Here is a 67387-nt window from a genome sequence, read left to right on the forward strand (position 1 = left end):
GCAGCATTTCTGATTAGTGAAGCAACACTGAAACAACATGTGTGATCATTGCCGCACCTAAACTCATAGTTCACAACATCTAAACAGAACTAACCATACACCACATGCAAATTTAAGGACAGACAAATATAGATAGCATAATACATTACTAGCATCACCATATATTTAGTTCAATGCACCATAAACAGCTACATTCAGTTTACCAAAAGTAACCCAAAAGATAAAGATAAAGATTCAATTCATCACAGCATCACATCATCACATCACGCTGGAGTCAGGGCCTTCGCGAGCACAGCATGCTACCCCCTGATCATGTAGTCCTCCCGGTGAATTGCTACATCCTCTGCATGAGGCAGAAGGTGATATATGCGGCCGTCCTTTGGCTTTTGCTTGGTGGTGCAGTAGGGGCAGTGCCACTTCTTGATCTTGTGGTTGTAGAAGGAAGCAACTCCCTTGGCCTTGATCTTCTCCACCTCCTTCGCTGTGAAGGACGCGACGTTGCCCTTGTACACATCTACTCCAGAATCATACTACACACATGAATGAGTTACATTAATACATTATAGATTCATATACACCATGTCAAAGGAACTAAATGAACAGTCTAAATTTCAAGTAGGCTTACCTCATATTCTTCGTTGTCACTAAACTCTTGAACATACGGGTCATACTGGGCCAGCTTCCTCTTCCCCCCACAACCATCATCCTCTTGAATATACAATTACATCCATCACTAGTAAATATAGAAACCAATTGAAAATTTAGATATGCACACATGACACATTGGTCATAGGGCTAATATACTCCCAATATACTATGATCCTATTTGCATTTCCATTGTCATGCACACACATTGAATAACAGAGCTTATATAACTACATATTATGGACAAATTTATATACTAGTGAATCAAATAAATGGATTCCATTTGGGCATATGACATTCAAAACCCCAATCTGAGTAGCATTCAAAAACAAATCTAATAGGGACCCAATCTAATAAGCATACATGCCTGTAGCACTAAAAAAACCAATCTGTGAGCATTAAAAACAAATCTAATAAGCATACATCTGTATAGCATTGAAGCACGGAGATCTCTATCTCTCATACAGATCTATCTAGCATTTTTTGCAACGAATTTATCCAACAAACCCTAGTACAAAAACCCCCATCCCCCCAATACAGAAAACCCCGGCCCATCTGTCAAACCAACTACTCTAACCATCTGAACTACCATATGAATCACAATCTAACCAATGTAACTAACTCTACAAGCTAATATCCTAAAGCAAGTGCAAATACCTCCTGCTCCTCGCCAGGCTGCGCGTCGGGGGTATCGGGATGGACTGCGTCGCTCGACGCCGTCACCTTCTGCAGTGTTGAGGCGGAGCCCGCCACCTCCTTTCCACATCCACAACGGTTGTGAGTTTCCCTGCACCGCCCTGGACGCCGCCGACATCCGCGGTCACCGCGCCCTGCAGCTCCACCACATCTCCGGCCGTTGCGTCAGCGTCGCCACAAGCCTCGACCATCGGACAGATGGAGGCGATGAAGGTGAGGAAGAGGATGCGGTGGGGGAGAGCAGGACGGTGCGGTGGAGGAAGTGGAGGAGAGCGAGAGACGACGGTGGGGAAGAGGAAGATGATGCAGCGGGGAGGGGATTTGGGGGTAAATGGTAGGGGCGATGCGCCGGGAGGTGGTTCCCCCTCTTTATATGATGGGACGTTTCGGCCATGTCCCATGGACATGTGCTACCCCACGACCGCGGTCAGTTGCATGCGCCCTATGCGGCCCCACTCGTCAGAGTTAACGGTCAAAGGCATTGACCCGACGGCAACGTTCATTGTAACCTGTTCTGAGGGTTTCGGGCAAGGGAGTGGGGAAAAGTGAGCAAAATTTAAGAGCGTGGGGATGAATGAGTACAACTAACGAACCAGCGGCATAGAACCCTTTTTATAGACCCTTCGACCGTCGTCACGGCATCGATATAAGGCAAACCCATTATCATCAATGACAGTGGTATCTCTAAAATCTTTTGGGAAATATTTAGAACAAACACGCTTTTCATGCAGACACATTTATCGTTCATTTCACCACACGAACCGTGCATCATAAACTCAGAAACTAAAGCATATCCTAGAGTATCAAGCAATGCATCAAGTATTTCAGCAGATATGAATGAATTAATATTTTCAACACCAATCTCACTGTTACCCTCTCTCCGCTAAACAAGTATATGTGCGTGAGGCAGTTCCCACTTCTGGAACTCAACGGTGTACAACACTGAAAAAAGGACATAGAAGCTCAATTAGACAGCCCGACCAACAGAAGAAGTAAAACATCATTAAAAAAACAATGACCACACAAAGAGCACAGCAGTCACACTACCAGCTGTAATGGGGCAAAAAGCTCGGCCTGACTTAATCTCATCCAAGTACTCGGTGAACTTCATGTGATAGACCCTGACAACAATATCCGCCCTATCAGAAGGCGTCTGACCTGGTTCCAATGCACTGGTGATCTCAGGCCACTTGGGATTGCAAGCGAAAGTGGTAAATATGTTAGGTGCACGATGCACCTGACGAACTGCAAGACCATCATGGAAATTTTCATGGAAGTAACATCAACCGCCTATGTGACTGGAAGGTACAATGGTTCTCTTCCCAAGATCATCACCATCAACACACCCATCACCTACCGCATTAGTAATACCATGCATGTGCTCTGATCTAAGCATGTCCTGATTTCTTATGATATACCACAGTCTACTTTCATCGATGCACGCACGTGCATCAACAACCGACTGAGAGGAGAGGAGACCATAACATATATATGGATTGGGTTGATCACCCTTGTAATGGCACATAAAACGATAGTAATCCTGCATGGTCATCCTATTCTGATTATTTATGGAAGCATCACCACCCCAAAAGGGTATGAAGAGGACGCCTCAATGGTCGGACTTCCAGGTGCAGGATTAGAATCTATAGGTCCATCGTCATCATCTTCTTCAGGAACAATCAAGTGAGGAACATCCACCTAGAACCCTCTCTCTTAACAAGGGAAAAGCAACGGGTATTGCAGAGGCATGAATGCAATGTTCAGAGAAGATATCTGCTGCAAACCGTCGGAACGACTGCAAACAACAATATCCCGAGAAGATGCCTCTAACGTGAAGTCACCACTAACAACCAAAGCAGCAAGCCCAGTGGTTGTAGGCAAACTAAATTGTGGACTATCTCCCTCCGAAGGTCCAATAATACAAATCGAGATATCCTCGATGGGTTCATCACCACAATCCTCTATCATCTTACTCGCCTCCTGAAAGGTCTGTACCAATGGGTTAAACTCATTAAGCATGTCTCTAAGACCAAGCACAATACTCTCATCCACACCCCAGTAGGCTTATCATCTGGATTTAAGGCATTCATCCTATGTCTAATCTCATTAGCTGGGTCATGTATATACAACTCAACAAACTTACGGGTATCATCACCGCTAGGCACCAACAAACCAATATGATGAGACACTTGACCACTAATCTTAAAAATCTTAGGTCCACGGCTATCACCAAACGAGCGTTTAATAGTAGCACCCATCAAAGTGAAAGCGAACATACAGTTGTACTCATGTATAGTCCGGATGATTTATTTAGCACAAGAAGTACCATCGAATCGAAGGAGCTCTCGGAGATAGGCCGAGGGATCCTTAAAGGGAGGAATATATACCTTAGCACCTTTACAACAGCGATTATAAACCATCTTACGTTGTGTCCAGGATGACCTGGACTTTTAACACTTAGCAAACCAAAAGGAGGCACCACAGTATTGGCACCAGAAATCCGGAGGGTCGTAGTACGACCTATCTGCATAGAAAGCTAACAGCAAAACTATCAGCCACAAACCAAGGGTAAAAGGAATACAATAATCACATAACGAAAACAATGAAGGTCTTGTTAATAAGTACCTTTAAGGGACTTGGCAAACTTGACCGATAAACCTTGCCAATCCTTTGGCACAGGCCCTTGGACAACAATCTTTGACAAGGCATGTAAAACCAAATAAGAGAACATATGGCAAATAGCAACAACTAACAACAAACCAAGAAATCTCATGCACCTTCGCATCCAGGACGTCGCAATTTAAGCGACACTTTCCGTCTCTTTCGTCTGTTGCGGTCTACCCCGGTCACCTCCGAACTCACATAAACCGAGAAACCATGCCAATCCTTTGGCAAAGGCCCATCAACGACATGTTCTAAACAGGACATGCAGAACCAAGTAAGACACCACATGACCAACAACAACAACTAACAACAAATGAAGAACTTTCATGCACCTTCATATCGAGCATGTCGAAACTCAACGCACATTTTCCGTTTTCTGCGATTTACCGTAGCCACGGTCGAGCTTAGAAAAGGGAACCAGCCATCACCTAACCACGTCGCAAACAACAAAGTAATGAAATAATTATCATCAATCCCTAGGAGAAAAAATATAAAAGAAGAACAATGGATACACACGTACTTGTATGGCTTCAAGGAGGACACCCAACAGGCTGATGTGGCACGTAACGTCTAGCAATACCAGGGACCGCCGCACGCCTAGGAGCGGTAGTGAACCCAGGACCAGCAGCCCGACCAGGGATAATAGCAGCAACTGCATTCCCATAATCAGCACCACGACCAGGGACAAGGCCACGAACACCCCTACCATTTGGCTGAGGCATGGCGCCACGCCCCGCGGCAGGCACCTGTCAAGCGCCATGCCCACGTCTGGCAATAGGCTCAGCTCCAGTGGTAGGCACCAACCGACTCACACCCATACGCCTGTCAATAGGCTCAGCTCCAGCGTTAGGCACCCGGCAAGCAGCGACATGATTAGAAATACGGGTACGCCCTGTATTAGAACCTCCATGGCCAGTGGCTCATCCACGACGACCAGCAGAACGCCCACGGCCACGACCACCTAGCAACCCAACACCATCCTCGACCATGCCTTGAGCGTGTGCCGCAACCGGACCACGGGCCATGTCAACAACCCAACAACATCATACACACACACTCTGGACAAATAAGAAGCAAGAACCACATAAGCATACATCAGATAATAGCATAACAATAGGCAGCAGAGTATAAGACACAGTACATATAATCATATACTGCATGAGTAGCATAACCAGAAACACGATGAAACTGTCATTGAATAATGGAACAACGAATAAGACCGTAATTGAATAAAGGAATAATTAATGTTTCACGCATTATTACAACCAGACACTTATTACAGTGTACATACACATGAGGATTTGAATGCAGATCAACCAGACGAAAGGAAAAATGGCTGACAGGGAAAATGGCTGAACAAAATAGAGAAAGAATTGATGGAGGGGAAGAGGACATTGGAGGGGAGCTCGTACCTGCATAGGCGGATCTCAGGTTGGTGGGGGTGGCACAAATCGGTTCGGCGAGCTGTGCGCTGCTCAAGGGCAGCGCAAGATTCGGCGAGCCGCGTGGTGCTCAGGGGCGGCGAACGGCGACAAAGAACAGGGGAGGATCAACCTACCTCTCTTTCTCCACATGTATCTACAATGGATGCTCAACAATGAGATTCTTAAAGCCAAGATGTATCACAGAACTAACAGCAAGGAAATAGCCATTCTTCTCAGTTTTCCAGCAACAACACTGCTCACAATTTAGTAAGCTCAATATGTGTGTCTATTGTCACCTGGCATATCATTCACGTTCACCCGACATATAATAGAGAAGAACAAGAAGGTGAGATATGAGCATAACTCAAAATCAATAACTAAAGCAGTAATCGCAGACATAGCCAAGAGTGCTTAACTGCTAATGGCATATCATCCAATCCATAAACAAATGAATCTCTATCACATAAATCTAGAGTTAATCCAGCAAATTATCTGAGCAGCTTCTCAGAACATATTTTTACCACAAAAATCTAGAGTTACACATCTAAATAGTGTTTACATAAAGATAAGGTGTTATTTTAAAATGAGTCAGATTGTGTACTCTCAACAGAAGGAACGATCATCTTCATTAACTATCATATTCAACATACCCTGAAGCTGACTAAAATACTATTGGTCTATAATTTGCAAAAAGCAAAATAACAGAGATAAGTCACCTACCTCATCTATCATTTAGGAGAGGGTTAGCATGTATATGAAGCAAATTCTCTAAGCAGCTTCTCAGAACATATTTCTACCACATAAATATAGAGTTACACATCTAAATAGATCCTACATGCTCAAGTTTGATGTAATAGAACGTGAAGCAAAGAAGGGGAGAGGAGGAACGACCTGTGGCATCGAGGTTGCTGCCCTACTGCCCTCCTACATCACCATAGAGCACCATCGTCACGCGCGCGGTAACAGTAGCTTAGATTGGAAACCCGAGGTCAGAGGGGCCGAAATCGTGGGAAGCAAAGGGGGCGAGTAGGGGGTGGGGTGGGAGGGGAAGGGTGGGGGAGCTCACCATGGTGAGGATCTCATGAGGAGGCGGCGCCGGTGACTGTGTAGAAGGACCTGGTGCTCACCGAACTCGTCGGCGTTGATACAATCAGATGGTACAACAACAATGAGGTGCAAGCTCAACGGGAGAGCAGCGCGGCGGCAACGAGACAGGAGATGCATAGGGAGAAGTGGAATAGGAGCACGGCGGCGGCGGCGGTTGTAGGGAGGCGATGGGAAGTGTCGAGAGAGGGAGAGAGAGCTTGAACGGAGCGATGCGGCGGCTAGGTTTGCGATAGGAGAAGGAGATGGCAGGGGCTCATAGCGAAATTCCAAGAATGCCCTCGGTGGGCGACCAAAACTACACGCGGTGGCATCCCGTTTTGGACATTGTTTTGATCTACAGTTTCACGGTTCGATCCGACGGACGGGATCCTTCGGGGGCTTGATTAGACGATCAAAAAGGCATCAAGAACCAGATTCGACGGCCAGGAATCGTTGAGCTGTGAGAACTTCCAGGTTCTCCCACTATTATCTTATGGGATTCGTCACCCCGAGAATCAGAGTGCGGTTCCACTGTTTAATTCGTCACCCCAAGAATCAGAGTGAATAGCATAAAACTATCACAATTCACGTTAGGGTTCCAAAAAACTACCAAAAATTTGTTTGTGACTAATAACTACCAGAACCGGTGTCCGCTATTTCAAAAAACCCAAAACACCCGTTTCTAATAAATTAAACCAGTTTATGACAGGTCGGACCCGCACCTAAACGAACCGTCTATTTGACCGTTTGATTTACCGTTAACTGGCATGTGGGGCGACATGTCCGTTATCTCTTCCTTCTTCTCCTCCCTTATCTTTCTATCTCTTTGCGCGAGCCCCCCGGATATGCACCGGTTGCCCCTCCTCCTCCCTCCCCCCTCTTCGTGAGCTAGCCCTCCTTCCCTCGGCCGACTGTCCTCCTCCCTCTCCCCTCTGGCTGGAGCGCGACCTCTAGCAGGGTGGTGGTGTGCCCCTCCATTGAACGTGGCAGCGCCCCTTGATGACCCACAAGTGTAGGGGATCAATCGTAGTCCTTTCGATAAGTTAGAGTGTCGAACCCAACAAGGAGCAGAAGGAAATGATAAGCGGTTCTCAGTAAGGTTTTCTCTACAAGCACTGAAATTGTAGGTGATAGATAGTTTCGTGATAAGATAAATGATAACGAGTAACAAGTAAATAAAGTAAATAAAATGCAACAAGGTGGCCCAATCCTTTATGTAGCAAAGGATAAGCCTGGATAATTTCTAATAATGAGAAAGGAGCTCCCGAGGACACATGGGAATTATCGTCAAGCTAGTTTTCATCACGTTCATATGATTCACGTTCGGTACTTTCATAATTTGATATGTGGGTGGACCGGTACTTGGGTACTGCCCTTACTTGGACAAGCATCCCACTTATGATTAACCCCTATTGCAAGTGTTCGCAACTACAAAAGAAGTATTAAGGTAAACCTAACCACAACATTAAACATATGGATCCATATCAACCCCTAACGAAGCAACGCATAAACTAGGGTTTAAGCTTCTGTCACTCTAGCAACCCATCATCTACTTATTACTTCCCCATGCCTTCCTCTAGGCCCAAATAATGGTGAAGTGTCATGTAGTCAACGTTCACATAACTCCACTAGAGGAAAAGACAACATACATCTCATCAAAATATCGAACGAATACCAAATTCACATGACTACTAATAGCAAGACTTCACCCATGTCCTCAGGAACAAACGTAACTACTCACAAAGCATATTCATGTTCATAATCAGAGGAGTAATAATATGCATAAAGGATCTGAACATATGATCTTCCACCAAGTAAACCAATTAGCATCAACTACAAGGAGTAATCAACACTACTAGCAACCCACGGGTACCAATTTGTGGTTTTGATACAAGATTGGATACAAGAGATGAACTAGGGTTTTGAGAGGAGATGGTGCTGGTGAAGATGTTGATGGATATTGACCCCCTCTCGATGAGAGGATCGTTGGTGGTGACGTTGGTGATGATTTCCCCCTCCCAGAGGGAAGTGTCTCCGGCAGAACAGCTCCGCCAGAGCCCTAGATTGATTCCGCCAAGGTTCCGCCTCGTGGCGGCGGAGTTTCATCCCGTAAGCTTGCCCACAATTTTTTCCAGGGTAAAAGCCTTGATATAGCAGAAGATGGACACCGGAGGCCCACCAGGGGGCCCAGGAGATAGGGGGCGCGCCCTATAGGGGGGGCGCGCCCTCCTCTCTCCTGGACAGGGTGTGGGCCCCTGGTGTATTTCTTTCGCTCAGAAATTCTTATTAAATCCAAAAGATGTTTCGTGGAGTTTCAGGACTTTTGGAGTTGTGCAGAATAGGTTTCCAATGTTTGCTCCTTTTCTAGCCAGAATCCTAGCTGCCGGCATTCCCCCTCTTCATGGTAAACCTTGTAAAATAAAAGAGAATAGCCATAATTATTGAGATATAATGGTAATAACAGCCCATAATGCAATAGATATTGATATAAAAGCATGATGCAAAATGGACGTATCAACTTCCCCAAGCTTAGACCTCGCTTGTCCTCAAGCGGAAGGCGAAATCGAAAAATATGTCCATATGTTTAGAGATAGAGGTGTCGATAAAAATAAAATACGGACATGAGGGCATCATGATCATTCTTATGACAACAACATATATAGATTTTATCATATGATTTCTTATGCTCAAGTAACAATCAATTCACAATGTCAAGTATGGTTCAAAAACTTCATTGGGAACTAATAAACTATAATCTCGGTCATTGAAGCAATTGCAATTTATCATAACATCAAAAAGAGTCAACAATAGAGCTTTTCAGCAAGCTCACATACTCAACTATCTCGTAGTCTTCTACAATTGCTAACACTCACGCAGTAGTTGTGGTTATGGAGTTTCAGCCAGACACTGAGAAAGATAGGGGCTTATTGTGTTGCCTCCCAACGTATTCACCTTTAGGTGATGTCAACAATAATAGCCCATGCTAACTTACATCCAATTGGATATATATATCATGATCTTTCAAACACGAGGAGCTTGCCAAAGGATAAAATGAAAAAGGGAAAGGTGAGGATCACCTTGACTCAAGCATAAAGTAAAAACATAAAGTAAAAGATAGGCCCTTCGCAGAGGGAAGCAGAGGTTGTCATGTGCGTTTAGGGTTGATGCACAAAATCTTAATGCAAAAGAACGCCACTTTATATTGCCCCTTGTATGTGGACCTTTATTATGCAGTCCGTCGCTTTTATTACTTCCACAACAAGATCGTACAAAGCTTATTTTCTCTGCATTAATAAATCATACATATTTAGATAGCAATTTTTATTGCTTGCAACATGATAACTTACTTGAAGGATCTTACTCAATCCATAGGTAGGTATGGTGGACTCTCATGGCAAAACTGGGTTTAAGGATATTTGGAAGCACAAGTAGTATCTCTACTTGGTGCAAGGAATTTGGCTAGCATGAGAGGGAAAGGCAAGCTCAACATGTTTGGAAGGTCAATGACAATATACTTTAACTGAGATGTCGGAAAACATAAACTATTATGTTGTCTTCCTTGTCCAACATCAACCCTTTTAGCATGTCACACTTAATGAGTGCTCCCAATTATAAAAAGGTGTCCAAGATAATATATTTGTATGTGAACCTCTCTTTCCTTATCACTTCCTATTAATTGCAATGATGACCAAAACTACGTTCATCAACTCTCAACAATTTTTATGCCTCATACTTTCTATATGTGAAGTTATCACTATCCATAAGATCAATATGAACTCTTTTATTCTTTCTACTTTCTCAAGATCATAGCAACATAGCAAAGCCCTTGACTAAACACTAATCTTTATTATAGATAGCTCACGGACTCGATTACAAAAGGAGATCACAAAGCAAACTCAAAACTACTTGATATCAAAACTTCAATCTACTAGATCAAGATACTACTAAAAAGATCGAACTAAATAAAACGGTAAAGATAGGAGTGTGATGGTGATACGATACCGGGGCACCTCCCCCAAGCTTGGCAGTTGCCAAGGGGAGTGCCCATACCCATGTGATTATGTCCTCGGAGGTGGTGAAGCAGGAGTTGTTGATGATGTAGGCATGTTCCTCAATTTACGCTTGAGTATAATATTTTGCTCCTTTAGGTCCTCGATCTCCTGCTCAAGGCTTAATACTCTTTTGCATAATTCCTGATTATTTTCCTGCAAGAGACGAAAAGGGATAAACTCGATCTTTGGCTTCTTTGCTCTATCAGGGAGGCTTGACTTTTTAAACACCACATGCATGTCCCCAGGCTGATGTAATGGGGCTTCGTCTTCGTCTGAACTAGTCTCCTCCTTTACTTTAGGCTCATAGTCTTCCTCTTCTTCAGAAGTCCAGCCATCATGCTCCAAGTCCCCGTAGACCTTGGGGTCTGCGAGGTAATCCGCCACATACCTTTCCCCTTCCAAATCCTGGGACGACATATTGCTCTAAATCTGAAACAAAAACAACTCAAAACGAAAACAGAGGATATTTGCGTGATACGGTGGTCAAAACCTTCGGGAGTATATATAATGAATTTTTACCGACCAAAATACGTAACGTACAAGAAAACGGAGTCCGGGAGGCACACGAGGTGCCCACGAGACAGGGGGCGCGCCCAGTAGGGGGGCGCGCCCTCCACTCTCGTGGGAGCCTCGTGTCCCTTTCAGACTACTTCTTTCTTCCTGAAATTCTTAAATATTCCAAAACTGATAAAAATTGCCATTGGAGTTCTTTTGGAGTCGGTTTACTTACCGTACCACATACCTATACCTTTTCAGAGTCTGGAACGTTCTAGAAAGTGTCCCTTATGTATTCCTTAGGGGTTGCGGTTTCAATAATATTAGTTTCAACATTGATAGGATTACCTGAAATATAATGTTTAATTCTTTGACCGTTTACCACCCTTGGACTCGTGCCTTCGAAGTTGTTGATTTTTATGGCACCCGAACGATAGACCTCCTCGATAATGTAAGGACCTTCCCATTTTGAGAGAAGTTTTCCTGCAAAAAATCTTAAACGAGAGTTGAATAATAATACATAGTCTCCTACGTTAAACTCACGCTTTTGTATCCTCTTATCATGCCAACGCTTGACTTTTCTTTGAATAGCTTGGCATTGTCATAGGCTTGGGTTCTCCATTCATCAAGTGAGCTAATATCAAACAACCTCTTCTCACCAGCAAGTTTGAAGTCATAGTTGAGCTCTTTAATAGCCCAATATGCCTTATGTTCAAGTTCAAGAGGCAAATGACACGTTTTTCCATAAACCATCTTATATGGAGACATACCCATAGAATATTTGTATGCAGTTCTATAGGCCCATAATGCATCATCAAGTTTTTTGGACCAATTCTTTCTAGATCTATTCACAATCTTTTGCAAAATTAATTTGAGCTCTCTATTGCTCAACTCTAGTTGACCACTAGACTGCGGATGATAAGGAGATGCGATTCTATGATTGACATCATACTTAGCAAGCATCTTACAGAAAGCACCATGAATAAAATGTGAACCACCATCAGTCATAAGATATCTAGGGACTCCAAACCTCGGAAAAATAACTTCTTTAAGAATTTTAATAGAAGTGTTATGATCAGCACTACTAGTTGGAATAGCTTCTACCCACTTAGTAATGTAATCAACAGCAACTAAAATATGTATATAACCATTAGAGGCAGGAAAAGGTCTCATATAATCAAAGCCCCAAACATCAAATGATTCAATAACAAGAGAGTAATTCATAGGCATTTCTTGACGTCTACTAATGTTACCTATTCTTTGACATTCATCACAAGATAATACAAACTTACGAGCATCTTTGAAGAGAGTAGGCCAATAAAAACCAGATTGTAGTACCTTGTGTGCAGTTCTATCTCCAGCGTGGTGTCCTCCATAGGATTCAGAGTGACACTTACGTAGGATATGTTCATGTTCATGCTCAGGCACACAACGTCTAATAACACCATCTACTCCTTCTTTATAAAGGTGTGGGTCATCCCAGAAGTAATGTCTTAAATCATAAAAGAATTTTTTTCTTTTGCTGGTATGTGAAACTAGGCGGTATATATTTAGCAACAATGTAATTAGCATAGTCAGCATACCAAGGAGCAGTACGAGAAGCATTGACGAACGATAATTATTCATCAGGAAAGCTATCATTAATAGGCAGTGGGTCACCAAGAACATTCTCTAACCTAGACAAGTTATCTACAACGGGGTTCTCACCTCCCTTTCTATCAATAATACGCAAGTCAAATTCTTGGAGCAAGAGAACCCATCTAATGAGTCTAGGCTTAGCATCTTTCTTTTACATAAGATATTTAATAGCAGCATGATCAGTGTGAATAGTAACTTTAGAATCAACGATATAAGGTCTAAACTTATCACATGCAAACACAACTGCTAAGAATTCTTTTTCAGTAGTAGCATAATTTCTCTGGGCAGTATCAAGAGTCTTACTAGCATACTGGATAACATTCAATTTCTTATCGACTCTTTGCCCTAGAACGGCACCTACAACATAATCACTAGCATCGCACATAATTTTAAAAGGTAAATTCTAATCAGGTGGCTGAACAATAGGTGCAGTGATCAAAGCTTTCTTAAGTATTTCAAATGATTCTACACAATCATCATCAAAGACAAAAGGAATATCTTTTTGCAATAAATTAGTCCGAGGCCTAGAGATTTTAGAAAAGTCCTTAATGAACCTCCTATAAAAACCGGCGTGACCAAGGAAACTTCTTATACCTTTTATGTCCTTGGGACATGGCATCTTTTCAATAGCATCAACTTTGGCTTTATCAACTTCAATACCTCTCTTGGAGATCTTATGCCCCAAGACAATGCCTTCATTAACCATAAAGTGACACTTTTCCCAATTCAGGACGAGACTAGTGTCTTCGCATCTCTACAAAACTCGATCAAGGTTGCTCAAACAATCATCAATAGAGGATCCATAAACTGAGAAATCATCCATGAATACCTCACAAATCTTTTCACAAAAATCAGAGAATATAGCCATCATGCATCTTTGAAAGGTAGCAGGTGCATTACATAAACCAAAAGGCGTACGTCTATAAGAAAAGTACCAAAAGGGCAAGTAAAAGTAGTTTTAGATTGATCCTTCGCTGACACAGGTATTTGAGAGAAACCAGAATAACCATCTAGAAAGCAGAAATGTGTGTGTTTGGATAGTCTTTCTAGCATTTGATCAATAAAAGGTAAAGGGTAATGATCTTTCTTAGTAGCTTTATTTAACTTACGGAAATCAATTACCATCCTATAACCTGTAATAATTCTTTACGGGATCAATTCATCTTTATCATTAGGAACAACGGTAATACCTCCCTTTTTGGGGACACAATGGACAGGACTTACCCATTCACTATCAGCAACGGGATAAATAATACCTGCCTCAAGGAGCTTTAATATCTCCTTTCTTACCACTTCTTTCATCTTGGGATTTAGTCGTCTTTGAGGATCTCTAACTGGCTTGACATCGTTCTCCACTGTAATTTTGTGTTGGCATAATGTGGGACTAATGCCCTTAAGATCATCCAGAGTATATCCAATAGTTGCTCGGTGCTTCTTCAGAGTTTTCAATAATCTTTATTCTTCTTTCTCTGAAAGGTTAGCACTAATAATAACAGGATATATTTCTTTTTTATCAAGATAAGCATACTTAAGATTATCAGGTAATGGTTTAAGTTCAAACACTTGATCGCCCTTGGGTGGAGGGGGATCCCCAAGAATTTCAACGGGAAGGTTATGTTTCGGCATAGGTTCCTGTTTAAGGAACACTTCATCTATTTCCTTTCTTTCCTTCATAAACATATCATTTTCATGGTCTAGCAAATATTGTTCTAACGGATCAGTTGGAGGAACAGCAATGGAAGCAAGACCAATAATCTCATCCTTACTAGGTGGTTCCCTATCACGAGGTTGTCTACTAAACTTAGCGAAATTAAACTCATGAGACATACCATCTATGCCAACAGTGACAGTATTCTTTTCACAATTAATCTTAGCACTAGCTGTATTCAAGGAGGGTCTACCAAAAATAATGGGACAAAAATCATCTTGTGGGGAACCAAGAACAAGAAAATCAGCAGGGTATTTAACCTTCCCACACAAAACTTCAACATCTCTAACAATCCCAAAGGGTTTATTGGTATCCCTATTAGCAAGCTTAATGGTAACATCAATGTCTTCTAATTCAATGGGTGCAATGTCATGCATAATTTCTTGATATAAAGTATAAGGTATTGCACTAGCACTAGCACCCATATCACATAAGTCATGATAACAATGATCTCCTATTTTAACAGAAATAACAGGCATGCCTACGACAGGTCTACGTGTCTTAGTATCTGGCCTAGCAATATTAGCAGTCTCACCACGGAAATAAATAACATGCCCATCTAAATCATCATCCAAGAGATCTTTAACCATAGCAATACTAGGTTCAACATTAATTTGCTCGGGAGGTATATAAGTCCTAGTATTACTCTTACGAACAACAGTCGAAACTTTAGCATGATCCTTTATCCTAACAGGAAAAGGAGGTTTTTCAACATAAGTAGTAGGAACTATAGGATCACTATAGGTGATAGTCTTTTCTTCGACTGTAATAGGTGCAACTAATTTCACTTCAACAGGAGGATTATATTTAAACCACTTCTATTTAGGGAGATCAACGTCAGTAGCAAAGGATTCACAGAAGGAAGCTACTATCTCAGAGTCAAGTCCATACTTAGCGCTAAATCCACGAAAAGCATCTCCATAAAAGATTTAACACAATCGAACTTAGGTGTCATACCTGACTCCTTACCATCGTCGGAACCCCAATCTTCAGAGTTGCGTTTAATTCTTTCCAATAAGTCCCATTTGAAATCAATACTCTTCAGCATATAAGAACCAGCACAGGAAGTATCGAGCAGGTTGCGATTATCAAGAGAAAGTCGAGCATAAAAGTTCTGAATAATCATTTTCCGAGAGAGCTCATGATTGGGGCATGAATATAACATTGACTTAAGCCTCCCCCAAGCTTGAGCGATGCTTTCTCCTTCGCGAGGCCAGAAATTATATATGTAATTACAATCACGATGAACAAGGTGCATAGGATAGAACTTCTGGTGAAATTCCAGCTTTAATCGTTTATAATTCCAAGATCTCGTATCATCACATAGACTATACCATGTCAATGCATCTCCCTTCAAAGATAAAGGGAAGACCTGCAAGCTTAAATAATCCACAAACTTCATCCACAAAGATAAGGTGTAAATCGGGATGCAATATTCCATCTCCTGCAAATGGATTAGCTAGCAATTTCTCTATCATACCCGAAGGGATCTCAAAGTAAATATTTTCATAAAGTTCAGTAGGTTGAGGAGTAATTGCTCTTCTGGTTGGTGAAGATACCCCAAACAAGCCCCTCAAAGGATTAGTTTCCATAGTGACAAGTAACAGAAAATTTCAGCACATTATATAAACGTTTCCTTACCAAGTTCCACTCACCAAAAGCGCTACACTCGCCGGCAACGGCGCCAGAAAAGAGTCTTGATGACCCACAAGTGTAGGGGATCAATCGTAGTCCTTTCAATAAGTAAGAGTGTCTAACCCAACGAGGAGTAGAAGGAAATGATAAGCGGTTTTCAGTAAGGTTTTCTCTACAAGCACTGAAATTGTAGGTGATAGATAGTTTTGTGATAAGATAAATGATAACGAGTAACGAGTAACAAGTAAATAAAGTAAATGAAATGCAACAAGGTGGACCAATCCTTTATGTAGCAAAGGATAAGCCTGGACAATTTCTAATAATGAGAAAGGAGCTCCCGAGGACACATGGGAATTATCGTCAAGCTAGTTTTCATCACGTTCATATGATTCGCGTTCGGTACTTTGATAATTTGATATGTGGGTGGACCGGTACTTGGGTACTGCCCTTACTTGGACAAGCATCCCACTTATGATTAACCCCTATTGCAAGCGTCCGCAACTACAAAAGAAGTATTAAGGTAAACTTAACCACAACATTAAACATATGGATCCATATCAGCCCCTAACGAAGCAACGCATAACCTATGGGTTTAAGCTTCTGTCACTCTAGCAATCCATCATCTACTTATTACTTCCCCATGCCTTCCTCTAGGCCCAAATAATGGTGAAGTGTCATGTAGTCGACGTTCACATAACACCACTAGAGGAAAAGACAACATACATCTCATCAAAATATCGAACGAATACCAAATTCACATGACTACTAATAGCAAGACTTCACCCATGTCCTCAGGAACAAACGTAACTACTCACAAAGCATATTCATGTTCATAATCAGAGGAGTAATAATATGCATAAAGGATCTGAACATATGATCTTCCACCAAGTAAACCAATTAGCATCAACTACAAGGAGTAATCAACACTACTAGCAACCCACAGGTACCAATTTGTGGTTTTGATACAAGATTGGATACAAGAGATGAACTAGCGTTTTGAGAGGAGATGGTGCTGGTGAAGATGTTCATGGAGATTGACCCCCTCTCGATGAGAGGATTGTTGGTGATTGATGTTGGTGATGATTTCCCCCTCTCGGAGGGAAGTGTCCCCGGCAGAACAGCTCCGCCGGAGCCCTAGATTGATTCCGCCAAGGTTCCGCCTCGTGGCGGCGGAGTTTCGTCCCGTAAGCTTGCCCACGATTTTTTCCAAGGTAAAAGCCTTGATATAGCAGAAGATGGACATCGGAGGCCCACCAGGGGGCCCAGGAGATAGGGGGCGCGCCCTATAGGGGGGCGCCCTCCTCTCTCCTGGACAGGGTGTGGGCCCCCTGGTGTATTTCTTTTGCTCAGAAATTCTTATTAACTCCAAAAGATGTTTCGTGGAGTTTCAGGACTTTTGGAGTTGTGCAGAATAGGTTTCCAATGTTTGCTCCTTTTTCAGCCAGAATTCCAGCTGCCGGCATTCCCCTCTTCATGGTAAACCTTGTAAAATAAGAGAGAATAGCCATAAGTATTGAGATATAATGTGTAATAACAGCCCATAATGCAATAGATATTGATATAAAAGCATGATGAAAAATGGACGTATCACCCCTCTGGCCAGAGCACGGCGGTGCACCCCTCTACGCCGGCCGGCAAGGCAAGGAGCAGCAGCAATGGCGGCAGGCTAGGAATAGCAGCATGGAGTAGCGGGCGCGGGCGACAAGGAGCAGCAGGGAGCCGCAGGCGGGGGCGACAAGGAGCAGCAAGCGTGGCCGGCAAGGAGCTCCGCCTGGACCGAGCCCGCCTCCGCGCCAAAGCTGGCACCACCACCTCAAGCCGACACCGCCATGGACCACCACCTCGACCCGACACCGTGGTCGGCCACCCCGCCGCCATGAAGGACGTGCGCGGGCCGCTCGAGGGGTTAGAAGAGGGCTCGCGGCGGCACCCCGCTCACGACTGCCACAACCACGGGCTAGGCTGGACTGGCCGCCACCATGGCTGCCGGCCACAGCCACGGCCGACTTATACAAGGACCCGGTTGCTCTTTGAGGAATGATTGAGGGACCCGATCACTTTTTTAAATCTTTGTAGGGGTTATTCTGTAAAAATAAGGAAACATTTTAGATTTATGAAAGAACGAGGGGTTAAAGAAAAAATACATGAGACTTTTTTATTAAATAGTAAGAGACATTGACATGTGGCCCCACGTGTCAACTAACGGTCAAACAAACAGTCAAACAATCAGTTATCTTACACACGGGCCCCAACTGTCATAATCATGATCACTGGAAAAGCACTCGACCATTTGGGCTTTTTGAAACAGCCGACACCGGTTTAGTTATTAGTCACAATTTTCTTTTTGTAGTTTTTCGAACCCTAACGTGAATTGTGGTAGTTTTATACTATTCACTCCAAAAATCAATAATGTGATGTACTCGTACGTACTAGTGAACCCGGGATGAGTTTTTGAATGAAATTTTCTCTAACTATTTGCCTTTCACCACAGTTATCAGACGCTTTATGCATATTTCGGGTAATGTTCATTACTGAACTGCATATTTGAACTTTCAGACCAAGGCTAGAACTTCAGTTTTTTTTATTCTTTTTTGCCATTGTTCGTTCAGTTTCTCATTGGGGTATATCAACGCAACACTGTGTGTTTCTTCTTTGAGAGGAGATGACTTATAGCTTTTTTCAAATTTATTTGTAAGTGGCATATGACTTGGTAATTTATTTTCGAGCCCGGGCTCATCTATTCCCGATAAACAGTGAATTTGTTAAAAATAGCAAAAAAAATCTAAATTTTCTTGTAGTGCAATATGCTTGAGTGCGTGACGCTCGTGCCAAATTTTGTGAAGCTTGGTCATTGAAGGAGACCGTGGCAAAAAAGACAAAATGACCTCCAAACAGTGCAAAATTTCAAACTTTCTTACAAGCCTGATTTTTTTTCACAGAGAGCTCCTCAAATGTTCAAACTTCATCAAAATTGGGACGGACATCACACACTAAAGCATCTTTCACCACAAAAAGAAAACAAAACTTTTTGAATTTTTAATCAATTTACTGTTCACACCCGAGCTTATCTGAGCCCTGGACATATCTTCTGTAGTTTTTTGTAACACTTCTACCCTTTGCTGAGTCAAGCTATTTGTTTTCGGCTTTACCTTTCATGTATACTATTCAGTTATGTGTTGTTATAAAAATCGCCTTGAGCTTCGTTTTCGTTAGAACAAAGCCCTTTGACCGCATCCAAGACAATTTTGGGATAATTTTTCCCTTTCTTACTGTTACATGTGGGCTCTTTTCTTGCGTGTGGCCATGTCGCTTACATGCAAAACCTACTCGGAAACAGGATAAATATATTTTCTTTGGTATGTACTTATAAAATGAACATATGCCCCATGAACTAATACCCTATAGGGGTTCGGCATGCGGGTTTGCCAATGGCAGTTGATGCGGCGCTTGTTTTGACAAGTGTACCGTCAATCTAGCATTTAACATTTTTAAATGTCCTTTGACAAATCAATATCATTATTTCTTTTTTTTTCTACTGCCAGGGAGGTTCCATGCATGATCCTAATCATCTAGGAACTTTTGCAAGCATTTTCTACATAGAACTATAAATCAAGCTATTTAGAAATTACTGAACTCTAAATCAAGCTGTCTACATGTAACTACTGCAAGATATTTTCTACATATAACTCTAAATCAAGTTGTTCAATGCGTAAAAGGATGTGGAAAGAAAACCATAAGAACCGAAACAAAGTGTTCATCAAAAAACAAATTCATATGGACAAACATAAAACATCACCATGTTTAAGAGATGATTTTTTTGTATTTTTAAGTTACAAAAAGCTTGCTGGTAGCAGGTACTACACATATGAGCACAGAATCTTTGAAACTAATTTTTGCAATTTCAATTTGGTGGGGACACTTCAAAGAAGAGGCACCCTATAAAAATTAGGGTATGCTGCTTATTGTGGCGTGCACACTGTATTCTTTAGTAAAAGGCGAAAGAATAGTTCGCTTTGTGCTCACCACGCAGCTGCGTGCTGTCTCCGTTGAGCCCACGCTCTCTTATATAACCAGCTACCCGGTCTGCATTCCTTCCGCGGGCGAGGTGGTACTATTTCCCGGACCTCACCCACAGCAGCAGCACCACGGCCCGCACAGAACAGCCCAGCCCAAGGCCCAGCAGAGCAACTGAGTGAAAGAAAAGCAACCCCCTCAAAATACGCTCAGAAAAAAAAACAATCACCTAAAAAAAATTCAGAAAGTAAAGACGAGAAGCCACGAAATTCCAGGCGCAGCGGCGGCCGTGGACGCGCCGAGGAGCCGGAGGCTCTGCGGTGCGTCGCGAGCCGGCGAGTCGCAGCGAGGCCCCGGCGAGTGCGCTAGCGGGGAGCAGCGTTCGACGGTGGCGGGGACGCCGGCCGGCTGGAGAGAGGAGCGTCGGGAGTCCGCGCGAGAGGGCGCCACATCGCCAGGGCGGGAGCGACCCCTCGACGGCGGCCTGGGATGGGCCAATCGGGCAAGGAGCAGCGTTGGTCTTCGGTAACTGTTCTCGGTTCTGCTTTTATTGTGTGTGCTCCTAGGTTTTATTTAGCCGTTTGATCTGCACTCGGTAATTGGTAATTTTGGGCCAAGTGGTGTACATTCTGAAGATTGGAAATAGTTAGGCATGACCTTCATGTAGCCGTTTCACTGGAAAAGGATTCTGCCAAGCATTTTATTGCCGCTAACTGCTAAGTACAGTTTGATGCTGGAATAACCAGAGCTCTCGTCGAGTCTGAATCAAGACCCTGGACTTCTCGTTCATTTCTGAACAGATAAAGGCTAGCACCTTGTTCTTGCGATGTGCACCAGATAAAGATTACTAGGTTATTGGCAGATTGGCCAGATCATTCATGGAGCCAAATAATTTGCGACCTCCCGAGGCGGCCTGGGATGGGCCAATTGGGCAAGGAGCGGCATTGCCCTTCGGTGATCGTTCTTGGTTCTGCTTGTCATGTGTGTACTCCTAGATTCCAGCGGTTTGACTTGGACTCCGTGATCAGTAGTGATTTTTACAGTTCATTCAGGCCTCCTTTGGTTTGAAGGAATGGCATAGTATAGGATTTCTATAGGAAGAATTCCTTTAGAGTCATTTAGTTTGTAGGAATAGAATCCTATTCCTGCGGAAGAATTCTTCCTATCCTTCACATTTCATAGGAAAACAAACATTAGCCTAGACTCAATGGAAAAAAACTCTACGATGTGAACCAAAGGACATCTTCCTTACTATTCCTATTCATAGGATTTGAGGTACATGACATCTCATTTCCTACAAGTTTCCTATTCCCGCCCGCCGCCGACGAGGGGCACGCCGGTGATCTCCCCCAGCCCGCCTGCCCCTCTTTCATCTCCGTTCTACTCCTTCTCTCTCGGCACCCTCGAGCTCGCCTCGATCCATGGCCTCTCCTTAAACCTAAAACCTAGCTCCGGTCACGGCCACGACCGGCTTCGCAGCTCCCGGCCGCCATCGCCTGCGCCTCCCCCCGCGTCTCCCTCAATGCAGCACCGTGGCTGTACGTCGCCAGCGCCATCAGCTACAGCCCCGCTCTAATCCACCTGCAAGCCATGGACAACGGCCATGGAGGACGCACCTCTGGCTGCTCGCTCGTCGCTGGCCTACCAGTACCTCCACCAACATCTCATCCATCTAGATCAGGGGCGCTTTAATTTCAGCAGATTTTCTTCTTCTTTGCAACATGGTAATTTGCTGGGATAGAGTCTTGATTTTAATTATTGCAGAATGGCAATCTGCTTTATGTTGGCTTTATCATCTCAGGATAATCCAGATGTTTCCTATGCCTTGAAGAGTTGTTGATGGATGATATACATAGGCTACCAAGTGGTAGCTCCAATGTTGCAATTGAGGTCAGCAATGGGTGCTTCTCCTGGGATGGCTCACCTGAGATACCAATGCCGAAGGATCTGAATTTTCAAGCTCAGCAAGGCATGCGTGTTGCACTCTGTGGGACGGTCGGCTCTGGAAAATCAAGTTAGCTCACTTGAATTCTTGGTATGGTGCCAAAGCTATTAGGAGAGGCCAAGACTTGCGGAGCAATGACATATGTCAGCCACACGGCATGGATACAGAGCGGCAAAATTCAGGACAACATACTGCTCTGCAAGGAGATGGAGAGTGAGAAGTATGGCAGGATCCTTGAGTGGTATTCGCTAAAGAAATACTTGGAGATCAAAATCATTGGAGAGTGAGGCTGCACTCTTAGGGCATCTCCAGCCGCGCCCCCAACAGGCCCTCCCCAGGCGATTTTGCCGCGCCGGCGCCAAAAAAAGGCCCCAGTCGCGCCCCCAGAAGTCCGTTTTTCGCCGGCTCGGGCCAAAACTGGTGCCGGCGGACCCAGGCCGAACCCGGCGCCCTGGGGGGCGCTTGGGGAGCCGGCACAAGCGAAAAAGGCGCGTGGGCCCGCGCTGGAAGCGACCCGAGGGCCTTTTCCCGCTGTTTCTTGACGCTTTTCCCTCGCATCTCTCCCGCTCGCTCGCCTTCCTCCCGCCATTCTCTCCCTTTCTCCCGCCAAACCCCCTCCCGCTCGCCGCGAAGAAGCACGCCATGCCGCCGAAGAAGTACGCCATGCCGCGCGCGGCGGCAACCGCGACTGGCGCCGTGGCCCAGCCGAAGCAGAGGAAGCCGAGGGCGCCGCCATCGAAGCCACCGGGCCTGTCGAACACCGAGTGGAGGGTGGAAGTTCAGCGGCGCGAAGCAGTCACCGCCGACAGGCGGAACAGGGCCATAGCCAAGAAGGCCCGCGACAACGCGGCGCGCGCGGCGGCGTCTTCCTCATCGGTCGACCAGGTGGGGATGAATCCACCCGTCGTCAGCCACGCCCAGTACGCGCCCTGGGGACAGCAAGGCGCCGGATCTCCATGGGGTTCATCGTCGCCCGGCTACACCGACGGCGACGCGCACGGTGGGTTCAACCCAAACGTGACCTTCCCTCGTGGTCACCTTGCTACGCGCACGCCCTCGCCCGCCTTCGTCGGCGTGCAGTACCCTCCATACAACTACTCGCCGCCCGCCGCCTACACGTCCACACCGACGCCCCATCTCTACCGCGGACCGCTACCCTTCTCGCACCTCGGCGACGCCGACGACACAGGAGCCGACATGGACGACATCATCGCGACAGGATCGACCGCGGCCGCCGCGTCTCCCGGGTTCGCCACCCAGGACGAGGTAGTGGACCTCAGCGGCGACATGGAGGCCGAGCTCGGCTACGTCTACGGCGACGACGCGCGGGAACCCGAGGAGGAGGAGGACGAGGAGGAGGAGGAGGAGGAGCCGGCTCCTGTTCCGACGAAGGGGCGCCAGAAGAAGAAGAAGCGGGCGGCTAGGTCAGGCGAACCGCGCATCAAGTGGGCGTCCAAGGAGGAGGAATGCCTCGCCGAAGCATGGAAAGTCGTCTGCCTCGACCCGACCACCGGCGCGAACCAGAGCTTGGAGACGTACTGGGACCGCATCAAGGCCGATTTCGACGAGCGGAAGCTCGTCGACCCCTACTTCAAAGGCGTCTACATGCAGCACGGCTCCAAGGCGATGGCGAACCATTGGGGGCGTATCCAGTTGGCGTGCAACAAATGACATGGAATCGTCGAGGAGGTCGCGGCTCGCCCGGAGAGTGGCGCCAGCGTTGAGGATCAGGTACGCACGCCGTTCGCCCGCATATCTTCGTCCCCTACGCCCGTCACCCGTCAACTGTTTGTCCCTCCGTGCAGCTGCTGCGTATGTTCGCCATGTATCGGGGCGACAACCAAGACGCCAACTTCAAGCACCTCCACGTCTACAAGCGCATTGACAAGTGCGAGAAGTGGGCGGAAGTCCGACGTGCCCTCGACAAGGCCAAAGAGACATACAAGCCGGACGCGGCGACTCCGGGCGCGTCAGAGGGACGGCCGGACGGCCACAAATTGGCAAAGAAGGGGAAAAGCGCCGACGCGGCAACCGCGCGAGTGCAGGAGTCCATCGAGCATTGCCTCGCCGACGCCCAGGCCCGGGCCGTCCTACGCGAAGAGAAGACCGAGGCGCGGTGGTCGTCGCTAATGAAGAACAACGCCATCAAGCTCGACCTGCTCCGGACGAACGTCGCCGCGAAGAAGAGAAACACCGACATGGCTTTTCTGATGGGCGGGGCGGACATGCTCCAGAGCAACGACGAGAAGCTCAAGGCGTGGTACCTGGTGCAGCGCGGCCTCATCCTGAACGAGCTGCCGACGGCAACGTCGACGACGCCGACGACGCCCACGACCACATGGATGCCAAGCCCGAACGACGCCTCTACATCGCCGCCCAGCAGTGCCGAAGCCGCGCCGACGCAGCCCTGCACCAAAGCAGCTCCGACACCGACGAGCCCGCGCACGCCGACTCCGCCAACGCCTGGAGCCGACCCCGCCGAGTGAATCGCCGCGCACGGTGGCGCTCTGTTTTTTGTAAATCGCCGGATTTGCAGCGTCTTTTGAGAGCGGGAACGACCAAGTTTGAATTTCCCGCATCCTGGGGCCGGCACGTGGGGGCGTGACTGGGAGCTAGGTCGCCCCCAGGGGCCGAACTAGCGCCAGCACGCTCCCAGGCCGCTCTATTTAGGCGCCCTGGGGGGCCGAACGGCTGGAGATGCCCTTAGTGGCAGGCAGAAACAAAGGATTCAGATAGCTCGAGCATTGTGATGTATGCTGACAACTATTTTGTTCCATGATCCGTTCAACACAATTGATGCTCATATAGGACCCCAATTTTCCAAGGTAAAAATACAACCTCTTTTTGTTACTGAACCTTTTTCCTACAATATCCGTATTTGTTCCGCTTGAAAAAGCTAGGACTGATCTTTTGATAATGTCATGTAGAATCTTTGCTGAACTCCCTTGGTGTTAGTTGTTCTTGAACCGAAGAAACGTGCGGTCTGCAATTGACATCATTCAGTTCCTTGATGAAAACAAAGTTGCATGTCCTTTTAGTCTAAACGTAATATTATGCCTTGGAGCATATGACGGGGGATAAATCGCAGTTATGAACTGCATTGCACGTGCATGAAGGCGAATGATTTTTCTGGATGGCATTGCCATCTGGTACGTTGTGTTTATCAGTGAGTAATTGGTACAAAGTTCAGATTATCAGTTTATGTTTGTCTTGGCAGATCGATGGTTTCGCCGCGGTCGTCGGGAGAAATATCATCAATGGTACGGGAAAAGCAGGTAGGCTGAGGCGGGCACCCACACCAAGCGTCCGACCCAGGAAGGCAGCCCTGCAGCTCCGCCTCGTGCCACTCCCCATCTCTATGTTGGTGTCAGACCCACCGCAAGGTAGAGGCAGAAGAGGAGGTCGGGAAGAGAAGCTGCAAGGTAGGAGGCTTTTGATCTGAAGGCAAGTTGGACGATCTGCTCACAAAGACACACTACTTGAAAAGATTGATCAGGTCACAAATGTACCTTGGCTATGTCTCTCACTGTGTGTTGAACTATGTTTTGCTTATTTTCATCTTGGTTGCTGACATTGGTGGTGTTATCTGTCAGAGAAAGTTGTTGAAGTGGAAGAAGCTGAACCTGTAGAAGAGCTGAAAAAAGGACGTGGTAGAAAGAAGGAAGCGAAGCGTAAACAGTATAATGATGTGAGTTCAGATTTCCTATGTTTTCTTCCCTTCTTCATCAATATGATATCATAGCTGTCTTCTAGATTATGCGAATGTCTTTGGTTGTCATATACTGTGGATGCATTGTAGTTTGATGTGTCGTCTGTATTAACTGCTCAACAAACTTTCCTTGAATAATTATACAGAGACTGTTCTATCTCTTATTGTTTCATAAAATTCTAATTAACCGCTCAACTTGTGACAGTACTACCTCGCCAAGCCGCGCATCCAGGACGCGACGCTTGCTGGAAAGCTGGTCAAGTAGGCCCTCGACTGCGAGTTTTAGCTGATTGATCCTGCGCATTAGCCTAATTGTTACAATAAACGGACTTACAACAATGATGCTTTCTATATTGAATTCTTATATCCGACCTCATCATTGCTTAGTTTCCTTTCCTGATGTCAAGACACAAAGAATTTGAGATTCAATTTATCTTTTTTAGTTTTCACACTAGAGTGCTTCATTTATATGTATTACTGTAGACACATGGGAATCCTCAAGGTGTCAGGCTTGTTCTTATTATTGCTCATGCAACCCTAAACTTTAGTTAAATGTACTACTTTTCAGGTTTTAGTGTCTGGATCATCAGTACAAAATAGAGTCGATGGTATATGTCAATTCTGTATTGGTTCTAGGCAAGTAGGTTGACATGTTCATCTGTTATCATGAGTGTCGTGTTTACACTTGCAGTTCAGATATTAAGCTTAAGCTAAAGATCTGACTGTACTGTCTAGAGGTGGAATGGGTAAGCTGTCTTTATGCTCCTTTTTGCTGAATATCTTGCAAATGCCACACTAAAGTGGGTATCAGTCCAGTATGTTCTTGTGTCTATGGATCCGGGAAATGTTGACGCTTTATTGGTTTTGGTCACAAAAATGTTAGCTGTACATGCTTTCATCTTGATTATATGGACTTCTTAAGTAATACTACTTCTCATTTAGTTCATTGAAGTAATGATACAATCAATTGGATGTTTTTCTACGGTTATGGATCTAGCGGAAAAATGTTGTTTTCACATCATTGTTTTAATCCAATGTTCAGCTTTCATGCTATAAGCTTTACTGCTTTAGACATTTTCGTAGGAAATGCTGAACGTTCGTATCAATTGAATTAATGTGGCCTTACATGTAGTGCCGGTACTGTTAAATTTGTAGATATCTTATCTTATTCAGCAGTAACTTTATTTTCTTTTCACTTCTTTTTTATAAATGTCATGAAGTCAGTTATAATAGTGATTTCTTTTCCTTCTGAAAGAAATTGTTTGTCTGCTTTTGGTTTCAATTTTAAGGCCAGCTCGGTACAATCTGCAACTACTTATAGACTACTTCATCTGGATGGGTTTGCAACTCTTTGTACAGTTTGCTTCAATACCTCTGTTACCATTCTATTGTCTGCTGCTATTTTTCCATTTGTTCAGTTGCTACCTCTACCCACCAAGTTGATTTTCTGCAGATAGAGTTGAAGGTGAGGGTCGTCTATGGGCCATCGTCCGACATGGTGGCCAACAAGTTGAGGTGAACGTAGGCAACGTTGGTCATGCTCAATAGGTAATGTCACAGCAGCTGAATTTCTTCATAACTGGCATAGGCAGTTATCTTCTTATGTGCTGCTATTTCTAGAGGTAACCCCCTAATCAAATAAAATTGTGGCATCTGATTCATCATACAGTATTTGTGCTTGGCGGAATAAACTTCTAAGATGACTTTCTATACTTTGTTAGGTGAATGGTATGTATAGCATGCATGTACCATCATATACATCTAGCCTGCCCGTAAGTGCAGTAAGAAATAATGATACGGTGAGCTAGGGTGAGAATTTTAAAGTGTTGAAGACAGAATCAGGCTTTTATTTCTTAAATTATTTGAAGTGGATCATATATGTAAAACTTCAAATAATTTCTGAAGCCACTAGATGTTGCAGCGTAGAACTACTACTTCAACTTGAAAAGGGTCCATGATTTTTTCATAGCTGCATTGTTAGCTTATCTATTGATTGTGGTTTTCTTCCTGGTAGTTATAACTAAGTTTTCGCTTTACTGTAAACTACACATATGCAATTGTGAAGGGCATCGAGTTTTTTTCTTCAGAAGCAAAGATCGTAAGCTTCTCTTATTCCCAGCAAAGCTCTCTACTTTATTTCGACTGTAGAGTAGAGGGGCAAAGACAATTTATGAGCAGAATGGTAGTGAAGAGAGGAGCTGCACAGTGGCTTCTCGGCGTGACAACTATTTTTTTACCTTTTTTTTACCTCTACTGTTTTGCAATAGTTGACTTGATGTTTTTCTTTGGCTGCTTTGCTGTGAACAATGGTTGGTTGTAGCTGCTGCCTGTAGCATTGTATGGTTGAAGTGTTTTGTCTCTGATGCAATCCAAATTTTGGCAGCAATTGTTTTGGAGACACAGGAGAAGACTTGGGGCGACGTAGCAGTGTGTGGGGCGGGCGGCGTGTCGGGAAAGGCCACAACAACACCTGCGCTTCAATCAATTACGATGGCCTCTGATCGAACCATACTAAGCGAGTGTAAAGGAATTGACAAAGTGCAAAATTGTTCAAAGAAATATGACTTGGGGCGACGTAGCAGTGTGTGGGGCGGGCGGAGCGCCGGGAAAGGCCACAGCAACACCTGCGCTTCAATCGATTACGATGGCCTCTGATCGAACCATACTAAGCCAGTGTAAAGGAATTGACAAAGTGCAAAAGTGTTCAAAGAAATATAGAGGGTGGTCCCACATCTCAAAATAGAGGGAGAACTCAGTTGTGTCATTTTATCCAACTATATATCAAACATGTGCTTTTTTTGTCAAGGACAAAGAAAAGTGTACTATGAAAGGAAATGTGTGCCATTTTTGTCAAATGCCTCCTATCCCACCCCACCCATGTGTTTCTCCTAAGTCATCTGCCCTTCCCATGCTGCCTTTGCCTCCTTCGTGAATCACCAGATCATCATCGATGTTGGCCGCACCCGCACCATTGCCCCATCCACTTCTTCATCCTCCTCTCCTACCTGCAAGTGCCGCAAGCTATGGCCAACGATTTTTACTATGTTGTTGACAGTGTAAAAGTATCACGTTCTGGAACCTACACACTTAAATGTCTGTTAGAGATGTTTATCACATCATAAACTATGTGTTCTACACATGCCAACTGCACAGAGGGAAGGAAAATAAGCGGCGATATGGATGAGATGTCGCGTTGAAATAGAGGACCTGGATCTGCTCCAGGGAGAGGGTCTTAACTAAGGACCTGAGCTATTTTTCTATCTCCCGTTGCAACGCACGGGCATTTTTGCTAGTAATGTCTATACCTACTTAATAAATAAGGGAGGAGATATTCTTGGTCCATCATACATTTTTGTATTAACGTCCTTGGTCTTTATGAGATTCAACCCGCAGTCCACGTAATGTGCATGTGTCCTAGAGGATTACGACTAACTATATGTTTCTTTCAATAACATGCCGTGTGATAGACTCCTGTGTGTGTTCTTAGTTTTAAGTTGAATCTCATGTGTGAATTAAATAACCGTTTTCCTCCACAAATTAAGTTGTATTTCCTAATGTAAATTGATGTCAGTTTCGCATATGCAATCTCTTACGTGTTGGATTGCTGCACTACGTATAGCCGAATTGGCTTTCCATCTTAAGGAAAGATGACATCATCTTTGCGTTCGAGCTGTGGCTCAAACCGGACTGCTTCATATGTCGGTTGCCAAAGGAACGTCCATCATGCAAAAATAAACGTCCACTTAGAAGCCAGATTGATGATGTTGTTCGGCTTCAACTCCGCTCGATACTACACGTGACAGGTTTGGAAAGTCTCAAGAAAACGTGCCAGGTTTTGGCGCTGATCGTTTTTAAATCTTTTTTAGGGGATGCTGATCGTTTTAATTGGAGGCTCGCGTGACTAACCACACGTCGCCAGCTTGGGCCTCAGGACATCAATCGACCGTGCTGGCCCAACGAATCCGGCCAACCTACCCTCCCAGCACACTAGCCGTTCAATTAGTTTCTTCAGCTATTACATAGTCCCACCTTGCTTTCTTTCATCTAGACCTGTCAATTTAAATACGGTTGTGAGTTAAAATCAACAAGCAGCCTAATGGATTAGTAGCAGAGGGTAAAGAGTGGGTCCATTAAAATTAAATTCCACTCTCGGGATTCTGTGGGAAACAGATATGCCAATTAAATCCTGCATATGGACGATGTCCTGTGTGGAAAATATGGACGCGGCAAGTGGACCCGATCCCGGCCTAATAATACCCGTCCGAACATAGTGAGTATAACATAAAAGCAACTATGGACTCTGCTAAGTGGACCTGATCCCATCCTAATAATACCATACCGAACAGAGTGAGTATAACATAAGAGCAAATAGAGACGTTGCTAAGTGGACCCGATCCCGGCCTAATAATACCTGACCGAACAGAGGGAGTATAACACATAAGAGCAAATATGGACGTGCTTAAGTGGACCCAATAACACCTGACCAAACAGAGGACATAAGAGCCGACGTGCATGGAAAAATATGGGCATCTTGTGAGTGAAACAAATTAGCATTTTTTTTCTGTAGTGAAGCACAACTGTGCTTGCACATACAACTTTTATTAAATTTAAATGCATGTTAATTTTGTTTCCCGTTGCAACGCACGGGCATATGTGCTAGTTTCTATCCTATGAGCCAAAGGAGACCTTAGCTTGGAAGTAGTTAGGCATGTCCTTCTTATAGCTGTTTCACGAGTAACTGTAAGTGTGTGTTTGGTACGTTGCTCATTAGGGTTTTGACCGCCAGATTAGTGGATTACTCATGGATTCAAACAACGGAAGCCAGAAACCCAAAGATTTTCTGAACACTGGAAAAGGATTCTGCCAGGCATTTTGTTGCTGCTAACTGCTAAGTACAATTTGATTCCAGAATAATCAGAACTCTTGACCCTGGACTGCCCATTCATTTGTGAAAAAATATAGGGAGCACGAGTTGTTGACAGATTTGCACGTCGTAGCTTTCTTCGCAATGTGCACCAAATAAGGAGCACAGGTTATTGGGCTATTGGCAGATTGGCCAAATCATTCCTGGAGTCAAATTATTTGCACAACCACTTCAGCTATACCACAGTAGCTGCTCTAACTTAGGTTTCCTGTCTACCGCAGTAGCTGCTCTAACTTACTATTGCTTTTCCTTTACTCCTTGAATATCATGATTCGTGCAACAAGGCCATTCACTAACTGCTGATATTATTATTTTGACTTTGCAGCGAACAAAGCATGAAGATAGGCTCAGCATGCTGACTGATGACATATTATTATCTATCTTGGGGAGAGTTGACACAGCCACGGCAACACGAACTAGCGTGTTGTCAAAGCGGTGGAGAGATTTGCCATGGTCGCTTCCTGTGCTCAACCTTCGTGTCTGGAATTTTCTGCCCCATTCATGCCCGGAACCCATTGCAGCACATCACATGGATCAAGCAATGTCACGTCTAACCAAAGCAACTAGGAGTTTCTTGGCTGACCCAAACAGCAAATCCACCATCATCAAAAGGCTAAGCCTTCAGCTCTATGTGACCGGCGATTACGCATGTGAGATTGGCTCACTGGCTCGCGACGCGATTGATTGCGGGGTAGTAAAAAACCTGTGCCTTGCAATTGTTGATGAGAAGGATCCTAGAGACTGTGAACATGAGTATATGCTACAGCAAGCCCTGGCTGTCGATGGGTTTTTAACAGCCTATCCTAGTGTGTTTCAGTGCCTCACAAAGCTCCGTCTGTATAATGTGCGGTTTGCTGAGTGGGATATGCAACACCTCCTGTTTGACTCTTGCAAGCAACTCAAGCATTTATCTCTGTCCCACTGTGTGTTGGGGACTCTTCAGTATGGCAGATAAATGCACCAGATTCCAAACTCAGAATCCTTGAAGTCCGCATGTCCTGCTTGAGGAGAATTGAGGTGCTCTGCCTACCAAAACTGAAGCATCTAAGTTGGGACGAGTGGTTTTGTTTCGAGGCCCCCTTGCGTTTTGGTTCTGTTCCATCCCTCAAGGTGCTGGGCCTTATTTGTGGTGCAACCATTGATCATCAGGAGTTTAGTCTGAGCCAGGTTCTACATGGTACCAGAAACATCCATACTCTTACTTTGGATTTCGAAGGAGAAAGGCTTTGGATACAACCCGAAGGAAAGCAACTCTGCCATGCATTCAAACAGCTAAGGAAGCTGTCTATTTGTGGCATCTTTGTGGATTTTGACCTGTTATGGGCAATAAATCTCCTTGAAGCTGCTCCATCCGTTGAGATATTTTCTGTGCGGGTACTTTTCCGGTCATTCATTTTTACTTTCTGTAGTTTAATATATGTATCACACATAACATACATTTTGTGATTCAGAACAGGCTCTCACAACAGATAAGTATGTGTGGCCATGATCGTGTTGTACTGAATGCGTCGATACTTTATGCAGATATGGGACCATGCTTGCCAGGATGATGAGCAGTTAAGAACAACGACAGGTTATGAGGCTCAAAGAACGAAGCCGTCATGGAGCATGCCTAAGTTCACAAGCTCTGAAACTTGGCAACTGAGAGAGCTTGAATTTGTTGGCTTTAGGCCCCTAGAGCAACAAATTTCATTTTTAAGGTCCGTGATGGAGCGAGCTTCAAACTTGAAGACGGTTCTTCTCAAAGAAGATAAATATCCATGCGTGGACTGCGATTCAATGAACATTCCAAGAGGAGGTTTCTGTCCGGCGGACAAAGGTGAGCAGGAAACAATTGTCAAGCAGCTTACAGATGGGGTCCAGTCCTCTGCGCAGATAATTTTTCCAAACAGTGGTGGTAGTTGAATGCGAGCTGTGGTTGTTGAATGTGTGTTCTGTATTCGGTGTAGTTTACTTATGAACGGCTTGTTTCTCTCCTCTTTTCTCACTGTAGAATTTCTGTTGACATGCAACTCTTGTAAGAGATGTCCAGTGGTTTTTCGATCGGTTGGCCGTCCCAGCTTTACCTGTACTGTGCAAGAGTGTTGATCCTGCGGTGTCAGCGTGTAGATTGATTAAACCTGGAAATATTTACCTTGCCATCAGATGTGCTGTCAACTTTTTTTCTTTCTAATCTGCTCCATCTCTTGAGATGCTCTGTGTTCAGGTATTTTAGTGTCAGGTTAATCATTCTTACTTTCTTTTGCTCAATATTGGAATTTTGGATAGGCTCTCAGAGTCTCAGTCACAACAAATAAGTGTGTCTTGCTGTATACTGGGTATAACAATGTGTCTTCAGAAGGAGCCTGTTCCTTCGCGAGCAGCAGTTTTCATAGGGATGCAGGGCGGCGTCCCGCATAAGCCCGCAAAACAGGGAGTTGGTACTTCAGACTGAACTAGTACATCGCTAACAAAATGCTACTACAAAGTAACCTGATTTGTTTTGACTTCATAGCGGGGCGATTGGGCGCCGTTCTGCATCCCTAAGTTGCATCCCTAAGTTTTTAGCGGTGTCATGAACTGAAACCTGACTACAGAGTTCAAACTATGGGACCTGTTTCTTTGTCTTGGCTCATTTTTAAGGGAGAAAAATGGCCCTGGAGATGTTCAGTGCCTCTTGTCTGAAAATGCTGATCATATCATGTTTTAAGTCATTATGTAGAATTATGCAAGTAATGCTGGATGATCTTGTCATGTTCTGAAGTCTTTGATTGTAGTGCGAGACCCATGTATACCAAATCTCAGGCAGATAACACAAACTAAGAACTGTCACACACACACACCAACGAAATGACAGGTTCCAATCCCTACTTACCGGTCAACATGAGACGTTCCATCAAAACACAAACACTTTTAAACGAGACATTTTCGGACATCAGCCTGACCATATATGTATAATGCATAATTTGTGTATGATACAGCATACAATATGTCATCGTACATTGGACGGACGGACATTACAGACTTACAGTCCTCCAGAGGGGAGGAGAAAACACCGGAGAAAAGAAAGAAGACTGTTTGTTTATATGCACGTCGGCAAACAATAACACCTCCCGTGATTTCACAGCCCAGAGCGCCTCAAAACGCTAATAACAACTAGGTGTAACAAAGCTCGTCGGGGCTGTAAAAAATCTGGAGGGGAAAAACCTTCCACGGTCGCGAAGTGGCACCTTTTCCAAACTTCAGCGCAGTTGAAACGACGGTAGGAGAACAGACTAGAGATCATACCCTGGTGGAACACCAGTAAAAAAACATATAAATGCATAAGGTAAGGCGTCAAAGTTTGATCACTGAACTCTTGCTTCAAATCTTTCTTTTTGTGAGGACGATTTTGGGGTTTGGAAGATGGCGAAAGTTGTTGATGTCAACTGCCAAGTTCATTTCTTTGGTTAAAGCTGGTTGAGGCTGCACCTGCAAGTTAAGAGTTTCCAAATTAATATTAGAAATTTAGAACACAAACTTACGAGGGGTCATACTCTGTAGCTCAAGAGAGTAAGATCCCATCTACTTAGTCAAAAGTTTCCCAGGCCTAAAAGAAATGACAACACTCTGAACATTTGGTTACTGTGTTTCATGATGCTCGTATGAATAAAGTTATGCAAGGCATTGCATGTTCTAAAAAAGAGCTGGTGTGAGCATAAAACAAGAAGGCAACCAGCACATGTACCATGGAATTAGGCACAACAGTTATCATAACAAACCTCGTAGTTGTGGAGAAGAGAGGAAACCAACATAGAGATCCCAAGAATTGTAAACTTCTGCCCAACACATGCTCGATTCCCAGAACCAAATGGAAGAAATGAGTCGGACTTATCATGCTCGGTGAAAAGCTTGATCCCATTTGAGCCTTTATGTGCTGCTAATATTCCTACAGTAAAATAAGAAAACTTAGTCAGCAAAGAAATAGGAGGAGTCTCATTTTTGCATAAAATAAATGAAATGGAAGCAATGTACATGGAACTATCCAGATATAGGTAAGCATGCATTCTCCAGAAGATTGGTGTGCTATGTTAATTCTCAGTATTTATGACCAGGTACTTGTGCTGAATAGAAACCTTCCTTGACATGAATGGAATTCTATTTGAAATATATGAAATGCAATACCCATCAATACATAACTTTTGCTGCTTAATTGCGCTATATTATAAGGAGGTGTGACCTAGACGTGGAAGTAAAATGAGGGAGGAAGGGAGAAACCTCCAAGATCGATGTCCTTCTGGAGAAAACGACTAGGATTGAACTGGCAAGCATCATTTCCCCATATGGAAGCATCCATCTGCACGAGATGCAGAGGAACAACCAATATCGCTCCAGCTGGTACAGTGATGCTAGATTTGAGAGTCAAATCTGCAACCAAATCAAAGGGAGATCAATAACATAGCAAACACATACTAGGAATAAGTAACACTTGATCTCTCTTGCCGCTAGATGTGCGAATGAAATTCAGGATAAAGGCATAATTTCAACATAAGGAACATGTAAACAATTTTAAAAATGAATGATAAGACCATGTAATCATACAAGTAACAAGCTCTAAAGCTCAGTGTTGCTGAAGATTTTTCTTTCTTAAGAAGCATGTGTACCATGTTGCATAGAACATCGCTGGAGAAGAGGTCCAGCAGGCAAAAGGCGAGCAGATTCACAAACAGTGGCAAGTACAAATTGCATCTTAAGCACATCGTCCGTCACCAGCTCAGATGATTCAGTGTGAACAGCAACAATATCTGCGTATAGCTGTCCAAAGAAGCAGCAACTGTAAGTCAAAGTCAAACGGTATAAACTCAAACACGCACCGACAAAAACATTTTAGTTGATGTGGAGATGGAGTAAAGGTCACTTCACCCAAGTCAGACAAACTAGAGAAACATTTATTATGCACATGACATATAACCCTGAGACTACCAAGATTTCAAAATAATATACAGTGGGCTAGAAGCAATGAATAAAAATGAAAAGTAATGGGGGGCTATGAAACTTATGTAACCATGTGACCTGTTTAGAACATATATGTTCGTTTCACCGTACCAACAAGAAGGCGGTAAGAAGCAGCAGTGTTAACATCAGACAAAGAGCAACCAGGACAACTTGCAACAGAGAAATAAAAATATGTACCTGGTCTTTCAGCTTTGGACACAAGACAAGTCTCGTCAAAATGTTGCAGAGCAAGTTAGCAGATGTGGAAATTCCATGCAGCATCAAACCCACGATATTCCCACATATTTCTTCTTCTGAACTGAGAGGCCCTTGTACAGCCCCATCGAAACCACGACGTGATATCATCCCATCTAGCAGAGAAGTACATCTAACTGGATCTTTTACCACCCCTTCACTTATCTTACAGGAGCTGAGATTGTTATGTCTAAGTGCACCATTTTGGTCTATGGATTTTCTGATGATGCTCTCTGTTAAGATCTTCAGCTTAGCGCATAGGGTCCGGTACCTCCTATAACCAGGTTTCCAAAATGGGGGAACCGCATACGAAGCCCAGAAGCAGCCGTCCTTTGCAACAACCATCAGAAGCTCCTCATATGCTGCAGCATCAGACCAATCAAACAAGACATCACCAAAAAGAGCTGCACCGATGATGTTAAATGCCATGTGTTGGGAAAAAGATCTGCAGTCCAGAGAATCCATGTCCTTAGTAGAGTCAGTTCTATGGAGAACAGCTTCAATGATCTTGAAAGAACTTTCACTGGCAGCGACGTTAAGTTTTTCATTCAAGAATATGTTCAGTGATTCCCTGGTACTTTTGACCTGAAAAGAAGGACAAGAGCATCAAAAGAAGTAAACACAAGATCAAAGCAATAATGATATGTACCATCTACCAATTATAACTAGCATAGTAACACATATGGCAAGACAAAAGAAAGCGTAATACTACAAATATCCACATCAACAACATACCTTTTCAAATGAGGAAATGAATAGGCCAAGTCTTCCACAAGCTAAATTATATGTCCTCCCAGTCAGTGGTAACTTATCTTCAGCTTTTGTTAGCATCTCTTTGATTAGGGAAGCATCTTTAACTGAGACAAGTAGTTGAGATGGTCCTGACCACAATCGAACAATTGGTCCAAAACTGCCATGCAATTTTGATAGATAGCCTGTAAATAAAGCAAGTCGAAGGAACATTTGATCAGAAGTCAAGCGATAAAATAATGAAGCGCAAAGGGGAAATGTGCTGTAATAAATCTGCTACAATGCACAATGATTGTGCGTGAAACTCAAAAACCGACTACTATCTTTTTTTTGGTAGAGATAAAACCAACTACTGTCTTTTTTTGTATATAAAACAAACTATTATCTATACAAAACATTTGATGGACCATGTGCTTTAGCCTTGAATAATATGGGTCCTACAGAGTTGAGCTGGGCTAGCTTATGCCGCTCCAGATTTATGCACATGCTAACCAACCCTGAAAAGATAAGGAATGCAATAGCCATAAATATAGGATTGCATGGGACGGGAAAGGACAATTCAACAACAAAAGAGTGACTTGTACCAGCTGCCTGCAATGTTTAATATTTCAATGCACGACAGCAGGTCTTGTTCTTAGAAAGTTCTTCTGCGAAAACCGAAAAGTACTCATTTCAAGGAAAGTTAGAATACATGGCAAAGTATACTAACATGATGGACTTTTCATTGCGTGAATATAACTTAGCAAAGTAACTTGACTTCCTCTTCCGGCAAAAGTGCCACAATTGCCGTGCATTCTATGTAGCACTCATGTATCATGATGTATTTTCATTTGATTGATGTATACTTCGCGACTTTTCATTTCACACAAAGTTGTGGACTGATGGTTACACAACGCATGCAGTTGATAGTTAATACAATAAAATCTCCGCAGCAACGTACAAAGCATTTAGCTAGTATAATCAAAATTGAGCATCCAATATCTACCTGATCACCGCATAATCAGCAAACTCTGCAAACCTTTTTCAAATTAAGGTCAACTGTGCTAATCATTCATCCCCTGGGTGTACCTAGCGGCTAGTGATGACAAAGTATCAATCATCTCCAGTTCTTAACACTAGTTTTAAAGCTAAATGACCAAATACCGTTGCCAGCAAACAGAGCTGCAATCAACCAACCGCCTTAACGACCTCGAACAATCAAATTGATATGCCCAGATCAACACCTCAGCTAAAGCAAATCTGAACATTACGCGCGTCAAGGAGGCGTGACCAAATCTGGATCAAACTGCAGCAATCGCATACAGTTCCCGATCAAACAGTGACACTCGAGCATCACAACAAGGCCAGGCCATGCCGAAGATCCTAGAACGTGGAGGGGACGAGCTCGCGCGAAATCCAGCCCAGTCCCCACCCACCAGAGCCACCACCAATCCAATCCAATAGTATAATACAATCAAACGCAACCACCAAAATCATAGTTACGCAAACTGGGGGAGGGGAAGGAGGCGGAGGGGTGCGGTGAGCCTACCGGTGATGTCGCCGCCGGCGCGGCAGACGGCGGCGAGGCCGGGGTCAGCGAGGAGAGCGGGTGGGCCGGGGAGGCGGGAGCCGAGGGCCCAGAGGCGGAGGAGCGCGGCGATGCGGCGGAGCAGGACCCACGTGACGGCGAGGAGCCCCAGCCACAGCATCGCGTTGGTGCCGCGCCGGGCGTAGTCGCGGAGGAAGGCGCGACCGCCGCACGCCGGCCAGGACGGGGCGTACGACCCGCCGCCGCTGAGGAGCGCGCCCAGGAGGGTGTACGGCACGGCGGCGCCGCAGGAGGGGGCCATGGCCGCGAGCTGCGAGAGAGCTCGAGCTCCGCCTCTGCTGTCCTCTCTGAGAAGAGGGAAAATGGAATGGAACATTCGCCTACGGCTGCTCTTTTTTTTTTTTTTGAAGGCTGCTCTAGTAGAAGGGAAAGATCTGCAGGCCGCCTGAGGCGCGGCGCAGGCTGGTTGTTTTATGTTCAGGTCCACTGTATACTGAAAATTGGAAACATAGGGCTTATGATGGACTTTGGAAGAGTTTTGTTTTCTCTAAGGCTGTGTTTGACCATTGCAGTTGATTTTGATATAATCTTATTTGCTCAACCAATTTTTACCCTTTTCATTACATGGCATGTAATAGGTGTCGGTCGGGTAGAGACTGTCACGAAATCTGGTGGGCCTGAATCCATCCACCCTGCGAACCATCTTCTCCGAGCTCAAACATGTGAGTTTTATTTAGAGCATCTTCAGCCACGTACCTCTAATTCGACTTCTCAAACGCCCGCGGACGCGCCGAGTCAGTGACCGGGCATGTCCATTTTGAACCCCTATCCATCCACCGCGCAGTCATAATTCTTATTTTCTTCCTCATATGTTCAGTCTTGCACTTGGCGGATATGAAGAGGGAGAAAGAAAAGAATGACTAAAGAAAGAGAAAATGTGGTCATAGGTGAGGCCGCGTCCTATATATGTGGCGGATTGACCGAGCGCGCCGCCCGGGCATGTCCACGAGCCCTCATATCCTTCGCATACTTGAGATGGATATGAGGGTTCGTGGACAGCCCAGACATATAAGAAAGATATGAGGGGTCTGGTTGGGTCAATTTTTTCCTTCTTTCTTCTGTCCGGTCACTGACCGGACGCATCCGCGAGCATATGAGAGATGATTTGAGAGTTGTAGGTGCTCTTAGATATCCAACATAAGCTTCACCATGAGACAGGGGCAACCAACTCAACTCGTGAACTCTATACAAGACGACGAGGAGAAACAATTGAAGGAGAAGTGGGCAAGGAAAAGAAGCATATATGGAGTAGGAGGAGGAGTTACGTCAATGGATGGAGAAAGAAGTAAGAGAAGAAGCAGGCTAAGGATATAATCGCAACAACACGGTCCAATCAATAGATCGGGTTGAATCATTTCTCTTTTTCTATTTGGTTAACCAACATTTTCTTGTTTTCATCTATATTACTCATAGTGGATTATAAACTGACCTTAGTTCATCACACTTAAGCAACTGCAAACTAATCCTAAGGTAAGTATGGAAGTGTTTCGGCAACAAATGACCATGAGAAACATATTAAAAACACCTTCCAAAGCCCAATAAAGTATGAGAAAATTTCTTATTTAACATCATGCTTAAATTTTATGCCCTATTTAACATCGTCAAATGTTTTTTCCCTATTTAACAACGAATCTAAATTTTATGCCTTTTATGATACTTCTATTCATTTTAAGCCTAAATGACACCTGAAAAGACCGTTTTGCCCATCATGTGGTATGTTTGTGCTACTGATGATATATGTGCTATTGCGTGTTTGTGTTGTGTGTATGTGTGTGTGTTGTGTGTGTGCGTGTGTCGCTGCTGCGCGTGTGTGTCTTGCTCGTGTGTGTGTGTGCTGCATGCGTGTGTGTTGTGTGTGTGCGTGTGTCGCTGCTGCGCGTGTGTGTCTTGCTCGTGTGTGTGCGCGCGCGCCGCATGCGTGTGTGTTGTGTGTGTGCGCGCGTGCATGTGTGTTGCTATATGTGCATACGTTGTTGTGTGTATGCTACTACTCACACACACACTATTCGATATCAAAACACGACGAACGCACGCGGACAAAAAACAGATAGCCAACGACATTCGTCATGCCTTTTTTGCTATTTATCTTCCTTCCTATTTTTTCCACACGACACAACTTTTCTATGCCTTGGCTGTGTTATACTACTCCCTTCGTCCTATAATGTAAGACACTTTTTGACACTAGTGTAGTGTCAAAAAACGTCTTACATTATGGGACGGAGGGAGTAATATGCAGCCACCAACCCAACTCAATCGTAAATCCGATCAAAAAGGAAAAAAAAACTCAATCGTAAACCTACACGCACCAAGGCCTAAACTAGCTAAGCTAGCCGGACACGGACACCATCTAATCTAACTCACGTAGAACTAGTACTCCCTGACGTACACGTACTAACCTAGTATAGGCACTTGACAATGTCCTAACCGGACTACATGACCTCAATCGATCAGCTAGCCAAACTAGATTGTACTCCTATGACCACCTTTTTCTATTCCAAAGTCAAGATTATTGCTAACACATACACCACACATGAGGGGTAAAAGAGTCTTTTCAAGTGTCAATTAGGCTTAAAATGGACGAAAGTGTCATAAAGAACATAGAATTTAGACTCGTTGTTAGATAGGGAAGAATAATTTTTTCAGTGTCAAGTAAGGAAACAAAATTTAAGATAGTGTTAAATAAGCAATTGTTTCATAAAGTATACCTAGCAAATTATATTTCTTCTCGAGCAATTTTTTTGGAAACCGATCAATAACCGATGATATCGTTACACGTCGAGACATATTGTCACTGGACTTTGCTTTGAAATTTTTTAATTTAAAATCTACACTGGATCATATAGTATGCGTATGCATCTTGTGACACAAACCGATTCTTTCCCCGGTGAAAACAACTTCTAGTATTATGCTCCACGTCATGGAATCAAGGCCCTCACATGCGTGCTATTATTTTGGGTATTAATGTCTCTGCCCCAAAAAATAGAGGGCACAACTGAGAGGACTCGATCCCCCGGCTTGGGGAAAAGATGGGTGCTAGAGATAGGCCAAAATAGATACATTTTTCAACGCAAGAAAAAAGGTGAATTCAAAACTCGTTTAGATTATTTCAAGGCGAAAGAACCTGATTTTTTTTAATTTTCTGAAAACCAGTTCTTTTGGCCCCAACCGGAAACAAAAAATGGTATGGAGGAAAATAAAACTTGGCCTCCATACACTGGTGGTGCTCCAAGGCCTACTCCGCCATTAGACTTTTCTTCCCCCCTGTGTACTATTTTGTGATACTCGTGTTTTGTCAATGACCAATTTTCAATAAAACCAAGGAATCTTATCTAGAAACTCACCCATCGCATGATATAGTAGAGAAATAAAAATAGACGCACCCTTCAAGACAGGGAGAGGTGTTCTTGTGATGCATACGTCGTGACCAACAAGAGGCCAACGCTCTCACTTAAGAAAATGAGACGCCAGCGAACGCTGTCGCTTAAGAAAACCAATGGATTTCCGTGACCACGAGATAGAAAGGCTAGCTGGGGATTGCTTCAAAGGAACCAACCCGTTCATGGAGGGGGGGCAGCAATCAGGCAGCGAATATCCAAGGATTTTCTGCGTGTCCCTTGTGATCCTTGCTTTGCCTGCTAGCTTATGGTTTTAATTTGACTTCGTGTGGTCGGTGCCACGCGCCAGCTTCAGCCCGCCTGCTAGACAGTCAACTGGGATGAGCTCGAGTAACCTGTCCACGTTCGTGGATCCTCCATATATGTGTGCAAAGTTGGTTTGACTTTGCACGAACTCTATGGAGCACTGTGATCAGCTGTGCTTTTCCTGTGACAGTTTGGAGAGAAATCAAGCTGTTGATTTTGTGACTTCAAATACATGGATACTATTGTTTTGAAGCTCATGTAGATGTCTTCGGCATTGGTTAACGAAAATGTTCAGGTAGGCGATGGCACTCGTTTTATTGCCTTAAGAAAGTGTGGACAACACAATCAATTCATACACATGAAGTGAATTTGATTTTCGGAGCTCAAGCTTTGGTGGTAACCGATATGTCGTTAACTGATAGTTATAAATATCACAACAAATAGATGAGTATCTACTGATACGATATCAGTTTTCTTTCTTTTGAACCGTGTAAGATAAGTGGTAACCTACATATAGTTGATTGTTATCAAAGGTTAATTTTGGACATAACACATAATCGTCTTGTCGGTAAAGATAACATGTTTCTCTTTCGGCAATCCCTACCTTCATTATTAATGATTTGACTTTGCAATCATTGGACAGTGATGTGTGTGTGTGTGTATGTGTGTGTGTGTGTGTAAGTTGCACTCCCTTCGAGTTTGATGTGCTCCCTCGTCAACCCCTTTGCCGTTTGGAGACGTTGTTTACTTGTTAATCCCATCGTCAGATCTACTTAGTCCACTTAGTATTCCTGAACGGTTTAGGGTACGTGGCGGGACTAATAGTAGTAGGAGCACATCTTTCATCGGGGAAGAAAATTGTTGTATTCATCATGCACCACCTTGCACGCCATCTACTAAGTGAAAATTTGGTGACCCATGTTCATGTATCTTTGGTTATTGTTGCAATTAAGGTGACACGAGGACATCGTTGAGCTAACACATTTCAGTGGTACATGGAACCAAGTCTTACGGAGCTTACCCATGTTCATGTATTTTTGGTTATTGTTGCAATTAAGGTGTCACGAGGACATCGCCGAGCTAACACATTTCAGCGGTACATGGAACCAAGTCTTACGGAGCTTATTCAAGCAACCTTCTCTACCTAAACTATGTGCAACTTTATTCGCCGGTCGCCGCACCTACTTAAGCCTGAACTCTTCAAAATATTTGAGAAGTCCTTCACCTCATCAACAATATGGCCATAAAGCCGGGATGCCCCTCCTTGTAGCGTTGGTCTTGTGAACAACCGCCTGAGAGTCGATTGCCAGAGTCAACTTCTAGCCCCAATTTCGGTCGCCAATTGAATACCGCGTCTGCCTGCCAGTAACTTAGCAAGCTCTAGATCGACAATGTGGGAAAAAAATGGAATATCCTTGCCTGGAACCCTCCATGATGGTCCCTCAAGACTGCTCCTCCAGTATCATTATCCCGAGCTTTCCACATAGCACCGTGTGCGTTCACCTTGATCGAGTCCTCCTCCGACGGCCACCATTTGTACCCATGGGCATGTTAGCAATCCTGATTCCTGGATCGACCGAAGCACGTATCTCATGATTGATTGTGGCTTACCACGCCTTTTCTTTCTTTGTGAGACCTTTTCTGGTGTGGCCACACCAAGACGTCATGTTTGCAACATGAATATTTTTTATACCCCATCAATTTGTAAGAGTTATTTTTTGAAAAAGAAATCAATTGGAAAGACATAACGAAGTACGGCAGTACTGAGGAGAACTAGGGATAATTAGTGAATCCTATTCGTGCTAACCACACGAACAACGAATAAACGTCCACCGCTGCGACGGTAGTTGGGCTAGCTCAGTATGTTTTGGACAATATTTTCTTTTTTGCTCGTTCCTTCTTTTCGGTGGATTTACATGCCTTGGTTGTCTTTTTTTTTGCTTTCTCAGTTTAATTATTTTATATCCTTTCCCTTGATTCCCTTTTCAGTTTTATGTGTTTTTCTTTACAAAAAACCATGAAAATTTTCTTAAAATTTTAAAATAATTCATGTTTTTAAATATTTCATGAACATTTTTTAAAAACTAGTAAACATTTTCTAAAACAGGTTTAAAATATTCCATGACCATTTTATAAATGTGGACATTTTATAATTCAAAATATATTTTAAATTTATGAGAATTTTTTAAGTTCATGATTTATTGTCAGAAATCACTTTTTTAAGTGAATATTTTACAAGTTTTGTGAACAGTTTTTCACATTCTCTTAAAAAACTGTTAAATAAAAGAACTGCTATAGGGTGCAAAGGGCTATTAAGGGCGCGAGTGCATGCAACCTTGCGATTAGGCACATTACTCGCAGTATAGGAGGACTCGGGGGGCTTGCTAAGCATTACCTCCATACCAAAAAGTTTGTCTTAGATTTGTTCTAGATATGGATGTATCTAACACTAACACAAATCTAATACAAGTAATTCGGAATGGAGGAAGTAGGTGTTTGAGAGAGACAGAGGCGCCGACTGGAGTTTTGTTGTTGCCTTCGTCAACGTCTTTTATAGTAGTGCTCTTGTGGATACGTTTTCTCTCTCTACCGTGGCGGTGCCATGGGCCAGAGGATTTTTTGACCTCGTAGACATGTTTATACAAATATTATGAGTTTTGTTATTGTGTCATGTTGCTTTTGGTGATTTGATTATTTGTGGAATTGAGATCTTTCCTCGATGATGTAGTGATGATCTTGTGGTTCGATAGCTTGCTCTTGGGATTATTCTCGGACCAAGTCCGGTTATGTCTTTCCATGTACTTCTGGATGGATGACTCAATAGACTTTCAAAAATCTTTGTTGATAATCAGGTTCATCCTGATGATCGAGTATCAGTCTCTGAAGTCTTAGAAATTTTTCGTCTTGCAATGATTGATAACGCGGAGAAGATACCTCTACTAGACTTTATTGTAATTTTTAGCTGTAGAAATTACTTTTTAATCTCTTGGTTCTTGGATCTAAAGCATTGTATCTGTAATTATTACGAGTATGAATTAAATTACATGTATTCTAAGAAAAGAACTCGGAATGGTCAGAATAACAACTTCTAAATGCATTATATGCTTATTATTATAAACACTATACTCCCTCTGTTCTATAATTTTGACACGACAAGAATTATGGAACGAGGGAGTACATAGACAACCTTTCAGGTTAGCCCTTTGGTTACCATATATACTTTTTTTTAGGACCCTACTAATCCTAAAAGTAGTGTTTGTGAAAAAAAAAGCTCAGCCACGCCGGTTGTTCTGTGCGGCTCGGCCCAACCCGCTGCGGTAGCCGCCGCCTCGGGGAAGATGAATCCATCCTCCGCCCACACGAAGTCCAACGGGCCCGAAACGACAAACAAAGAGGCACCGAGAGCCCGCGCCGGCCTGGTACGTACACGCAGCCTCTCCACCCGGCCGTCGTCTCGCTCGCTGCAATTCTCGCCTCCGCATCGCCCCGTCCCCAAATCCTAAACCCTAGCGAATCGGGGGCCCGAAGCCCGCCCCGCCGCGACGATGCCGTCGGCCGCCGCGGGTCCGGTGGAGGTGGCGCCGCCGGCGAAGGCGGCCGCGCTCCCGTTCGCCGGGATCTCGCCGGACCTCTACCCGACGGAGGACGACCTGCCCTACGAGGAGGAGATCCTGCGGGAGCCCTTCAAGCTCAAGGGGTGGTGGCGCTACCTCGTCGCCCGCGCCGCCGCGCCCTTCGCCAAGCGCGCCGTCATCTACGAGCGCGCGCTCAAGGCGCTCCCCGGCAGCTACAAGCTCTGGCACGCCTACCTCCGCGAGCGCCTCGACCACGTGCGCCCGCACCCAATCTCCCACCCGGCCTACGCCTCCCTCAACAACACCTTCGAGCGGGCGCTCGCCACCATGCACAAGATGCCGCGCGTCTGGGTCCTCTACCTCACCTCGCTGCTCGACCAGCGCCTGCTCACCCGCGGCCGCCGCAACTTCGACCGCGCCCTCCGCGCGCTGCCCGTCACGCAGCACGACCGCATCTGGCCACTCTACCTGCGCCTCGCCTCGCTCCCGGCCTGCCCCGTCGAGACGTCCTTCCGCGTGTTCAGGCGCTACCTCCAGTTCGACCCCTCCCACGCCGAGGACTTCATCGAGTTCCTCGTCTCGGCCGAACGCTGGCAGGAGGCAGCTGACCGCCTGGCCTCTGTTCTCAACGACGACGGCTTCCGCTCTGTCAAGGGGAAGACCAGGCACCAGCTCTGGCTCGAGCTCTGCGACATCCTCACTAAGCATGCTGATGAGGTCGCAGGGCTCAAGGTGGATGCCATACTGCGGGGCGGGATACGCAAGTTCACCGACGAGGTTGGCAAGTTGTGGACCTCGCTCGCTGATTACTATGTCAGGAGGACCCTCTATGAGAAAGCAAGAGACGTCTTCGAAGAGGGGGTTTCTTCAGTGATGACAGTGCAGGAGTTCAGTGTGGTGTTTGAGGCTTATACACAATTTGAGCAGAGTATGCTTGCGGCAAAGCTGGAGGCAGCTGAAGAGGACGGGGCTGCGGAGAGTGATGAGGGTGAGAAAGGGGGCAGGAAGAATAAGGTAGAGAAGCTAGAGAAGGAACTTGCAGCGTGTTGGTTGAATGATGAAGATGACACTGATTTGAGGCTGGCAAGGTTTGAGCGGCTATTGGATCGCAGACCAGAGCTCCTTAGCAGTGTCCTATTGAGACAGAATCCACATAATGTGGAGGAGTGGCACAGGTGAGATTTGATATAGCACCTTGATTTATCAATCGGTTCTGCTTGACTTACATTAAGCCACTAATATTGAATATAAATCAATCCATCCATTGCATTTATTCTCACGGACAAGTTCCTAATTACTTAGTGGTAGCGACTCTCAAATCTTATTTAAAGTTGCCATGGAATGTGAAAATACCCTGTCTAGTTTTTCTTTTACTTCTCAGCCTAGTATGCATTTTAGGTGGTCTCCAACTTGACTGAATTGTCTAACAGTGCAATAATATGTGCAGGAGGGTGAAACTTTTTGACAAGGATCCCGCGAAGCAAGTAGCGACATATGTCGAGGCTGTGAAAACTGTGGACCCAATGAAGGCAGTTGGGAAGCCTCATACTCTATGGGTGGCATTTGCAAAGATGTATGAGAAACATAACCGCTTAGATAGTGCTGAAGATATCTTTAAAAAGGCCACACAAGTGAACTACAAAGCAGTGGACCACTTGGCTACTATTTGGTGTGAATGGGCCGAAATGGAGCTCCGCAACCAACATTTTGACAAGGCAATTGAGCTGATGAGGTTAGCCACAGCAGAGCCCTCTGTTGAGGTGAAGAGGCGAGGTATAATTTATTTTGTTCAGTTGTGTTGATTTCTTGTATATTTGGCAAACCATTTTTGCTGACAATTTACATTTTCAGCTGCCGCCGAGGGTGACGAGCCGGTCCAGCTGAAATTACATAAATCTCTGAAATTATGGAGTATCTATGTTGACCTGGAGGAGAGCCTTGGGTCGTTGGAAACAACCCGTGCTGTTTATGAGAGAATATTAGATTTAAGAATTGCCACTCCTCAAATAATTCTTAATTACGCATTTCTTCTTGAGGTAGGATCTTTGCTCAAAGTACATACTTTTGAAGTTTCAAGTAGACTTGTCCAATTGATCTACAATGGTTGTTTACTATTTTCTTCCTCTGCAGGAGAACAAATATTTCGAAGATGCATTTAAAGTGTATGAAAGAGGTGTAAAAATATTCAAGTATCCCCATGTTAAGGATATTTGGGTGACCTACCTCACAAAGTTTGTAAAGAGGTACCAGCGAAGCAAGTTAGAGCGGGCAAGAGAGCTGTTCACGGAAGCTGTCGAAAAGGTAAATAAATTCTCTTGTCCCTTGAATTTGTCATCGGTCTACTTATACTGCGTGTAACTAGAGCTGTTACCAACTTGCATGTGTCAAATTACGTTTCTAGACTGGTGATCTGATCACAAATTCTGAAGGTGAGCCTTGGCGCAGTGGTAACGCTGTTGCCTTGTGACCATGAGGTCACGGGTTCGAGTCCTGGAAACAGTCTCTTGCAGAAATGCAGGGAAAGGCTGCATACAGAAGACCCAAAGTGGTCGGACCCTTCCCTGGATCCTGCGCAAGCGGGAGCTACGTGCACCGGGCTGCCCTTTTTTTTATCTGCACTTTTTTTTTATCTGATCACAAATTCTGTCTTTGCTTCGCTTCTTAAGAACAAGGTCATAAGAATTCTTGTGATGTGATATCATTGTTGCTTGTACTTTGCTATATTTGCACTTGTTGATTTCCTGTTTTCTCTCAGAACCTTCTGTTGCCGCTTCTTGTTATGCGATTATATGTGCACTTACTTGCTTATTTAGACAGAAAACATTCTTACCTGTTCTTTTCCTGCATCACATACTCATCTAAAATATCATGTTCCATAAATTTTCTTGTTACTTACATTTTGCTTCTTTGGTTCAGGCTCCGCCGCACGAAAAGAAGGCCTTATATTTGCAATATGCTAAACTGGAGGAAGACTATGGCCTCGCAAAACGTGCCATGAATGTATATGATGAAGCTGTAAGGGCTGTTCCCAACACTGAAAAGATGAGTATGTATGAAATATACATTGCACGTGCTGCTGAACTTTTCGGTGTTCCAAGGACTAGACAAATATACGAGGTAAGCGTATTATCTTGGTTTGTCTCTGCTTTCCTGTTCTTGCTTTATAATGTTGCTTTTGGATTGGCATTTTTAAGTCCTTGTTCTGAGATCCAATTTTGTGGATTTGTGGCATAGCAAATGGAATATATTTATATTGGCCCTACCTTCTTATTCTTGTTTGCTGATTAGTTGCAATAGTTCACAACACATGAATATTGTATGCTCCCTCTAATGGCCAAATTTGTGTATAAAAAAGTTCAGTTGTTATTTTCTCTGCACTTCATACTCTAGATTTAGCCTGCCTGCTCCCACAATATCGACAGATGTTTTAGTGGTAATACATGTACTAACTTTATTCCTGGCTTTCTTATCATCTTTGCAGCAAGCTATAGAATCTGGTCTCCCAGACAAAGATGTTATGGTGATGTGCATGAAGTTTGCGGAACTTGAAAGAAATCTTGGAGAAATCGACCGTTCCCGGGCTATTTATATCCACGCCTCCAATTATGCTGATCCAAATTCTCATCCAGAGTTCTGGAAAAAATGGAACGACTTTGAGATCCAACACGGTAATGAAGATACATTCAGGGAGATGCTTCGCATCAAGCGTACAGTGGCGGCTAGCCGCAGTCAGGTATGTCACATGGATCAACTCTATAGACAGTGTAGAATCAGGGGAGAGAGGGGTGGCGGCTGGGATAGAAAGATGGCCTGGTATTGTATTCTATTGGAGTTAGGGTTTCCTGTACAAGGGGGCAGCACATATATAGGCTGCAGGGTTACATGGGCCACATGGGCCACATGGGCCATAAGCGCACACACACACACACACACACTGAAATACAGATAAGACACAGCCCAACACTCCCCCTCAAGAGGGATGATAGATATCTATCATGCCCATCTTGTCACAAGCAAGATTGTTCTCCGTGGTTCCCAAACCTTTTGTCAAACAATCGGCGACTTGTTGTCCAGAGCTCACATGAGTTATCTTGATGATTCCTGCATCCAGTTTCTCTTTGATAAAGAATCTGTCTATCTCCACATGTTTTGTTCTGTCATGTTGCACTGGATTATTAGCAATGCTGATTGCAGATTTGTTGTCACACCACACATTCAGAGGATCTTGTCTGAGCACTTTCAGCTCAAGCAGAAGGCCTCTTACCCATAACATCTCACTCAGCCCTTGAGACATTGCCCTATACTCAGCTTCTGCAGTTGATTTTGACACCACCGGTTGTTTTTTACTTCTCCATGATACCAAATTTCCACCAACAAACACACAATAGCCAGAGGTTGATCGTCTATCATCAAGACAGCTAGCCCAATCAGCATCGCTATAACCGTCAACATTCAAATGGCCATTACTCTTGAACCAGAGTCCCATACCAGGGCTGCCCTTTAGATACCTCATGATTCTATAGACTGCATCAAGGTGTCCACTTCTGGGGTCATGCATATATCTACTTACTACACTTACTGCATATGTAATATCTGGTCTAGTGTGACACAAGTACAGAAGTTTGCCAACCAATTGTTGATATTTTGCTTTGTTAACTTGTTCACCCATCTGTGCTGTCAATTTGTGATTTTGTTCAATGGGAGTTGGGGCTGCTCTACATCCAAGCATTCCCATATCACTTAGGAGCTCTAAGGTATACTTCCGCTGAGACAGGGCTATTCCCCTCTTTGATCTTGCAACTTCGATACCCAGGAAATATTTTAGCTGACCAAGATCCTTAACTTCAAATGCTTTGCCTAGGCATTTCTTTAGTCTTCCAATCTCCTCTTCATTGTCTCCCGTTATTATGATGCCATCCACATATACTGCAAGAATAGTAATCTGTTGCTTGGAATGTTTATAGAAAACAGTGTGATCTCCATTGCATTGTTTATACTCCATACTGCAAACTGCTTGCCTGAACCGGTCAAACCAAGCCCTTGGCGATTGCTTCAAACCATAGAGAGATTTTCTCAGTCTACAAACCTTCCCAACAGTCCCAGGTGTAGAAAGTCCAGGAGGAATTTCCATGTAGACTTCCTCTTGTAGATCTCCATGTAAAAAGGCATTTTTTACATCAAGTTGGTGTAGTGGCCATCCAAAGTTAGCTGCACATGAGATTAGAATCCTCACTGTATTCATCTTTGCAACTGGGGCGAATGTTTCGTCATAATCAATACCATACGTTTGGCTGTACCCTCTGGCTACCAGTCTTGCCTTGTAACGCTCAACCTTACCCTCAGGATTCTGCTTCACTGTGAAGATCCACTTACAACTGACTGCCTTCTTCCCATATGGAAGATTTGCTAGCTCCCATGTTTTGTTCTTTCTCAGGGCCTCCAACTCTTCCCTCATGGCTTCACACCACTTTGGATCTTGTCTTGCTTCTTTCCAGTCTTTAGGAACAATCACGGCTTGAAGTGATGCGACAAATGCTCTAAATGAAGGTGATAGGGCTTCATAGGTGACATAATTACTGATGTCATGCTCAAGATTGCCCTTGCTCAAAGTTTTCCTTGCTACTTCCTTCTTGAGAGCAATTGGCAGGTTAGGTGATGCTTCTTCAGTACTTGAATTTTCATATGACTCCACTTCAGATGAGCTTCCTGTCGCTTGAGTTTCTTCTGACTGCTCCCCCTGTTCCATAGTTTCTTTTGACTGCTCCTCATGCACTTGTTCCTCCACAACTCTCTTCCTTCTTGTATACACCTGAGGATTCCTTTCCTCATTTGGTCTCTGCCACCTCTGCTGTTCAGCCCCATCAACTACAACTGGAATGAAGGATCCCACTATTTTCGGGGTTGGTATTGGCTGCTCCTTGTCGCCATTGGTGCTGCACTCACCACTCAAGTTGCACTCCCCCTCTTGACCACCCTGCATAGATTGTGAGTGGTCAAGTTCTTCGAATAAAGTGCTGAGATCTGTCTTCTCACCATAGAAAGGCTCAGATTCTCGAAAGGTGACATCCATACTTACAAATGTGCGCCTTTCAGCAGGACTCCAACACTTATAGCCTCGCTGCCCTGCAGGATATCCAACAAATATGCATTTTACAGCTCGTGGATCCAGCTTTCCCACTGCTGGTCTGTGATCTCTAATGAAGCAGGTGCACCCAAATAACTTCGGAGGAACTGAGAATTTGTTCTCCCCAAATAGCATCTCACATGGGGACTTCATACCAAGCATTTTTGAAGGCATCCGGTTGATCAGGAACGTTGCAGTCATGACAGCTTCACTCCACAAGAATTTTGGCACATTCATGGTGAACATAAGTGATCGAGCCACTTCTAAAATGTGTCGGTTTTTCCTTTCTGCAACACCATTCTGAGCAGGGGTATCTGGACATGATGTTTGGTGCATTATGCCTTGTGCTGACAGGAAACCTCCAAATTGCTTGTTTACATATTCAGTTCCATTGTCAGATCTGATCACCTGCACCTGCACATTGAATTGGTTTCGCACATAGGCATAAAACTCCTGAAAACATTGGAATACCTCATCTTTATGTCGCATGAGGTACACCCAAGTCATGCGAGTGTGGCAGTCTATAAATGTCACAAAATATTTCATTCCACTAACAGAAACAACAGGACATGTCCACACATCAGAGTGAATCAGCATAAACGGGGATATACTCCTTAGCCCCTTACTCAAATATGAGATTCTTGTGTGCTTTGCATATTTTACTCAAATATGAGATTCTTGTGTGCTTTGCATATTCACATGCATCACACACAAGCTTACTCTTGTCTACTCCACGCATTACATCAGGAAACATCTTACTCATCTTATCAAAAGCCATATGCCCCATGCGACAGTGATGGATCATCGCCATTGTCTCACTTACTCCAACTAGTACAGCCAAAATAGGACTAGCACCAGACCTGGACACATCACGATCCATATACCACAATCCACTACGCCTGGTTCCTGTCCCAAGTTTCCTTCCAGTCATCCTCTCCTGAATCAAACATATTTTCTTATCAAGAGTTATTCGGCAATCTATCTGATCAATCAAAGCACTTAGAGAAAGCAAGTTCACAGGAAAAGCTGGAACATGTAATACATCAGATAATTTAATAGTGGGTGTACATTGAACTGATCCAACTCCTTTAATCGGTTGTGAGGTGCCATCAGCAGTTTGTATTGTTTCACAATGTGTAATTGGGCACTGAGTATATGATTCAAACTCAGTTGAGGTACCCGCAACATGCTTGGATGCTCCAGAATCTAATATCCAATCTGGAAGGAAATCATGTGTGGATATAGATGCATTTGCAAAGTTACCTTCCCCTGTGTAGACAAAGTGGGCAAAGTTCCCGAAGGTGTTGTCCTCCTGGCTTCTACTCTTCGTCTCCCCTTGAGAGGTTGTTGACGTCCCTTCTTCTTGCGTTGCCAAGTTAGCCAAGTTTGCTTTGAAACCACTGGAATAATTCGAACCCCTCGAGTTACCTCTGCCTCTAACTCCCCGGTATCCACCTCGGCTGTAACCTCTTCCCCTACCACGTATTTCTCTGCGTTGTGCTGTGCAATTGATGCTTATGTGACCTTTCTCTCCACAGTTGAAGCACTCTCTTGTCTCCTTCCATTCAGACACAGTAAATGTTGAGCGAGATGCATTCGCTTCTCCAGTCCTGGTCAACTTCAACCTGACCTCCTCCTGTGCCATTGCTGCAACTGCCTCCTCAAGCGAGGGGAGCTTTGGCTGATGAAACAACCCAGCACGCCTTCCTTCAAATTCTGAGCTAAGTCCCTTCAAGAATTTCATCACTCTCCTACGCTCTACCCACTTCTTAGTAGCAACTATACATTCTGAATGTGGTAACTCCAGTGGATCATAGTGGTCTAAGTCAGCCCACAAATGCTGCAATTCTGCTACATACTCCATCACTGACTTATCCCCTTGTTTTAGCTCATTTACTCTATCCTCAATCTGCGCCATAAGCATTATGTTCCCTTTCCCGGAGTACAATGTTTCCAGGGTTTTCCATACCTCTGCTGCATGGTGAAGAGTCTCCACGGCTGCTGCAATGGATGGGGTCAAGGAGTTCAGCAGCCATGCCACCACCAGAGAGTCAATGACACTCCACTTCTTCCACTCTTCACTTGCCCTGTTCGCCGGTTCATCTACTTCCCCTCTGACATAGCCTTCCAGCCCCTTTGTCCTCAATATTAGCAATGCCCTTCTGGACCAGCTTAGGTAGTTTGTGACCCCTTCCATCTTGATTTCATTTGGCATCAGTTCTATTTTCTGTATCACCTCAGGCTGAGGAACAAGCGCACCTGGGGAAGCCACACCCTCTGCCTTGACAGTGATGAGCTCAGCTAGCTTCTCCAACGCCTTTACCAACCCCTGGTTGTCCCCCATCTTTCCAATCTTGAATCACACCACTAGCAACCTCCAGCAACCACTGCTCCCCACTTTCACCTCTCTACTACCTCCTCCCCTCAGATCTGGGATTCCACCTCTCCTTCTTCCACACAAGCCTTCTCCTCTCAGACAATCGCCAGCAAGCACAACCAGCCAACCACCATCACCACTGCTGGGATTGGGAACCCAAGCTCTGACACCATGTAGAATCAGGGGAGACAGGGGTGGCGGCTGGGATAGAAAGATGGCCTGGTATTGTATTCTATTGGAGTTAGGGTTTCCTGTACAAGGGGGCAGCACATATATAGGCTGCAGGGTTACATGGGCCACATGGGCCACATGGGCCATAAGCGCGCGCACACACACACACACTGAAATACAGATAAGACACAGCCCAACAGACAGTTTGGCATCAATGGACATCCTTGCATTGTAAACTGACGCTGTACTTGTGCCATGTGCAGACTCATTTCATCCTTCCGGAGTACCTGATGCAAAGGGACCAGAGGCTAAACATGGACGAGGCGGTCGACACTCTGACGCGTGCCGGTGTCCCGCAGGATGAGATGGCGGCCTTAGAAAGGCAGCTAGCTTCTGGACCATCCCCGGCGCCAGCAGCAGCAGCTCCGAGCAGCAGCACGACTCCCACAAACAGAATGATGAACTTTGTTAGTGCCGGAGTAGAGGCGCGGGCCGAGAGCAGCACGCAACAGGCTGCTGCTAACAACGAGGACATCGAGCTGCCGGACGAAGAGAGCGACGAGGAGGACGATGTCCAGATCGCGGAGAGGGCTGTTCCTGAAGCCGTGTTTGGCGAGCTCGGCAAGAGAGCCGCGGAGAGCAGAGAGGAAAGCTCTAGTGCTCAAGAGAACAACGAGCAGCAGCTGGGCGCTCTCGAGAGAATTAAGCGAAGGCGTCAATAGGGTCAAAGATTGTGATCCAAGCACACGCCGTTAGCTGTCGTTTGAGCCTAATGATGTTGTAGCTGTTACGTGTAAACATGTTCTTGCTAGCGTTTGCTCTTCTTGTACAAGGATTTTGCAGGAGTTAATCCGGTGTTGATCCGCAGCGTTTTTCTGTGTACAAACTGTAAACTCTTGGGACACGTGTCCATTTTCAGTGAAATTTTGTCGATTCCAAGGATGAACAATGGACTGGCAGCTTTGTTTGGATGGTGGCCAAAGTTTACCCTACCAAATTGAGTCATGACCAAAAGTTTCTCCTATAACTCTTTCTGCACTTTAGTTCATTTTTCTTGCCAATGTTGGCCAACTCATTGGCAGCCAAAATTTAAGGACACTGTTAAACCTGTGAATAGTTTGGTCTGAAACCATAGTTTTAATTTGGTTTTCCTGTTGGACTGCTTTGGTTTGGTTGAAATGGGTTGAGCCTCTATTGTAATTTGGTTTGGTGTGGCCTTCTGTAATTAATAGATTGGGTTGGTTTGGTCTGGACACAGACAAATTGGCCTCAGACCATTTTAGTCCATGGATAAAACCCAGTCTAGCCACCAGTTCGATCGACCTCACGTCACGCAAGATTGGCACTAGGTTTGGGAGCAGCCGCCGCGGCAGATGGGCGACATGAGTGCGTGTATCACCCAGCCAGCACCGATATCTACGGTGACAAAAGCCAACTCCTTCATGCAGAACATGAGGAGCCCAAAGCCGAGGCATTGGACGATGTTGTTGACAATGGAGATGGCCGTGAACTCGACCTTGCCGATGTGGCCGACGAAGGCGACGGTGACGAAGCCGATGAGGAACTGGAAGACCCCGGTCAAGATCATCGGCACCGCGATCTGCCAAAGGGTCTTGCACATGTCCGGCAAGGTCTTGCAGCCGGCGACAGGCCACCGTCTCCGCGGACGGCGCCACCATCTGCTCTTCTGGTGCACGCACGGACTACGTACACGGAAATCTTCAGACCATGCACACACCAAGCTAGCCGCTGTTCGTACGTGCTTCATGCGTTTCGTAGTTTTGTACGTACATGTCAAGTTTGGGGTCTAAGTCCAACGTTCCAGTTGCTGCTGACAAAACCATAGTTTGAAACTTTGGGTTCAAACTATATGTAGAAAATGGTCTGGAGGGATTTGGCTTGAAAATAAATACAGTTTGGATTGGTTTGGATTGTACCATTTGCAATCTGGTTTGGTTTAGCTTGAGCGCTGGACTTGTACATGCATGGGTTGGCCTGGGTTTAGTTTGGATTACAAACTATTCCCAGGTTTAGACACTGTTAACTGGCAAAGGTTTGTCAGGGAGGCTGGCATTTGCGAATGTTTTAGGTGCCATTTTTAGTTAACGGCCAGGGAGGCTGGCATTTGCGAATGTTTTAGGTGCCATTTTTAGTTGTGAGGCAGGTTCATTAGAGAAGGCATCTTTGTTTTAATAAAATTGCCCTCGTTTGATCTTTACTCACAACTAAAACTGCCATCAAATGGTGTTCGCTTGCCACCGCTCTCCGTTTGATCTTTACTCGCAACTAAAACTAGCATCAAATGATGTTCGCTTGCCACCCCTCCCATCTGACATTCGCTGGGTAATACCAAAACTAAACCAATATTTTGGCTAGCCAAATATTTGGTAAAGGCAAACTTGTTTTTTTTTTTTTTTGCTGTGAAGGCATACTTGGGCTTAAAACCAAACACACCCTAGCCTTTGTACTGAGAAATATACACCTTTGTTTACAATAACTCTTTTCAATATGTATTATCCAAATTTGAATTCAAATAGTGAGTTACTTCGTAGCTCACAGATTTGTCCGTATAAAGCATAAAAAGAAGGGAAGAAATGTAGCTGAAGAAGACCAAAAAATACACCATCACCAGATGTCAGCATTTTTGAGCTACTCTGTGTGGTCTGGAAGTAATGAACCGCTGAAAATATGTTAAGACATAGCCTAAAAACTGTACAGTTTTGCCCTATTATTTCCATATATCGATCTCTAAGCTTCATGCACTTTAACTACCTCATTGTACAAAATAATCAATCCTCTGGAGACTACAGGTCTACAGACTTCCACTACTCTGTGGTCTGAAGAATCCCTTGCAAATGATCTTGAACCTACATCAGAATTCCGAACGCATTACTTCTTCTCGAATACGCACGAGTGTGCGTACCATATATTACCCATTACTTCTTCTCGAATACGCACGAGTGTGCGTACCATATATTACCGAACGCATCACTTCACGTAATCTGCGCCATCGAGAAAACGGGCATACTCTGTCCCGTTGAGTCTGCTGTTCACATCCTCCCAGTTCCTGACAAGATCCGGAAGAGGGCGCGTATGAATCTTCACCTGCCTGCTCACCAGTTTCCTCACCGGAACGCCGAGGAATTCCTGCACCTGGAATAATGCCTGCACACACAGAGACAGAGACGTGCTATTAAGGTAAACCGTAATCTATCGGTACTTCGTTAGGACATCCAAATGAGTTCTGCTCCAGTACATTTCTGTTTCTGATTATGTCCTCGTAGTAGAGGATCATGCGCCGTGTCGTGTTGAAGCTGTCCAAGCAGTCTCCCATGTACTTCTCGACATCCCTGATGTTTGAAACCAGGGTTGACACGTCCAGTTCTGGTTTGAATTTTGCGAGTATCTCGGCCTGGCAGAGAACAAAATAGACTGATCAGATGAAAGCACTAGCCAGTATGACCAACAGGTTGCAAATGAAAAGTCAATTATGATGGTTGTTCAAAAGAGAGAGGAAGTGTATCAGTGATCACTGTTTTAACATTTTATTCTGCTCCTTCCGGCTATTATTGACACTGGCGTTACAATATTTCTAAATGCAAAAGCAGAAGATTAAAGTTTCACGAAAAGTTCAAAGTTAGTTTTAGGATTTTAGCATTTCAGAGCTCCATATCAGCAAAGAGGTAGTTTAGCTGTAGGGTTTCAGAACCAGGGTAAGAAAACAAGTGCCCCGCATTTATGCGAAAAAACGTGAGGGAACAGAGCAAAGTCATTGCAGTAAATTTACTGGAATTATCTGTGCATCGATGATACCTCTTCTTCCGAGTGAACGTGAGATTTGTGGGTTCCATTCAGCTGCTTTGCATCTCTGTCATAGTTGTTGGCCAACACAGAGATAAGCCTGCGTAATGTATTTCTCCTGAAGAGAAATATCACAGAGACACCCTTCTTGTTCAAATAACTAAGTATATCATCATGATGGTCCATAAAGCCCTGGAAAACACAACGGTAGCAGTTAATGACATAGATTTTTTTTTCATTTGTTATCACTAGGCATAATGTTGTTAATGCCAATGGTACACTGAACAATACAAACATCAACATCAATAATCATGATTGACCAACCTGGCTTTTAGAAAAGTTTGGTATCATTAACGTGACATGACAGAGCACTGACATATGAGAAATGCAGGCATGTTATGGTGTGGTACACTTTAAAACTCTTAACTGCAGTTTCAACATTATCTGAACCTTTGGCAAGCAAACCAGATCATAAGACCAGTCTGCTCTCCATATTTCCATCCACAATAACTAGACTAGGTTTCAATATACGTAACTATGGCAAGGCTCAGCTTCAAAGCGTAGAATTTCTGAAGTCACGGGTGAAAAAGCAGCAGGACTACGAAAAAAGCAGCAGGACTACGAAAGAAATGCTGAATCTTCGAATATTTCACATGGGGCAAGAAAAAGGTAAGGTGTAAATACCTGATTTAGCATCCACTTGAATCCAAATGCAGCCGTGCACTCATTCTTTGCTGCACTTGTGAGCCAGTCCAGGTCATACAGTTTGTCGAGTGTTTGTACGATAGACGATATATTTTGTCTTCTATCCACTCTGTTAAATATTTCGCCATTCGAGCTGATGTTAGGGTGGCTGTTTAGCAATGTCTCGAACCATCCACTTCCCGATCTTTGCATCGACACGATCACAAAGAACCGAACAGGATTACACGAGCATTCCGCCCTATGGTAAGAAGTACAACACCGCTACATGTGTCAGAAAAATCAACATACACAAAAGGGGGATGCCGTGCCAATAAAGAGTTTATCCATCCTGTCCTGAGAGGGAAATTACCTGCTGTAACCCTTTGGCTTTGGGAAGTGCACGTAGGGCAGCTCCTCACTTGGAACATAAGGCCTTGTGCAAACATGTTCATCTTGTTCTTGCGCACCATTCTCCTCCACATGCTTGCTCTCCATCCTTATCTGATTGAAGGAGAGGTAGCACACGTAGAGGCCAAAGAGCGCGATGAGGAAGACGAGGGTCGGCCGCGGCGGCAACGACGCCCCCTTGGAGCCTTTGAGCGGGTATGGGTGCTGCAAGTTATTACCAAATCCATCCATGGTGAGATACTGTTGATGATACTCCTACTGACCAAATAAATAGCGCCAAATCCATGGTGAGATACAGTTGCTAATACTGAACAAATAAATAGCACCAAATCCATGGTGAGATACTGTTACTAGTAATGAACAAATACTCGTAAATAGTAATACCAAATCCAGAAGGAGAGCAGTGGTACGGTACCATTGTGTGACTGGAAGTCTGTAGCAGAAGAAGATTCTAGTGCGTGGGCCGGTTTCTGGTCCTCCTGCTCGCGCACAGCAGCAGAGTAACATGCCGAGTCCTCCTCGTGGTCATGGATGTCAGCGGCGGCAGCTCGCCATGTGCGGTGGATGAATATGAATCACCGCGCATCCTGGTAGGTAAATTACAGATTCATGTAGTAGTCAGCAAACCCAGCAAAATAGTCCCGCAAAAAGAAAAGAAAAAGAAAAAGAAAAAGAACTCGTAAGAGTACATACCAGCACCAAGACTGCTAATTTCAAGAAAAGAAAAGCACCAAGACTCTGCCGAAAGGGATGCTTCCGGGAAACCAGGAGAACCCTAGGCTGGGGAGGGGGAGAAACCCCGGAGCAGGATTTGGCACCGAGAAATGGCGGAAGATATATATATATATATATATATATATATATATATATATATATATATATATATATATATATATATATATATAAAGAGAGAGAGAGAGAGAGAGAGAGAGAGAGAGAGAGAGAGAGCGGCGACGAGCGAGCGTTCCGGGAAATGCCGGCACGAATCTCCCGCCGAGGACTTGAGGCGGCACGGAATCAGGGACCCGCGGGCCGGATTCGAGCTCCGAAGCGGCGAAGAACCCAAAGCCGGCCGGCGAGCGAGAGGCGGCCGAGGAAGACGAACCCAGGTGAGATTTTGCTTCCCCGCACAAGACAGACAGGCAGCTGAGGAAGGCTAGCCTAAAAAGGAGGAGAGATCCCAACGGAACGGAAGAGAAGAGTCACACGAGCAGCCCTCCCTCCCTCACCTCAGCTGGTGCGTCAGCAGGAACGAGGGAGATAATGGAGTACGAACGAGCTCGGGTTTGTTTTTTAAGGAAGAAAGGAGAAGGAAGGGAATGGGGTAGGAACGGGTTTAGAGTTTGATTATTGGAAAGGGTGTGAACCAGCCAACGACCGACGGGGAAGAAGAAGAAGAAGAAATTAGTTTTTTTTTTTGCGGGGAAAAGGAAATTAGTTAATGCGGAGGAATTGGCAGTCTGGTAAGCCCGGCTGCCGCCTGCCTTTTTTGATGCACAAAGTGCAGGCGGAGTAAATGAAGAGGGGGGCCGTCGATGAGCTGGGCTTCGCCGCTGCGCCTGGTCTTGGTGGACCGTCGATTAAACCAGGTTTTTTTTAGGGGATTATAAACAAGGGGGTTCTGATGATGGTGCCGGCAGCCTCGAGACTTTTTTTTTTCTGCACAACGCGGTCTCAGGCAGTACAGTATTGTGGATCTGGTCCGTCCTCTCGGGTCGAGCGACGGCTTGACCCGCGATGCTCGGCGTTTCACCGACACATCATCATCATCCTTCTCCAAGTGTCGCGCACCAGTTGTTCCATGGATAGGTTGTGATTTACCAAACTTCTCGCACCAGATCATAGTAGGATATTTTTTTTTATTTTTTATTTGCAATTACCAGATCATAGCAGGATTGTGTTCACCCAATTGTCAAAGAAAAGAAAAAAGAAACAGAAGATTGTGTGCGCCCAAGCCACCTGATGGCGTGTCTGCTTGTTTGCTGAATTTTCTTTTACACGAAAAGGATTTGGCGCTTCGACAAGTAACACGGACCGTCGATCCGGCGAATTACCAAGAAGCAAATGAGAAAATCACGCAAACGAAATCGTCAACGTAATGTGCATCCGCCACGCCTTGAAGCTTCACATCTGAGTCCAGTCCCACAAAAATCGACCCCATATATCTATATCTATATCTATATCACTATTAAACAATCAAACAAGAACTTCTTTAAGCACACCCCACAAAGCGTGCACATCCAATACCATCGCACGATTAGGCCTGTTAAAATCAATCTAACGGTTAGCCTTAACCTAAACCATTTTCTGTGTGCACTTAGCAATTTACATTGACTGACCGTACTCCACCGTGGAGGAAAATATGAAACTCCACGCCTGGGACATTAGGAAACTAATAATCACGGGTGCATCATATTTTAGGAAACTAAATCAGAGTGCATCCCTCCTATTCGGAACCTAATCTCAGACAAATCCATCATATTAAAAAACTTATCTCGGATGCATCCATCCTATTAGGAAGCTAATCGCGAGCCTCCTGCCGCAATCATGCACATCAGTCGGATTTATTTTATTTCATGACAGAGAAACCATATACCGCTATTTTGCCACATATATTTATTCTTATATACTTGTGCAGTTTCAAATGATCCAACATATCTGCAGTCATCAAACTTGAAGACATACTGTTTAAGGCCTAATTTGCACCGCCTCTTTTTCTTTGTCTGCGACGCCTCTTTCCTTCAATAATAATAATGAATAATTTTTTTCGGATCAGGTATTACACAGTTACAAATGTATGCTGAAGCTACTCCTTACGACAAGGAAAAAGAGGATGAATGCTTGAAAAGTCCATTCTGCACCCCGAGCTCATATGCTCCCGCATGAACAGTAAAATCGAAAAAAAATTTGAAAAAAATTGAAAAAATTCCAATTTTTTTTGAGACAAACATTGACAAAAGTTCTAAGTGCCTGCAAAAATTCGGCATGAAATCACATTCCTAGAAGGCGTGGCAAAAAAAAACAAATTCATTGCTTCAGAATGCGTTTGAAAGTAGCTTTTTCAGAGTATTTTTTTTGTTTTTTTTGCCACGCCTTCTAGGAATGTGATTTCATGACGAATTTTTGCAGGCACTTAGAAATTTCGTCAATGTTTCACTAAAAAAAAATTTGAAATTTTTTGATTTTTTTTATTTTTTTTTATTTTACTGTTCATGCGGGAGCATATGAGCTCGGGTGCAGATTAGCCGCGTCCATGAATGCTTTCTATCTTCACCAGTTTTGTAGCATGTTCCAAATTGTTGGCTCTTTCTTATTTGAGGATTCATCATGTTTTTTGTAATCTAGAAGCTGACCTGAAAGCTTGATAAGGTTAATCTATACTACTATTAAACAATCAAACAAGAACTTCTTTAAGCACACCCCACAAAGCGTACACAGATCCAATACCACCACACGATTAGGCCCACTAAAATCAATCTAACGATTAGCCTTAACCTAAACCATTTTCTGTGTGCACTTAGCAATTTACATTGACTGACCGTACTCCACCGTGGAGGAAAATATGAAACTCCACGCCTGGGACATTATGAAACTAATAATCACGGGTGCATCATATTCTAGGAAACTAAATCAGAGTGCATCCCTCCTATTCGGAACCTAATCTCAGACAAATCCATCATATTAAAAAACTTATCTCGGATGCATCCATCCTATTAGGAAGCTAATCGCGAGCCTCCTGCCGCAATCATGCACATCAGTCGGATTTATTTTGTTTCATGACAGAGAAACCATATACCGCTATTTTGCCACATATATTTATTCTTATATACTTGTGCAGTTTCAAATGATCCAACATATCTGCAGTCATCAAACTTGAAGACATACTGTTTAAGGCCTAATTTGCACCGCCTCTTTTTCTTTGTCTGCGGCGCCTCTTTCCTTCAATAATAATAATGAGTAACTTTTTCTAGATCAGGTATTACACTGTTACAAATGTATGCTGAAGCTACTCCTTACGACAAGGAAAAAGAGGATGAATGCTTTCTATCTTCACCAGTTTTGTAGCATATTCCAAATTGTTGGTTCTTTCTTATTTGAGGATTCATCATGTTTTTTGTAATTTAGAAGTTGACCTGAAAGCTTGATAAGGTTAATCTATACTACTATTAAACAATCAAATAAGAACTTCTTTAAGCACACCCCACAAAGCGTACACAGATCCAATACCACCACACGATTAGGCCCACTAAAATCAATCTAACGGTTAGCCTTAACCTAAACCATTTTCTGTGTGCACCTAGCAATTTACATTGACTGACCGTACTTCACCGTGGAGGAAAATATGAAACTCCACGCCTGGGACATTAGGAAACTAATAATCATGGGTGCATCATATTCTAGGAAACTAAATCAGAGTGCATCCATCCTATTCGAAAACTAATCTCAGACAAATCCATCATATTAAAAAACTTATCTCGGACGCATCCATCCTATTAGGAAGCTAATCGCGAGCCTCCTACCGCAATCATGCACATCAGTCGGATTTATTTTGTTTCATGACAGAGAAACCATATACCGTTATTTTGCCACATATATTTATTCTTATATACTTGTCCAGTTTCAAATGAACCAACATATCTACAGTCATCAAACTTGAAGACATACTGTTTAAGGCCTTATTTGCACCGCCTCTTTTTCTTTGTCTGCGGCGCCTCTTTCCTTCAATAATAATAATAAATAACTTTTTCTGGATCAGGTATTACACTGTTACAAATGTATGCTGAAGCTACTCCTTACGACAAGGAAAAAAAGGATGAATGCTTTTTATCTTCACCAGTTTTGTAGCATGTTCCAAATTGTTGGCTCTTTCTTATTTGAGGATTCATCATGTTTTTTGTAATTTAGAAGTTGACCTGAAAGCTTGATAAGGTTAATCTATACTACTATTAAACAATCAAATAAGAACTTCTTTAAACACACCCCACAAAGCGTACATAGATCCAATACTACCGCACGATTAGGCCCACTAAAATCAATCTAACGGTTAGCCTTAACCTAAACCATTTTCTGTGTGCACTTAGCAATTTACATTGACTGACCGTACTCCACGTGGAGGAAAATATGAAACTCCACGCCTGGGACATTAGGAAACTAATAATCACGGGTGCATCATATTCTAGGAAACTAAATCAGAGTGCATCCATCCTATTAGGAAACTAATCTCAGACAAATCCATCATATTAAAAAACTTATCTCGGACGCATCCATCCTATTAGGAAGCTAATCGCGAGCCTCCTGCCGCCATCATGCACATCAGTCGGATTTATTTTGTTTCATGACAGAGAAACCATATACCGCTATTTTGCCACATATATTTATTCTTATATACTTGTGCAGGTTCAAATGATCCAACATATCTGCAGTCATCAAACTTGAAGACATACTGTTTAAGGCCTTATTTGCACCGCCTCTTTTTCTTTGTCTGCGGCGCCTTTTTCCTCTAATAATAATAATAAATAACTTTTTCCAGATCAGGTATTACACTGTTACAAATGTATGCTGAAGCTACTCCTTACGACAAGGAAAAAGAGGATGAATGCTTTCTATCTTCACCAGTTTTGTAGCATGTTCCAAATTGTTGGCTCTTTCTTATTTGAGGATTCATCATGTTTTTTGTAATTTAGAAGCTGGCCTGAAAGCTTGATAAGGTTAAGCTTGACAAATACTCTGGAATATTGTTCCTTCCATCTTTATTTTTCTTCCTAACTCATTTCAGTTTCTATACGCACAGAGCGTCTTAAATCATTGTAATTAGTATGGTTGCCAACGCATAAACATATACAAAATCGGATAAATACTTTCTATCATGATAATTATTGGATTTCTTTTAGCCCTTTTACATTTCAATTAGTTCATGTAAATCATCTTTATTTTATATAGAAGTCGTTGTAGTTACATATCTTCTTCTATTTCCTATTATCCAGAGTAGGTAGCTACATAATTTTGGGAATCCACACAACCAAAAAATATATATAATTTTATCCAAATTAGTACAAGTATATACTTTGCTACGCAGATTAGTAGAATAAAATAAGATTCAAGAATTAAGCATGTTGAACAATATAATTGCACCGTAAGTCAGTTTATACTTTTTTTTCCTGGCTACACTCAAAGAGAAGACTACACTACAAGCCTATATTATCGCATTAATAAATAATTGCTGATTTTATAAATGAGAATATTTTCCTGCGATTACTCTATGAAGCAACATAACCACTATTGTGTCTCACTTTTGAAAATACAATTTGAGCGACATCAAACATTGTGTATCCATTTGATTTATATTTTTAAAAACAATTATTTTTTTATATTATATGAATCTCACCTGGTTTACGTTTGAGACGTGCGTTGCACGTGCATGCTTACTAGTAGCTACTAGCAGCCAAATTCAAACTTCGCCATGAATGGTAAATCCGCGTACTATTCACATCTTCATTTATCTCTTTGTTTCTTTCTAAACATAAATGTAGGTCCTGTTGGGTTTCAAAATGTCGCCACGCTCAATTTGGTGCAAACGACTAATCCCGACGAATCGGTGGTTTTATGGCTAGTACTTTCAAAATCTTAGACACTCAAGTTTTTTCAGAAAATCTTAAAATCTAAGGCGTGTTAGACTTTGCTGCTGATTACCTATTTGCATGTGCATTGCAACGGGGCGCAAATATTCTAGTGGTTCTACATTAATTGTGCCCAATGTACACCTTACACACACAATATTCTAGATTTTGATAGGAATTGATTTGATTTGAGTATGGGTAGGAAAAGGCAAGGAAAGTTTTAAATTTGTTTTAGATTTTGATAAGATTTGATTCGGTATGGGTAGGAAAAGGCAAAGAAAGTTTTTGATTGAGTTGAGATTTTGGTAAGAATTGATTTTATTTGATATGATTGAGTTAATGCATGACGTGATTTTGTATTGATTATTCTAAATTACCCTACCTACGTTGGTTTTTTTTGTGTGACATAAATTACCCAAAAACCAAAGTGAAGGGAGGCGTGGGGAGGGAAAAATGAGAGGGGGAGGCGACACTACCAACTCTCGTTTAATTAGTGCTAGAGATGTTCTCTCTTGTACGGTGAACGTACGTAAGCTAACCATTGTTACTCGTGGATCAGCCAACCACATTTGTTAAAGGATATCATGAGAAAACTTTCTATAACGATGGCTCAGTAATTTGTGACTAGTTTTATGCTAATTTTTTGTGCCAAAAGCTTACACGCCTTATAACGAGGGAGTACACCGATTATTTGTAATCATGCCATACTTTAATACTTTATTTGTCACAAGCTACCTGATTCTCTTCTACTACTTTATCCTCTAAAATTGAAAACAACGAAGCTTCGGGAGGAGGCCAGGAGAGCCATGAATGGGCCACAAGCTCACAAGGCGCGCCCTGCAAGCTTGTGGGCCCCTCGTAGCTCTCCTAACCCTAATTCTAGCTCTATAAATACCCAAATATTCCCCGTACATCAAAGGGCACATCAAAATACTTTTCCGCCGCCGCAAGCTTCTGTTCTCGTCAGATCTCATCTTGGGTCCTTTTCTGGCACTCTGCCGAAGGAGAATTCGATCACGGAGGGCTTCTACACCAAACTTGTTGCTCTTTCGATGATGCATGAGTAGTTTACCACAGACCTAAGGGTCCATAGCTAGTAGCTAGATGTCTTCTTCTCTCTCTTCTACCCATTAGTTTAAGTACTAGATTTGACATTGGTGATCGTATTTTTCTGAATTTATTTTAGTCTTTTGTCAATATTTGTTCAGTTGAAGGAGATTTTCCCCTTCGAATATGAGGGGTATGTGATGACTTCGTCAGTCTCAAGATGTTGTGTCCACTCAGTATCACGAAGGTGCTCATAGGTGTAGCGTGTACATGTGCACGTTCATTGGGGTGAGCATCTGCGATCATACGTGTTAAAAATATTATTACCCATCGTGCTTGGATTTGAATTTCTGTGGGGTGATAGATACATTATCTATCAATGATATTGTCTGTCTAAATGCAACTCTAGGAGAGTCATTGTATAGATTTGGTTGCCCTATTAACCGCCGGTACTACGATTCTGGTCGAAAAAGCGCATCTAGCAGAATAATCATCATGCGCCATATTTTTTAGGCAACTCCAAATCGAGCCCGCAAGCCTTCATATTTGACGGTTGAGCGAGGCGATATGGCTTATATCCACCTAAATCTTGGCGCCACGATCATTCCTGTCTTGGCGCCACGGACATTCCTGGATGCGCATTCCCTTCCGTTGTGGCCCACATCATCGCGCCGCCACCACTTGGCGCCTCCTCTGCTCCCGGACAACCACAATTTGGCCCAGCTCGCCTCCATGCAGTGGCGGAGCCGGGGGACCAGCAA

At 44.0% G+C, this 67387-nt stretch overlaps 5 protein-coding genes, 1 long non-coding RNA gene and 1 other non-coding gene across 9 annotated transcripts; 4 read left to right on the forward strand and 3 right to left on the reverse strand.

Moving 5' to 3' along the window:
- Positions 1-19958: 19958 nt before the first annotated feature.
- LOC119266157 lies at positions 19959-20075 on the reverse strand. Its single transcript, XR_005131889.1, has one exon. It is a non-coding gene; the product is annotated as a U5 spliceosomal RNA (small nuclear RNA).
- Positions 20076-20287: 212 nt separating this feature from the next.
- On the forward strand, positions 20288-31590 carry LOC119360716. Its single transcript, XM_037626239.1, has 2 exons — positions 20288-20582; positions 30961-31590. The coding sequence occupies exons 1-2, from the start codon at positions 20547-20549 to the stop codon at positions 31588-31590; spliced, it is 666 nt and encodes a 221-aa protein (XP_037482136.1). The 5' UTR covers positions 20288-20546.
- Positions 24346-28516, forward strand: LOC119362740. Its single transcript, XR_005173612.1, has 5 exons — positions 24346-24827; positions 25220-25498; positions 25596-25690; positions 25917-27259; positions 28095-28516. It is a non-coding gene; the product is annotated as an uncharacterized LOC119362740 (long non-coding RNA).
- Positions 31591-31628: 38 nt separating the features above from the next.
- On the forward strand, positions 31629-32612 carry LOC119367439. Its single transcript, XM_037632953.1, has 2 exons — positions 31629-32009; positions 32160-32612. Exons 1-2 carry the CDS (start codon positions 31629-31631, stop codon positions 32538-32540), a joined length of 762 nt encoding a protein of 253 aa, XP_037488850.1. The 3' UTR covers positions 32541-32612.
- Positions 32613-33534: 922 nt separating this feature from the next.
- LOC119362741 (11-oxo-beta-amyrin 30-oxidase-like) lies at positions 33535-38495 on the reverse strand. Its single transcript, XM_037627992.1, has 7 exons — positions 38122-38495; positions 36579-36778; positions 35787-36428; positions 35258-35408; positions 34872-35021; positions 34376-34542; positions 33535-34085 (listed from the first exon to the last, which is right to left on the reverse strand). Exons 1-7 carry the CDS (start codon positions 38420-38422, stop codon positions 33978-33980), a joined length of 1719 nt encoding a protein of 572 aa, XP_037483889.1. The 5' UTR covers positions 38423-38495; the 3' UTR covers positions 33535-33977.
- A 6783-nt stretch (positions 38496-45278) lies between these two features.
- LOC119362742 (pre-mRNA-splicing factor SYF1-like) lies at positions 45279-55018 on the forward strand. The gene is made up of 7 exons (XM_037627993.1): positions 45279-46572; positions 46845-47170; positions 47249-47433; positions 47528-47698; positions 48314-48514; positions 48879-49130; positions 54333-55018. Exons 1-7 carry the CDS (start codon positions 45368-45370, stop codon positions 54789-54791), a joined length of 2799 nt encoding a protein of 932 aa, XP_037483890.1. The 5' UTR covers positions 45279-45367; the 3' UTR covers positions 54792-55018.
- A 1652-nt stretch (positions 55019-56670) lies between these two features.
- On the reverse strand, positions 56671-59805 carry LOC119362743 (nodulation protein H-like). 3 transcript variants are annotated; one of them, XM_037627998.1, is made up of 7 exons: positions 59656-59805; positions 59378-59549; positions 58925-59166; positions 58555-58813; positions 57883-58062; positions 57326-57481; positions 56671-57234 (listed from the first exon to the last, which is right to left on the reverse strand). In XM_037627998.1, exons 2-7 carry the CDS (start codon positions 59378-59380, stop codon positions 57058-57060), a joined length of 1017 nt encoding a protein of 338 aa, XP_037483895.1. In that variant the 5' UTR covers positions 59381-59549; positions 59656-59805; the 3' UTR covers positions 56671-57057. The 3 variants fall into 3 exon arrangements, with proteins under 3 accessions (XP_037483895.1, XP_037483894.1, XP_037483893.1); XM_037627997.1 differs by lacking the exons at positions 59378-59549; positions 59656-59805 and having other exon boundaries at positions 56671-56992; positions 57040-57234; positions 58925-59208; XM_037627996.1 differs by lacking the exons at positions 59378-59549; positions 59656-59805 and having other exon boundaries at positions 58925-59208.
- Positions 59806-67387: the final 7582 nt, after the last annotated feature.

Source organism: Triticum dicoccoides, chromosome 2B, assembly GCF_002162155.2.
Source record: "Triticum dicoccoides isolate Atlit2015 ecotype Zavitan chromosome 2B, WEW_v2.0, whole genome shotgun sequence".
NCBI lineage: Eukaryota > Viridiplantae > Streptophyta > Magnoliopsida > Poales > Poaceae > Triticum > Triticum dicoccoides.

Coding starts and splice junctions, on each gene's coding strand:
- LOC119367439 (XM_037632953.1), top strand. CDS start 31,629: ATGTCCTGCTTGAGGAGAATTGAGGTGCTCTGCCTACCAAAACTGAAG. Junction 32,010..32,159: donor TTGAGATATTTTCTGTGCGG/GTACTTTTCCGG, acceptor TACTTTATGCAG/ATATGGGACCATGCTTGCCA.
- LOC119362743 (XM_037627997.1), bottom strand. CDS start 59,193: ATGGATGGATTTGGTAATAACTTGCAGCACCCATACCCGCTCAAAGGC. Junction 57,482..57,882: donor ACGTTCACTCGGAAGAAGAG/GTATCATCGATG, acceptor GTTCTCTGCCAG/GCCGAGATACTCGCAAAATT. Junction 57,235..57,325: donor ACATAATCAGAAACAGAAAT/GTACTGGAGCAG, acceptor CTGTGTGTGCAG/GCATTATTCCAGGTGCAGGA.
- LOC119362742 (XM_037627993.1), top strand. CDS start 45,368: ATGCCGTCGGCCGCCGCGGGTCCGGTGGAGGTGGCGCCGCCGGCGAAG. Junction 47,171..47,248: donor TGTTGAGGTGAAGAGGCGAG/GTATAATTTATT, acceptor TTACATTTTCAG/CTGCCGCCGAGGGTGACGAG. Junction 47,699..48,313: donor TCACGGAAGCTGTCGAAAAG/GTAAATAAATTC, acceptor TCTTTGGTTCAG/GCTCCGCCGCACGAAAAGAA.
- LOC119362741 (XM_037627992.1), bottom strand. CDS start 38,422: ATGGCCCCCTCCTGCGGCGCCGCCGTGCCGTACACCCTCCTGGGCGCG. Junction 36,779..38,121: donor CGCCGGCGGCGACATCACCG/GTAGGCTCACCG, acceptor CTTTATTTACAG/GCTATCTATCAAAATTGCAT. Junction 34,543..34,871: donor GAAGGACATCGATCTTGGAG/GTTTCTCCCTTC, acceptor ATTTTACTGTAG/GAATATTAGCAGCACATAAA.
- LOC119360716 (XM_037626239.1), top strand. CDS start 20,547: ATGGGCCAATCGGGCAAGGAGCAGCGTTGGTCTTCG. Junction 20,583..30,960: donor AGGAGCAGCGTTGGTCTTCG/GTAACTGTTCTC, acceptor TTGACTTTGCAG/CGAACAAAGCATGAAGATAG.